Here is a 58,863-nt window from a genome sequence, read left to right as displayed (position 1 = left end):
CGGGCAGCCCCCTACTTTGTCTGACCGCCTCGGGTGCAGCCCCAGGTCAACCCGTCTTTCCTGCGAGTGCCGCCCCTTTCTGGAGGCCAAGGGAGGGATGAGGGGTGGGTGCTTCACCTGCTGGCCGACTGAGAAAAGAATTGCCAGAGCCCACAGATGGCTGCTTCTCCTATTTTACAGTTTGAGAAACTGAGGGTTCCAAGAAGAGAAAGGAACTTGAGGGAAGCTCCTATTTCTCCTTCGAGATTACCTCAAACTAACCATACTAAATAGCATAGAGGGTCTTTTTCAGACTCCAAACAGCAGGGTCGCCCCTCCCCTGATGGCAAGAAGTGGATCATCAATCTGAAATAGAGGTTTTTATCTACTGGCAGTTGAGTCAGAAGTAGGTGATGTGACCCCAGTCCTGGCCCTAAGGCTCTGAACGAGTTGCTTGTTCAGATCTTGGATTTGGGGCCACACAGATCTAGGGCTCCTGCCTGGTTCGTGTTCTCACCTCTTGGTGACATCCTTTCCCTAATCTGTGGGATGAGGTGGGCCCCACCCCCCACCACAGAGTGGTTCTGGGGATTAGCAAAAGTCCAGACCTTAGTGCTGGGTCTAGCACATGATAGACACCCAATAAATGCCGTTCACTTCCACATCTAACGCTTTCGGACTTGATCTCCCTGTCTTGCTTGGTATAGTGGGGTGAGAACTGAGTTAGGGGTGGGCTATAAGGAGCCTTGGGGAAGCTAATGAAGAGGAAATAGAACTTGTTTCTCACAGCTCTATTACACCCTGGCTCTCAGCTCAAGGCCCAAATGAAAAGTACCCAAGACCACAGGCTCCCACCATGGGAGTCCAGGGTAGTTAAAAGGAACCCGATGGTTGGAGAGGTAGAGAAGTCAGCGGAAAGGCAGCATTCAACACAGCCTCAGTAAAGGCTTGGAGGCTAAAAGGAACGAACCCTTAAAGGAGGCCAGAGCCTCACACAGAACTGCTAAATTCATGTATGAAACTCTACAGAGCCTTCCATGGCCAGACACATGACACTTACCAGAGGGTAGGTATAATTATTACCAATTTTAAAGCAATATTAGTATTAGGGCTACATGTCCAGAGTTCCACGATTTATACTCAGTTTGTAGTAAATGGCCATCCCATCATACTTAGTACTTCAAGGCCCCCTAATGTTTTATTTTGCTTTATTTCCCCCCTCTAGCCACACATTCCCCACACTCCTTCCCCTCCCCACTGTGCACACCCACCCTATGTGTTGATATATGTCCTTGAACATAAAATACACAATGCTTTGTGGGTGTATTTACACTACATGAATGGTGTTATGTAAAGATCTCATCCTGTTGCTTTCTTTTTTCACCCATCATATGATTTTTTTTCCATCATATGATTTTTAAGACAAACCCATGCTGCTGTGGGAAAATCTAGCTTATTGCATCAAATTGCCACAAAGCATTCCAAGCTAAGCTTCCATGGTTTTATTTATCCACTCCCAACACCCAATGTGGACATCCAGGTGGCTTCCAACTCCCTTTCACCACAAACAACACTGTGATCATCTTTGTACATGACCCTATGGGGCCTATGTGAAAACTTCTTCGGACCCTATACCAAAGACTGTAATCAGTAGATCACCGGACATATATGTTTTAAATGTCACTAAATTCTACTAGTGGCATGTGAAAGATGATTGTCTCCCACATTTTCATTAGTTTTTACATTATCTGACTTTGTAATTTTTGGGTGTAAGGTGGCATCTCATTGTTTGAATTTCTCTGCTAATATGAGATTCAGAATCTCCTATACTTGTCAGGCATTTGGGCTTCCCCTTCAGTGAAATGCCCATTCATGTCTTGTGCCCATTATCTATTGGGTTTCCTGTCTTTCTTGCCAATTTACAGGAGTAGCTTGTAAGATTTTTTTTTTAATTCATGATAGACGTAGAGAGAGAGAGAGGCAAAGACACAGGCAGAGGGAGAAGCAGGCTCCATGCAGGGAGCCCGACGGGGGACTCAATTCCAGGACCCCAGGATTGCGCCCTGGGCCGAAGGCAGGCGCCAAACCACTGCGCCACCCAGGGATCCCAGGAGTAGCTTGTAAATTTTAGATATTAATGCCTTTTGAATGTTGATGTTCCCAATATCATCCCCTGACATGCTGCTCATGTCAGGTTTGGCTGTGATAGTAGTTCTCTTTTTTTTTTTTTTTTTTGACAGTAGTTCTCAACATTACCATGTACCAGAATCTCCTGTAAGGCTTGCTAAAACAGATAGTTGAGCCCCACCCCAGAGTTTCTGACTCAGTAGAGCAGGGCTGGGGCCTGAGATTCTGCATTTCTAACAAGTACTCAGGTGATGCTAATGGTCCAGGGAGCATACTTTGCAAACCACTGGCCTATTGTGCCTTCCTTTCAACAAATTTGTTCCATTGAACAAATTCTTTTTTAAAAAAAGATTTTTTATTTATTCTTTTAAGAGGGAGAGAGAGAGCAAGAGCAGGATGGAGGTGTAGAGGGAGAAATAGACTCCCTGCTGAATGGGGAGCCTGACTCAGAGCTTGATCCCAGGACCCTGAGATCATGACCTGAACCAAAGGCAGATGCTTAACCGACTGAGCCACCCAGGCACCTCCCAAATCCTTAACTTTGATGTTTTCACATTTATTTATCTTCATTTTATGAGTGAGGGAACTGGAGCTTAAGGAGGTAAAGTGAATGACCCTAGGTTACACAGTAAGCTGGGATTTGGACCCTGCTGGCCAACCCCAGAGCCCATACCCCTAACTGCTCTGCTATCATGTCCACCAGCTTTTGGGATGTAGTGACCACAGGCTGAGGCATTTGTCCTGAGGCTATGGGGAACCTTACTAAGTTCCTGAGTGAAGCAGACACAGAGGGAGAAGCACAGTGACAGAGTTGATGAGAGTCACTGGGACTTCTTACCCCATAGCTCCAGAGATGGAGTAATTTCCCTCACACCCTGAGGAAGTCCCCACCCAGCCCGGAACTACCGTCTTACCAAAGCCATGTAACCCCTTGGTTTCTGAGGTTCAAAGGGCCCCGTCTGGGATGGTCTAGGCTTTGAGCATAGGGACTCTGGCCACAGTTCCTCCTGTAGCATCCAGAGACCCTTCCAAGATCACTTCCCATTATGGTTTCATTCCTGGCACTGCAAGAGAGGAAAAAGCCCTGGCAGTGGGACAGCTGCTTCCCAGAGACCTCTAGGGGTAGTGTAAGGCTGGGACTTCCCTACCAGCTAGACCTCCTGGGGACAGCTTTGATTCGTGGACAAGTGGTGAAGTTAGTGAAATCGTCTCCAGCTTCCCCTTACAGTGTGGGGCCCTGAGACTTCCTACTCCCTCCCAGCTTCCAGCCAGAGACTCCCAGCAGAACTTAACACCTGTGTGTTGGGGGAGGAGTCCCTAGGCTACTGTCATTCGGTCACCAAATATTTATTGAGCATGCCCTCTGTACCAGGCATTTTGCTAGACAAGAGGGAGATATAGAACAGTCTCTGTCCACTGGGGGGCTCACAGCAGGGTGGGGGAGACAGGTCCCCAGATCATTACAGCATAAGGTTCTCACTTGTAAAATCAAGGAGTGAGCAACTAACTCTTCCTAGGGGAGAAGGAAAAGGCTTTGTAGAGGGGATGACTCACAAGCAAGACTTTGGAGGGTGAGCAAGACTTTTGGCAGGTACAGGAAGGTAAACAGGAGAGCCTTTCAGGTGGGGCCATCAGGAGCAAAGGGCAGGGAGCTCGAAGGAGCATGGCACACTCCAAGACTGGTAACCAGTTAGCTCTACTTCAGTGGTTAGGCACAATGGCCCCAGGGTTTAGACTGAGTGAGGTGGTTTTGTGTGTGTGTGTGTGTGTGTGTGTGTGTGTGTGTGTGTTTTCCTGAGTGAGTTTTGAATCAATTCTATCATCTGCTAGGTGGATGACTTTGGATAAGCTCCCAAATGTCTCTGGTCTTGGTTTCCTCATCTATAAAATGAGAATAATAACAGCATTACCCTCATAGTTCTTATAGATTGTTGCAAGACTTCAGCATAATCCATGTAAAAGTGCATACAGTAAGTGCTCAATAAATGTGACCATTACTATTGCTGGAGGCACACAGGGTGTGGGGTTTGATGAGCAGGACTCATAGAAGAGGAAAGCAGAGGAGTGGGCAGATAGAGAAAATTCTTAAAGTGCAGGTAATGGGGAGTGACCAAAAGGGCTTGCATTTCACTGAAGGGGGTCTAGCTGCTTGGAGAAGAGGGTTGAGTGGAGGCCAGAGGAGACCCTGGGTGTTGGGGGCTGGGGCAGAACCCGATGACAGAGGCTGAGACCTGACTCAGATGGGGTAGGAGGAAGGAAGAGGAGAGGGCACGTTCAGGGAGGGATGGGGTAAGAGGGCTCCTGCTCTGCTCAGAAACAGCTGCCTCTCACATCCTTGGATTAAATACATTCATTCATTCATTGATTCCTCCCTTCATTCATTCCACAACTATTTATTCAGCATTTGAACCCTGGCCTCGTGTTTACATTCTGGAAAGATTATGTTACTATTAAATAATGTAACTCGGAGCTTCTGGATGCAGTATCCACCCATTCAGGCTTAAATCAATCAGAAATTGGCAGTCCTGTTGTGGTGTCCTCCCGTTTCTTGTCTTTCCTCGGACATTTCAGATGAAGGGCAGAGTGTCTTAGAGCCAGGCCAGCCTGTCCTGCCCACTTCCTGTGATGCTGATTTCACTGTCTTCTGTGATAGCCCTTTCCATCCAGTACAAGAGTTAAAATTGCCTCCTTGCCCATCCCACCTCCCACCTCCCACTTCCCACCAACAGGTTCTTTTAGAACCCTACATGGCCCAGCTGCAAGGCCCTGGGCAGCTCTATAGCAATGCTCAGAAAATGACACAACCTGCAGAAGCATCTCATTTCTGTCTATAAGCTACTTGTCCCGAAAAACCCAGAAAACAAACAAACAAAAAAAAACCATTTTTGAAGCTTACCATGTAGACAAAGGAATGGTGCCTTTGATATGTAAAGAGGACAGTCAAATAAATGATGAACACCCACAGTGTAATAGAAAAATAGGCAACTTTTTTGTACAGTTCACAGAAGACACAAGTAACTCTGAAATGTGGCAAGTGTCACCCTCACCGACAGTAAGAGAAACACACATTAATGCTACATCAAGAGAACATTGTTCAGTTACTGGGCTGACTAAGTTTGGAAAGTCTGATAACTTACCACGCGGTACAGGAGTGAGGAGACAGGTGCTGTCACACATTGCTGGCAGAAGGGTAGAAACCCTATTTAGCCATATTTTAAATGCATGGGTTCCTCGATGCAGTAATTCCACTGCCAGGAATCTCTCCAACATTTACACTCTCACAAGTGGAGGTGATGGATGTGCAAGGAAAATCGTTGAGATTAGAAATAAACAAATGCTCAGCGATAGCAGACTGGTTAAATAAACTGCGGCTTGCACAGACAGTAGAATGCCATACAGCCATTAATAACAACGAAGAAGCTGTCTATGAACTGATAGGATATTATTTCCAAGATAAAATAAGTGAGGGGAAAAAAGCAGGGTGCAGAGCAATGCAGTTTGAATAGTGCTATCTTTTTGTTTAAAGAGGATGGGAAATGTCTTTGTGCACATGCATGGGATAGTTCTGGAAAGAAATACGAAACAGGTTCTAGTTGTTCCCTCTGATCTGGAAGAGTGTATAGCTATTTAATAAGGAGGGAAGAAAACTTTCTTTCATGTTGTGTCTTAAATGTTGTACCATCGGTATGAATTACAGAAAAGCAATTTTTTTGAAAACCACTATTGTGATATTTATTGTACTCTGTAATACCATCTGCTTCCATGTCTGTCTAATCACCTCCCCAACCACCACCCCAACACACACACACACACACACACACACACACACACACACACACACACACATCTTGTGAGGGGAAGAAGGATAGCCAGTTCTGACTCATTCCTGCACTCCGGAGCCCAGCATAGAACCCAACACAAAGTGAATGCTCAAAAAATTTGAATACATATTCATAATGACTACCTTCTCCAAGAAGACCGCAGTTAGTCTAGCCTCATAGTATTCCTGCTCTTGTGTAGACCATTCTCACATTGAATAGGGATGACCTGTGTAACCAGTGTGGTTCTTCACCTTGCTCTCCTTGATCACTCATTCTGGGGGAAGCCAGACACCATGTCATAAGCACACGCAGCAAGCCTTATGGGGAGGTTTGCTTGGTGAGGAATGGGCACCTCCTGCCAAGAGTCATGTGAGTGAGGCACCCTGGAAATGGATCCTTAGCCCCAGTCAATCCTCCAGATGATTCCAGGCTGATCTTGACTGCAACCTCATGAAAAACCCAAGCCAAACCACTGAGCTAAGCTGTCCCCCAATTCCTGACCCACAGAAACTGTGTGAGATAATAACTCTTTATAATGTTTTAAGCTGCTCAATTTTGAGTAGTTTGTTCCACAGCAATATATACCTGGTACAATCAATAAGTCTTTATTAAGCATTTACTGAGTTTTGGTTCTGTAGGGGAGTGCAAGAGAAAAAAGCATGCTCCTGCCTTCAGGGGAGCAGGCCATGTGCACATTCATTCCTTCAGCTAACATCTATTTTTTAAAATATTTTATTAAAAAAAAAATAAAAATAAAATATTTTATTTTTAAGTAGTCTTTACACCCAACATGCAGCTTGAACTCACAACCCCGAGATCAAGAGTTGCACACTCCACTGACTGAGCCAGCTAAGCGCCCATCAGGTAACATTTATTAAGCTCTTACTATATACCTGGCCCTGTGTTGAATGCTGACTCATAGAATATTGGCAATTTCTGCTCAGGTCATGATCTCAGGGTCCTGAGACCCCCATGGGGCTCTTCACTTGGTGTGGAGGCTGCTTGAGTCTCTCTCTTGCTCGCCCTCTGCCCCTCCCCCCTCTAAAAATATTGTAAACAAACATTGAACTCTAGTTAATAATATGTGGGCTAAAGCAATTTATTTTGAAATGCATTTTTTAAAGATGCATTGATGATGGAGTGCCAGGGTGGCTCAGCCAGTTAAGTGTCTACCTTTGACTCAGGTCATGATCTCAAGGTCCTGGGAGGGAACCCCCACCCCCACCCTGACAGGTGCTCAGCTGGGAGTCTGCTGTTCCTCTGGCCTTTCCCACTCATGCTCTCTCTCTCTTTCAAATAAATAAATAAAATCTATTTTAAAAAGGTGAATTGTATGGATAGCGAGATGGACAGACATGTGGTGAATCAAGTAGAATGTTAATGGTGAAATGTAAATGGTAAGTACTGTAGAAATTTTGATGTAAGTCAATTTTGCTGTATATTTGGAAATTTTCATAACAAAATGTTTGGGGAAAAGACCTTCAATAACCACATATATCAGTCCTCTCATTATTATTATTTTAATTACAAATAAAAACAATCTAGTTTAAAAATGAAAAAACAAAAAGCTTGAGAAAGAGGTCACCATCTCTTCCCTCTGATTCCAATGTTCCTTTCTTCTTCATGATCGCTTCTGCGCTTATTGGCTGTATAGTTTCCACACCTTTCTCTACCCTCTTACGTACCTATAGAGGGAAATACAGAACCACGTTACTTTTTAAATGAGCGGACTTTCATACCATTCTGCAAGCGTGTCTTGGAGACCTCTCCACGTCAATTTGCGCACATTGCCTCAGTTTTAAATTGCTGAGTAGGATGTGCCTTGTTCAAGATGCACAACCCAGAGAGGAGGTCTTGTTCAAGAGCAGACAGTAAATCAGAATTGCTCCCGTCCGCCTGGTTCCAGGGCCTGGGTGCGTCCCGTGGGAGCGTGGCCGCCGCTTAGTAGGGGCGAGGCCGGGATCCAGAAATGCTGGGGGGTGCAGATCTGGCTTAGCACCCCCTCCTGCCCGAGGGACCTGCTGGGTTTGCGCGCACCCGTGCCCCGTGCACCCATGCACCCGGACCCAGGAGGAAGTCCGATAAGTGCTTCCTCTTTTCTTGCCCTCCCGGGACGCTGGGGGAAGGCAAGGGGTTGTGAAACTGAACTGTCCCCCAACCCCCCTGGGGGGGAGGCGGGGAAACCCGTCAGCTGGAGGAGGCCACGCAGCTGGGGGCAGAAAAACAACTTCTGGGTCTCCCCTCAGCAGCCCCATTCCTGCCCAGTCCTGCTCAGTCCCACCACACCTCTGAGCAGGAGGTCAGCTGACTTTAGGATGATACCTGGCATAGGTAAACTTCCAAGACACCCACAGTCTCTCTGATCACTGGCAGGAGAAAGCTCCAGCTCCTTAGCTTCTGCTGCCCTTTTTAGCCTGTTTTTCCACCTGGCTGTGCCCGGTAGCTTCAGGCACCAACAACACAGAAGTACTTGTGGTTGGTCAGTTAGGCCAGGCTGTTCTCCCTCCAGTCTTTGTCAGGCTGTCTCTCCTGAAAGACCCTTCACTGTGATCTTCTAGTTAGCGTCCTTTAAATGTTAGCCTCTCACCTCCTTCAAGAAGTCCACCTTGATGCACCCCAGTGCTGGACCAGCATCCCTTCTACTTGGTCCTACAATATCATGGGCCTCTCACTCTCCCCCACAGCATTTTCCCCTCTGTATCTAAGTTATTGATTTAAGTTTTTGTTTCTCTAATGAGCTAGGAATGTGGCTTGAAGGCCAAGATTATCTTGTCTATCATTTTGTGCTTCCAGCCCCTGGAAGCACATAATAAGCCCTTAATAAATATTAATAGAATTAAAGAATGAAGGGTTTGGATCTCAGTGTTATCCTTCACTGGCTGCTTACAAACCTTGAGTTTCAGTTTTTTTCATCTGCAAAATGGGCACATGAGTAGTATCTGTATGGAACTTACAAATAAGCAGAACATACAGACAATAAACAGATTAGCTTATTATAAATATGTATTATAGTGCCTTGTGATGACAAGTTCTCTGGAGAAAACTAATACAGAGTGGGAGGAGGAGCTAGAGGTGATGGAGAATGGAGGAACTTTAGGAAGAAGATTCAAAGACCTGCTGGGGTTGTTGAGAATTTTGCCAGGGGCAAATCTTCTCAGATTTTCATTTGCCTGTCTTGGAAAAATGGGGGCAGTGGTGACCTGCATGAGATGGTGTTGCTATGAAATGAACACTGGCTACTTACTTTGCAAATAAAAGGGGAAATATCTGAGCCCTGAAATAATTATTATGGCTCTCTTCCCCATCCCCCATCCTGTTTTGAATATAGAACAATCAACAGTGGTCCCAAAGAATTTGAAATATGAAATGCAAATGCCCCCTGGGAATAGGAAAATATATTTTTGAAAGAGCCATCATCTGACTCACAGTTAAGTGAAGCCCGCGTTGTTCCCCAGTGCCTGCCCTCGCTCCAGCACTGAGCCCAGGATGTATCTTTTAGTCCGAATTTGTCTCTCTACTTCTCAAGTCTCCAGAGCACACTTACTGAGTCTGTGTACTCATTATAAGCACCAGCTCTGGAAGTACACTAGAGACTCACAGACCTGAGTTTGAGTTCCAGCTCTGTTGCTTGCTGTCTGTGCAACCTTGGGCAGGTGTCTTTACCTCTCTAAGCCATCCATTTTTAAGCATTTCTATCTCAAAAAGACTAAATGAAATAAGTAAGGGCAGAATAATAAGAGCTTTTAATGCAATAATTTAATGACCTGGTGAAGGTCATTCCACTTTGCAGATGAGAAAACAAAATCACAGCTAGGGGAAGGTAGTCAGTCCAGGGCACCTGCGTGGCTCAGTCAGTTAAGTAAGCATCTGCCTTTGGCTCAGGTCAGACTCATCAGCGAGTCGACTTCCCCCTCTCCCCCTCATCCTGCTCATGCTCTCTCTCTTGCTTGTGCTTTCTCTCAAATAAGTAAAAATTTAAAAAAAAAAGAAAGAAAAGTAGTTAGTCCAGCTTCAGTGCCTTTGCTTCCGTCGGTCCTCCATCCTTGACCCACTGTCAAATATACACCAAGAACTTATCTTGACTTTTTCATCCTTTAAAAATCGTACCCAGCCTCACGTCTATCTCTGTCTCTGATTTTTTTCAAAGATCTTTTTTTTTTATTTTTAAGTAATTTCTACATCCAGCATGGAGCTCAAACTCACAACCCCAAGATCAAGAGTCACATGCTTTGCCGATTGAGCCAGCCAGGTGACCCTGAAGTCTCTGATTTCTAAATTGACATTTAATTTTTAATATCTTCAAGTGGTCCAAAATTCAAGAGTACAAAGTATACTAGGATCAGTAAGTCTCTTTCCCTGCTCTGTCACTCAGCTGTATAATTTCCCTCCCTGGAAGAAAACATGGGGACTGTGTCTTACAGGAGCTCTTCCTGACTCAGTTCAGCATGTACCAGTAAATTCCCACATGTTTGTTCTCTTGTTCTACACAAATGGTAAAATACAGTACAAGCTGTTGTGCACCTTACTTCCTCCCCAATCCACTTATCCACTTGTCCCCATTAGAACATAAGGAGTTTTCTTCATTCTTTAAAAAAAGAACTTTTTAAAATTGAATTATAACTCATGTAGCATACATTCATTCATCCATTTGAAATGTACAATTCGGTGTTTTAGGTATATGCTGAGTTATGCAACACTTACTGCAATAAATTTTAGGATATTTTCATTGCCCACTGCTCACTCTTAAAAAAAAAAACAACCCATTAGTAATCACTCCTTATTTCTTGCCAACCCCCAGCACCAGGAAGCCACTAGCCATTTTCTGTTTCTATAGATTTAATTAATTATGCTGGGCATTTCATATAAATGAAATCATGCAATATGTGGTCTTTTGTGACTGGTTTCTTTCATTTAACATAGTATTTTCAAAGTTTGTGTCGTAAAATGTATCAATACTTCATACCTCTTTATTGCCAATTGCCAAGTAATATTCCATTGTATGGATAGACCCTCCCCCCTTTTTTAGATTTCATTTGTTTATTTTGAGACAGAGACAGAGACAGAGACAGTATGAGCAAAGGGAGGGCAGAGGGAGAAGATCCCAGGATCCTGGGATCATGACCTGAGCCAAAGGCAGACTCTTAACCCACTGAGCCACTCAGGCGCCCCTGGATAGACTCCATTTTATTTGTCCATTGGGGGACATTGAAGTTGTTTCCACTTCTTGCTATGATGAATAATGCTGCTATGAGAATTTCATATACAAATTTTTGTGTAGATATATATTTTCAATTCTCTTGGGTATGTACCTAGGAATGAGATATCTGAGCAATATGATAACTCTATTCTTAACCTTTTGAGGAGCCACCACACTAGTTTCCAAAGGCACTGTACCATTTTACATTCCCACCACCAATGTATGAGGGTTATAATTTCTTCTTATTCTCATCAATACTTGTTATTATCTGTCTTTTTGATTATAGCCATTCTAATGGTTGTGAAACAAAGTCTCATTGTGGCTTTTTTAAAAAGATTTTATTTATTTATTCATGAGAGACACAAAGAGAGAGAGGCAGAGACACAGGCAGAGGGAGAAGCAGGCTCCATGCAGGGAGCCTGACGTGGGACTTGATCCTGGGACTGCTGGATCACTCCCTGAGCCGAAGGCAGATGCTCAGCCACTGAGCGACCCAGGTGTCCCTCATTGTGGCTTTAATTTGTATTTTCCCAATAACTAATGATAATAAGCATCTTTTCATGTGCTTGTGGGCTATTTGTATAACTTCTTTGGAGAAATGTCTATTCAGATCTTTTTCCCACTTTTCAATTATGTTATTTTTTTATTATTGAGTTGTAAAAGTCACTATGTATTTGGGATATCAGTCCCTTAGCAGATCTGTGATTTGCAAGTATTCACTTCCATTCTGTGTGTTGTCTTTTCATTTTCTTGATTGTCTCATTTGCTGCACAAGTTTTTAGTTTTGATGAGCTCCTCTTTATCAGTTTTTGTTGTTACTCGTGTCACATTTAAGAAGGTTTTGCTTAACCTAAGGTCAAGAAGATTTTTATAGTTTTAGCTCAGACATATAGGTCTATGATCCATTTTGACTTATTTTTGTGGATGGTGTGAAGTAGGGATGCAACTTCATTATTTTGCATGGGGATATCTAGTTGTTCCAGCACCATTTATTGACAAAACTATTCTTTCCTGCATTAAAGTGTCTTAGTACCCTTGTTGGAAATCATTTGGCCATAAGGTGAAGGTTTACTTCTGGACTCTCAATTCTGTTCCATTGTTACATATTTCTGTCCTTATGACAGTACCACACTGCCTATATTACTGTAACTTTGTAGTGAGTTTGGGAATTGTGAGTCCTCCAGCTTTGTTTTATTTTTTCAAGATTGCTTGGCTATTCTAGATTCCTTGCATGTCCATATAAATTTTAGGATGAGATTGTCTATTTTTTTAATAGATGGCAATTATGTTGATCAATTTGAAGACTTTCAACACCTTAAAAATATTGAGTCTTCCAATCTATAAAGAAATGTCTTTTCCAGGAGATATCTTTCCTATCCCATGAGATGACTTTGCTTAGGTCTTCTTCAGTTTCTTTCAAAGGCATTTTTAAAAGTTTTTGAATGATGTTGCACAACTTATGTTAAAATTATTCCCAAGCATTTTGTTCTTTTTGGTAATATTTAAATGAAATTGTTGGGATCCCTGGGTGGCACAGCGGTTTGGCGCCTGCCTTTGGCCCAGGGCGCGATCCTGGAGACCCGGGATCGAATCCCACATCGGGTTCCCGGTGCATGGAGCCTGCTTCTTCCTCCGCCTGTGTCTCTGCCTCTCTCTCTCTCTGTGACTATCATAAATAAATAAAAAAATTAAAAAAAAATAAATGAAATTGTTTTCTTGGGATGCCTGGGTGGCTCAGTGGTTGGGCGTCTGCCTTCGGCTCAGGGTGTAATCCCGGGGTCCTGGGGTCGAGTCCCACGTCGGGCTCCCTGCATGGAACCTGCTTCTCCTTCTGTCTGTGTCTCTGCCTCTCTCTCTGGGTCTCTCATGTATAAATAAATAAAATCTTAAAAAAAAAAAGAAATTGTTTTCTTAACCTTATTTTCAGATTGTTCAGATTGTTCATTGTGGGGCACCTGGGTGGCTCAGTCAATTGAGCATCTGACTCTTGATTTCAGCGCAGGCTGTGATCTCAGGGTTGTGAGATCAAGTCCCACATCGGGTTCTGTGCTGGGCTTGGAGCCTGCTTAGGATTCTTGCTCTCCCCCTCTTTCTGCCCCTCCCCCCCAAAATACATACAAACATACATACAATTAGTTTTTATACATCCTTATTCTTTTTGACAACACCTTGGTACTCCATTATTGTATTATTATTTATTTTCCCAGTCCCCAAATGATGGATATCTTAGGTTATTTCCAATCATTTTCTAGTAAAAAAGGAAAGTATTGACTTTCCTTTTACATACCCATGAAGTCTCAGATATTATGCTCTTTTGTCTCTCTGAGCTCCGACAACTGTCAGTTGCCACCACCCTGGCCCATGCAATCATCATATTATTCTTGAATGACTGCCTCATCCTGCTCACTGAGTTCTCTGCTTTCCTCATGCCTCTCCAATCCATTCTCCACCCAACAGCCAGACAGATCCTATTAAAACACAGTGTGGCTTACTCCTCTGCTCAGAACCCTTCAATGGCTCCCATCTTGTGTCAATTAAAGTCTCATATCAACACCAAGACTTCTTGGCCTTACAATCTGACTTCGCTACTTTTCTAACATCATCTCCGTCACTCTCCTCTGTACCTACTCTGATCCAGCTACATGGATCCATTATTCCTTAAACATACCAAGCGCAGTTGCACCTCAGAACCTTTGCCATTACTGTTCCTTCTTCATGGAACACGCTTCCCTCAGATTATCACATGACTCACTCCCCCATTCAGCAGGTCTTGCTACACACTACCTCCTCAGAAAGGTCTTCCCTGACCATTTTGTCTCAAATCCCACTTTCTTGCCCTGATTTATTTTTCTTGTAATCCTATCACCCTTGCACATAAGATGTTAATTGATTTTCACAATGATTCACTGAGATAAATACTATTATTATTTCCACTTGATGAGATGAGAAAACTAAGACCCTGAGGGGTGATTTGATTTGCTCAAGATCAAGCTTCACATAGTGGCAGTGTCATAGCCAATGAGGTTTATCTGAGGTGTGATTATTGCTAATTGATTTGTTCACTATCACTCAGTTGATAAATGGCTGTGCCAAGGTTTGAACTCCAGACTGGCTCCAAAGATGCAGCATTTAGCACTACTTCTTGTGGACAGCTATGTTCTGCATGACAAATGAGTGAATGAATAGATAAAATGTTTGCCCCCCGCCCCAGTACTGGTAAGGCAATGTTCTAGGATAAAATTTGTAATTGTATAAGTGTTCTATGATGCGAATAAGAGTTAGATGGAAAATATGTTTTAATTAAAAAGAATAATAATACCAAATTATCAAATTATTGGTATTATATAGTGATATATATTATAGATATTATGTATATTATATAGTGTTATTGATATTGTGTATAGTGATACATCTATACTATGGAATACTATTCAGCAGTGAAAGGGAACAAAATACTGCAACATGTAACATGGAAAATCTCAAAAGCAATATGTAAGTGAAAGAAGACAGACATGAAAGAAACACACTGTATGATTGTATTTATATAAAATTATAGAAAAAACAAAGCCAATTTATAATGACAAAAAGCCAAACACTGGTTATCTAAGGCAATGGAGCAGGGAGAAATTGACTGCAATAGGGTGTAAGGGAATTCTTTGGAGTGCTATAAATGTTCTATATCTTGATTAGGGTGGGGTTACACAGGTGTATCCCTTTACCAAAACTCATCAAGCTGAATATTTTAATAGTGCATTTTATGTATAAAGCTGTGCCTCAGTAAAGTTGATAGGAGCTTTGGAAACACATGCACAGACTTTTTTTTTTTTAAATTTTTATTTATTTATGATAGTCACAGAGAGAGAGAGAGAGGCAGAGACACAGGCAGAGGGAGAAGCAGGCTCCATGCACCGGGAGCCCGACGTGGGATTCGATCCCGGGTCTCCAGGATCGCGCCCTGGGCCAAAGGCAGGCGCCAAACCGCTGTGCCACCCAGGGATCCCATGCACAGACTTTTATTGCAGCATTACTTCAATAGCAAAAAAAGGGGAGATGGAATGGGCTGTTAACAGGAGAATGTTTCAACTGTGGTCCTTTGCCATCAGAATGACAAACTTGTGGAAGAAGGTGTAGCCGATGCTAATGATGACCCTTTCGTGTCTCCACGCATGTATCTCTCTTCCTGGAGGCTCTCTCTTGTGACTGGAGCATGCATGGAGCAGGCTAGGAGTGCTGAAGGATTAGTACCTCCTGGGATCATCCCTCATCCAACTCTGCCAGGAGTTGGTACATAAATGCCCCAGCTCTTTCAACTTCCAGGAAGGATAACAATGAGTTGGGAATAATACACTGTCTCCAGAGTTCCCTCTCCAGCAGGAGTGAATTCCAGGAGCCCACAGTTATAACTTGGTTGACAATGCTCTCTTTCTTCCCTGTCTTGTCTTATCCACCTACTCCCCTACCAGTGTTTTCTGCATCTCCCAAATAACCACTTTCACTTGAATCCATGTCTAGGGTCTGCTTCTGGGGAACTCAAATTAAAGACTAATGGATGAGGGGTGCCTGGGTGGCTCAATCAGTTGTGCATCTGCCTTTGGCTCAGGTCATGATCCTAGGGTCCTAGGATCAAGTCCCACGTTGGGCTCCCTGCTCAGCTAGGAATCTGCTTCTTCCTCTCCCTCTGCCCCTCCTCCATCTCTTGCTTTCTCTCTCTCAAGTAAATAAATAAAATCCTTAAAAAAAAAAAAAAAAGGACTAATGGATGGTACCAAGAGTCAATCACGATGTGGGGAAATGTGGAAGGGGCTTGTAGGGATGGGGTAACTGGGTGATGGACATTAAGGAGGGCATGTGATATAATGAGCACTGGGTATTATATAAGACTAATCAACCACTGAACTCTACCTCTGAAACTAATACACTATGTGTTAATTAATTGAATTTAAATTTTCTTAAATGTGGGGAAATGTTAGGAGAATTTTGGTAGCAGCCATTCTGCAAGCATTCATCATTCTTGGCAAAGCAAGTCTTTACAAAATCCTTACACAGGTCTTTAGGGCAAAGTTGCGTGCCATCTAGGTGTCCATAGCTATAGGAATTGACAAATAAACTGTGGAGGGTGTAGACAATGACCTAGCAGGAATGCTGGTCATCATCCTCCCATGCCCAGGACAGTCCTCCCACCCCATAACAAAGAATTATGCAGCCCAAATGTCAACAGTACTGGAGTTGAGAAACCCTGTGTAGCCCAGCACTCAGCACAGTATTGCTGAATGAATGAAAGAGTGAATGAAGAGATGACGGTGGCCTGAAATGGCTGGTAACAGAGGGAATACAGAAAAGCTGTAAAATTCTTACACATCTTGTAAGTGTGCTTGGCAGACTTTAGGGCGACAATAGCTCTTTTTCCAGAAGCAGTTGTGCTCTGCCCTTGCCTGGTGCTGGGCACATCTCATTCATGTGGGGCCTCCAGGTGCCCTCCAGCTGGGCATCCTGCCTCCTCAGTTTTCAAAGTCCTCTGAGCTTCCCAGCTGCCGGAAACCCGCCAAGAATGAGCCAGGGTGGTGCCTGCGGGTGAGAAACTTTGCTTGCGGTTTGAATAGCGCGGGGCCTGTGGAGCTGAAACCGCTGACCACAGAAGGACCAGGAAGGCCTGGGACACGGTGTGGGGGAGGGGCCTGGGCTCCAAGGGTGGATTGGAGTGGTAGAGAAAACCCGATCAGAATGCTTGGGGCGGGGGATTAGAATCCTGCGAGAGTGCCGAGGCAAAGGTTTAGGATCCTTGTGGGTCACATTAGAATCTTTTGATGAGGGGTTAAAGTCCTTGAGGGTAGGGTTGGAATTTTTGGATGGATCGGATTGGAATCCGAGGGGGGATTAAAATCCTTTGGAAACAAGATTGGGATTATTCGGGAGCAGGATTAGAATCCCTGGGGTTAGGGTTATGAATTTGGAGGGCTGGGTCAGAATCCTTTGAAGAGAAGGGATAAAATCCTTCCGTTGGCCGGATTAGAATCCTTGGGGGACAGGATTAGAAATCTCCTGTGGGTGAGGCTAAAAAATCCTTCAAATGTGAAATTCAAAATCATTTGGGGGCAGAACGAGGATTTTGGGAGGAGACGGTGTTGCGGTTCTTGGGAGGACGGGTTTAATCCCTTTGGCGACCGCATTAAGGTTTGGGGAGGCGGGGATTATAATGCATTAGGTTAAGTGCTTGGAAGAGGGCGTGGGGTTAGGATCTTTGGGGGACGGATTAAAATTCTTAGGGGCAGGTTTATTATCCTTCGGGGCCCGCGTTAGGATCCTTAGGGGCAGGGTTGGAAGCCTCTGATTTAAAAAAAAAAAAAAAAAAAATCCTTGAGCGGTGGGATTAGGGTGCTGGGAGGAAGGGCCTGGGATGAGAGTCCACGCTGTGGGGTTAGAGTCTTCAGGGGCGGGGTTAGGATACACGGGGGTGGGGTTAGCATCGCTCAGGGCGCGGCTAAGGAGCCCAGATGGCCTGTGGGTGCCACCGAGTCCCTGGTCCCAGCCCGAGCGCACCGCTGAGGCCCAGAGGCGAGCAGGAGGGGGCGCCGGGGGTTCAGCGCCAGGGGAGCCCGAGAAGCCGCGCGGCGCCCAAGCCCCTCAGAGCGCCGCCCTTTGCCTTTTCTCCAAAGTCAGCCCGTCTCCCTTCGGGTGCGGGCGCCCCGGGAGTCCGGGGGCTGCTGAGCTGGGGGGGCGTTCGAGCTGCGAAGATCCGGGCTGCCCGCAGGAGGAGGAGCGGGCGCCCAGGTGAGTGGCGCGCGGACGGCGGAAGCGGGAGGGTCTCGGCTGCGGGGGACGGCGGGGGCAGCGCAGTGGCGCGGGCAGGGCGGGCTGGAGCGCGGCAGGAAGGGGCGGTCGCGGGAGCGGCGGACGCGCGGTGGGACCGGGGGCGCGCGACGAGGGCCGGGCTGGCGGGGCTGGCCAGGCTGCGTGCGAGCCTGGAGGAGCTCTAGGGGAGAGGAGCTCTGGCCCCCGAGGGACTTCGGTCCGGCCTCCGCTCCTCTGAGCCGTCCAGGTTCCCCTTCTGCAAAAGAAAAAAACGAGAAGGAAGGGATGAGGCTCTACAGACCGAGAAGGGAAGGCCCTTACGGTCCCTGGTGGGGGTGGGTGACGGGTCACGGCAGGTTGGCGGCGGCTGGCAGCCCGTCGTGGGGAGGGGGACAGCTGGCCGGAGGCGTGCGGTGCGAACCACACCCAGGCGGGCCTGCAGCTGGGCCCACTCCGCGCTCCCTCCTCTTCCCGCGCTGGGCCCTGATCGCCAGCAGGTCTGGGTCAAACCTCAAAACCTCCTGGACAGACCACAGGGTGTCTCCCCGCCCCCTTTCCGCTTCGGTGAGACCTTGGGCCAAGTCGTGCGCCCTCTCCGAATTCCAGTTTTCTCCTCCGTCAGATAGGGCGATAATTCTTTCTCCAAGGCTACAGTGAGCTGCAGTCTGTGGGGGTCATGCAAGGGGAAGTGGGATTCTGGGAGCAACCTGCCTGTTGACCTTGAGCAAGGGATTTGGTCTTCCTAGGCCTCTGCTTTTCCACCTATAGGATAGGGATATTAATAATAATGACTCCCTCCCAGGGTCGTTTTGAAGGTTACGTTAAGTTATTCATGGAAAGCTCTTGGAGCCTTAGGTCACAGGTATAGGTGCTTAATACTCGTGAACTATTGTCATCGCTATTACCGTCTAGCCAGTGCTTCCCAGATGTTAGCAGTACACCTGGGAGGCTTGTTAAAACACAGATTTCTGGGCCCTGACCCCAGAGTTTCTGATTCAGTAGGTCTGGCTGGGGAATCTGAGAATTTACATTCCCAGGTGATGCTGCTGTTGCTGGTCCAGGGACCACACTTTGAGAACCATTGCTGTAGCCTTTGGCCAGCACAGAGAAAGACTTCAATAGATATTGGTTCCTTTATCCCATGGATTTCTCTTCACTATCCTTTTCTTTTTCTTTTTTTTTTGGGGGGGGGGGAGGATATTAAAATAAAGAAAAGTGAAAGAAATAATATAGTAAATATCCCATGAACCCACCACCCAGAATTAAATGTTTCCCTCTGGTTTTTAAAAAATAAAAGTGTTGGGGATCCCTGGGTGGCGCAGCGGTTTGGCGCCTGCCTTTGGCCCAGGGCACAATCCTGGAGACCCGGGATCGAATCCCACGTCCGGCTCCCGGTGCATGGAGCCTGCTTCTCCCTCTGCCTGTGTCTCTGCCTCTCTCTCTCTCTCTCTCTCTCTCTCATAAATAAATAAAAATAAATAAATAAAAAATAAAAGTGTTAAAAGTAACAGATAATACTGAAGCCTCTCCACTTGTCTCTCTCTCAGTCCTGTTTTTCTCTCTGCCCAGAGGCAGCCAGTCATGAAATATAGTCCTTTCCAGTCTGTGCCTTTATGAATTTATTACATAGATATGGATGCATAAATAATACATAGAATTGTTTTTCTGTGTTTTAAAGATCTCCAAAAACGCTATCCAGCTGTGAGATTCTTCTGCAATATCGTTTTTCTATTCCTTGCCTTATCATTAAGTTGTCAAGGTCTAGCCAGGATGAGAAACAAAGGCATGCATAGTTCATTCTTTCTCAGGGGAGTATTCCTGCAAGTGACCATCCTATCTTATTTCTCATCCCCCAGTTGTTGGACATTCAGATGTGTAGCAAGGCTTTTACTACAGTAAGCTATTCTGCTGGGACCATCCTGGATGTATGGCCCTGGTGAAGGTGGGAGGGTGCAGGTGTTTCTTGGGAAAACACTGAGAGGCTGGATGGGTCTCCAGAGGGGGCATCTGTGAACCTCTCTTGTGTGCAAGGAGGACTGAAACCTGAAAGGGTCACCCAGGGAGTCTGGATCAGAGATGACAGAGAGTCTGGCTCTGCTGACCTCCCAGGCCCCCTGTTCCAGGTCTGTTTTCCACTGCAGGAGAGCAAAGATCTTCATTTGCCTGACACTTGGTAAAAACTCAAACAATGGAAGAATGACTCCTTTTTAAAGTTTTTTGGGGCAGCCCGGGGTGGCTCAGTGGTTTAGCGCTGCCTTCAGCCCGGGCCGTGATCCTGGAGACCTGGGATCGGGTCCCATGTCAGGCTCCCTGCATGGAGCCTGCTTCTCCCTCTGCCTGTGTCTCTGCCTCTCTCTCTCTCTCTCTCTCTCTCTCTGTGTGTGTGTGTGTCTCATGAATAAATAAATAAAATCTTTTAAAAAAAGTTTTTTGGATAACAGATATTTTAGTTTACTTTTGTGTAGTCTTCTTTTCTGTGTGCTTTTTATTTAACGTAATCAGTAAACTGCTGTGGTATACAATTTTCATCCTACTTCTTTGCTTAGCCCTATATTATAAACATTTATCCATGTCATTAAAATCTCCTAGGATTTAATTGTCAATTTATTTTTTAAGTTTATTTATGTATTTAAGTAATCTTTACACCCAACGTGGGGCTCGAACTCATGACCCTGAGATCAAGAGCTGCATGATCCTCCAACTTAAAGTGCCAACAACAAGCCCAACAACAGTTCCAATAACCAGCTCAGGTGCCCCAGGTGCCTCAGGTGAGCCAGCCAGGTGCCCCAAAATATCCTTGGACTTTTTTTTTTTAAGATTTTATTTATTTATTCATGAGACACAGAGAGAGAGAGCCAGAGACATAGGCAGAGGGAGAAGCAGGCTCCATGCAGGGAGCCCGATGTTGGACTTGATCCCAGGACTCCAGGATCATACCCTGAGCTGCAGGCACACGCTCAACCGCTGAGCCATTCAGGTGTCCCTGTCCTTGGATATTCTTAATGGCTACATATTATCCCACTGTTTGGATGCACTATAATTTAACCATCCTAGGAAAGCACTTTTATGTAGTTTTCAATTTGTAAATTTTTTTGAGTTGAAATTGGCATAGCATTATAAATGTAGCCATCTTAACAATTCAGTGGCATTTAGTACATTCACAGAGTTGTGCAACCACCACCTCTGTATGGTCCTCACATAGTTTCATCTCGAAGCACTGATCCCATTAAAGCAATCACTCCCATTCCAGCCCAAAGTTCACCCGAGTTATAGCATGTATTGGTATTTCAGTTCTTTTTATGGCTGGATAATATTTCATTGTATGTATATACCACAATTTGCTTATGTATTCATCTGTAGATGGAAATTTTGGTTGTTTCCACCTTCTGGCTATTATGAATAGTGCCACTGTAAGCATGTGCCTACAGGTATTTGTTTGAGAACCTGTTTTCAATTTCTTAGGTATATACCTAGAAATGGAATCACTGAGTCGTACAGGAATTCCATGTTTAACTTTTTGAGGAATTGCCAGATTGTTTTGCACCATTTTACATTCCCATCAGCCATGTAGAAGGATTCTAATTTCTCCACATCCTTCCCAACACTTGTTTTCCTTTTTTAAAAAATTACTATCATTATAGTAATCTAGTGGGTATGGGAAGCATGGACCTTTATCTCACCCCCATCAGGCTGCTCGCTGGGGGCCCTTACCCCTGAGAGTGAGGAGAAAATTGTCTGCAGCCAGATCTTGTACTTTAAACTCTTCTAGAAAGTAAGGGCAAAGACGTGTCAGTCTCCTAAACCACGATATCATTAACACATAGTAAATGCCTGGCACATAGTAGGGCCTCAGAGAATCAGGCTCTCTGCAGGAGCCTATGTCTCTGCCTCTCTGTGTGTCTCTCGTGAATAAATAAAATCTTAAAAAAAGAGAGAGAAATCCAGATTGGTGGGGGTTCTTTTGATATTGAAAGTTGGCAACTAATTAAAAAGAATCACAACATGGAGCCAACTGAAATATACCTGTGTGTTGAAGTATCTCAGGCAAGGGAGATACTTCCTACATTCCAAGTTTCTCTGAGGCTCTTACGACTGAGCCATCTAGGCACCCTGGATTTCTGTCTTTCAAAAAACCGAGTTGGCAATAGTGGGACTAGAGACTCTGTCTCTCATCCTCTCTGCTATTACTCATGGCAGCACTGGTTAAGCCACGGAGGGCTTACCCTGTTCACTATCCCTGAGCTGTCGGTTCGCACCACCCTCCCTTGGATCACTTTCCTCATGTGGGTGTCCCTATAGGCCCCTATAGCCATTTGACTTTTCAAGTCTTTCCCCCCAATTTTGCCTCCCTTTTTATATAAAAGGAATATCAGGTCCAGAAAGGTGAGTAGCTTTCCCGAAGTTACACAGCATGTTAGTGGTACAATCTCTCTTAGCCTCCATCTTTCTAAACAACCCCTACTGTACTTTGATCCCCACCTCATTTTTCCGGTTTCCTCCATCCCAGGGCTGGGAGTTTTACTGTACCTCCAGGGACATGGGTAATGATGCAGAAGAAACCCTTGCTCCAATATAAGATGTGCCCTTGTTCTTGGCTGGTGCCTATGGCCACACATGCTGCACCCTCTGCATGTTGCTGCAATGCTCCAGGTGGCAATGCATTGGGGCCTGCATTCCTAATACTACCCTGAGACACCCACTGAAGTTCACAATGTCATCCTGAAATCCTTTGGCCTGGGAGACTTAGGTGCAGCCAAGTGCATAGGAGACCTTCCCAAACCTCTGCCAGAGCCCAGGAGCCCAGGAGACCAGCGTCTGAGTGCCCACATTGCCTCAAAGGAGCTGTAATGCGTTTGGGAAATCCCCTCACTCTCTGAATCTCAGATTCCTTATCTGAAAAATGGAAATAAGGATACTACCCCCCAATTCATGTAGTAAAAATCCTTTGATGCCAACACGGAAAAAAAACGATACTCCATATTTTCTGTGGAAAATATGTATCTGTGTACATATGTATCTTATGTGAGTTTCCTATGAATCTTAGTGTGAGTTTCCTTAGAAGCAAACCCTAGGAAAGGGGCCATGTGCAATTACTATTTTGTCTATTTGGGAGAGGATCCCAGAAACCCCTGGGAGGAGAGTGGGGAAGTGAGACAGAAGAGAAGGCAGTCATTAAAGGTGTATTATCATGCCAGTCACTTCTGTGGGCACCAGGAGGTCAGTTCTGCGGGGAGCCCCGGGAGCCAGTGAGCATGCGCAGGAGGTGAGGGACCTGGGGTATTTATCCACCTGCTCCTGTCAGTCACAGGTCGAAGGCTGCTCCTGGAGGATGCTGTTTCTCTAGCACTTCCACTTGCCAAGCTCACGGGCAGAGCAGGTGCCAATGGCCATGGAGAAATCTTTTAGGGAGGGAAATACAGGTGCTGCCAGCAGGAGTGCTCTGAAACGGTAAAGCACAGAGTGATGGGGTGGCACATCGACAGATACCCTGAGCCCAGAGGCGTGTGCGTAAATGCAGAGGCAGAGGTGGCTGTGGGGGGAAAGTGGTGGCCATGGACAGCCTGTAAAGGGAGTAATCCAAAAGTACCTTAGATTTATCTGTAATGTTTTCATTTTTAATAAGGACGATGTGCTGTTTTACCACATGATGGAAGGTAATTTTAAAAACAAAATACAGGGGGATCCCTGGGTGGCTCAGCAGTTTGGCGCCTGCCTTTGGCCCAGGGTGTGATCCTGGAGTCCCGGGACCGAGTCCCACATTGGGCTCCTGGCATGGAGCCTGCTTCTCCCTCTGCCTGTGTTTCTGCCTGTCTCTCTCTGTGTCTATCATGAATAAATAAGTAAAATCTTTAACAAATTTAAAAAAAAAATACATACCCTCCAAAACAGAAAAGAAACTGAGACTCTGTCAACTATAAAAAAGCAGCTGTAAAAGGGTCAGGGCATGCGTTATTGTGGCTTCGAGGTTTCTATTTGTGGGGGCAGATTGGGGACAGCTGACTTTGGAGCAGGATGGGAAGTTAGAGTTAAAAGTTGCCCCCCCGGGGTGGGGGGGAATTAGCCACCATGTGCCATGTCCTGTCTGAAGAGGGCAACCTCCACTCAGTTCTAGTCAAAGAGGGGCTTCATTCCTCTCCAAGCAGAGATAAACAAACACGAATATCCCTTTTCAGTTTAGACAAACATTTGTAACTGGTTTCAATGGGAAAAACCAGGGCACCCAAGAAGGAGGCTTCATTCAATTATTCAAGAATTTATTGAGCATCTATTGTGTCCTCATTTTATACACTGAGATGCAGCAGTGCACAAAACAATCACTACCCTCGTGTGTCTTACATTCTCCAGGTGACAGATGATAAACAGATCCTTAGGTAATACATTAGTGTATTAGTCTAGCTCCTTTAAGAAGACTCTCATCTCAGAGATTAAATATGCAAGAAATATATTAGCAGGAATGCATATGGGAGCAACTAGGAGAGGCTAGGAAAACCAGTAAATGGCAGGGCATGTTGGACTCCAAATGAATGGGAAGAAGGGAAGGAAGGAAAGAAAGAAGGAAGGAAGAAAGGAAAGAGGGGTAGAATTGTCTTAGTCTCCAGTGCAATTCCAAGGAAGGCTTGGCAAGGCTGTTGAGGAGCCCTTAGCCACAGCCTTCTGTCAGAGGTCCCCCTAGCATGGCCTGCCTCAGCATCCCTGACACACTCCATCATTGGCTGGGAACAGCCCATGGCAATGGGACTTTAAAGCACAGCAGTTGGGGCCATTGATCCATTCCACTCTCTGCAGAAGATGATAGGCTCATCTTCATGGCTGCCACATCAGCTGCTGGTTACAGCCATATAGAAGGCAGCTGGGAAGGGTTAGAACGTGATGGAAGTTGGGGGCGGGTGTTCCTATTCTTAGGGTGATGAGACAAGGCCTCTTTGAACAAGTGAGATCAGCAAAGAGATTTGGGAAATATGAAAGAGGTTTTTTGGGTGAAGAACATTCTAGAAAGTAGCATGTGTGATGGCCCTGAAGTGGAAACATGGTTGGTGAATTGAGGAATAGCAAGAAGCTAGTGTGGCTCAAAGGAAGCATCAAGGGAGAATGACAGGACTGCAAGGTTAGGGGGAGCCCAGATCCTGGAGCGTTGTCGGCCACAGACAGGACTTGGGCTTTTATTCCAAGTAAGATGAGATCCCCAGGAGTTGTTGAGCAGAGTTGTTGGGCAGAGGAGGGGCATTACCTGATTTGTATCTTTAAAAAAATTTTTTTTACAGATTTTTATTTATTTATTCATGAGAGACAGAGAGAGACAGACAGACAGAGGGAGGAGCAGGCTCCACGCAGGGAGCCCAACGTGGGACTCGATCCCACGTCTCCAGGATCAGGCCCTGGACCAAAGGCAGCGCTAAACCGCTGAGCCACCAGGGCTGCCCTACCTGATTTATATCTTAAAAGGGTTGCTGATCTATAAGAGGCAGAGTGGGGATTCAAACCCAGCTCTTTGTGACATCAAATCCCATCCTATAGTTTTCAAACCTGCCTGCTCCCTGCTTACCTTAGAGATAAAATTATCCTCAGGAGGTTCACAATTGCTCTTGAATCCAGACTTGAACAGGTGACCCAGAGGTAACAATGGACATGCTAGGAGTTTACTACATGTTTAGAACAAGTAGTAAAATAAATGCATCTCAGAGCCAGCCCTCTGGCCAAGTCAGGTGAATGACCAGAGGCCCTGAGTTCCTCTTCAGCATGTTGCTCTGTCACTTGCTATTGTGTAAACCAGGGCACAACGCTCATCCTTTCTGAGGCTGCTGCTCCACCGGTGTAACGAAGGACTCTCCAACCTCTTCCTGTTTGCAAAGTCCAAATTTTGAGCTCTTTGATAAAAAAGAAGCTGAGGGTCAGAAAAGGGGAGACATGAGGAGCCGAGGTGACCCTCACATGTCCACAAGGGATAATAGTCACTTGGAGGGTTAGGTGGCTCATTGAAAAAATAGGGAACCATAGGAGTGGGATCCATATGGCCTTGCATGCTTGGAAACTCTTTAGGAAGTTGTCCCTGATGGGGGCAAACTTTTTCCCTCCTCATGGCTGAGCTGCTCTGAGGAGGGAAAGTTCCTCTAATTGGACAGTCTTGAGCCCTGGGGCCCTAGACATCTGCCTTCCCTAACGTCCTGTTTGGGTTCCTCATCCTCGTTCTGCAGTTCCCCACTGCAGCCTCTGGGGCTGGCTCCAGTGGAGGATGAGAGGCAAGAGAGCTGGGCTGTTGTTCTACCTGCCACTGACCATCTGGGAAACCTTTCTGCCCTGGATCTCCATGTCACCCTCTGTAAAATGGATTCCTCATTCTGATACTGCTGACTTCAATTAAATATGGTCAGGCCTATAGAAAGTTGAACACAATGTATTTACTCCACAAGTGTATATGGAGGGCCAAAAACATGCCAGGCACTTTCTAGACATGGTGTCAGTGCCATCAACTTTTGGGGTCCATATTCCATACATTCTCACCTATTCTAATAGATCTAATGCCCTCTTCTCATCCATCAAAACCTGCTATCTATGAAGTCTTTGCCATAACCATTTACACTTAAGTATGAGTTGCAACCCCTTATAAGAGTTTCCTCTGAACAGGGCAGCACTCTGAGGTTTGAGGGGGGCAGAAATCCAACTTAAACTGGCCCAAGCAGAAGAGGGAGATTATTGGGAAGTCCATGAACACATCCACTTCAGGAAGGGCTGCATTCAAGGGCTTGGGAATCTGTGTTTCTCCATTTCTTGGCTCTGCTTTGCAACTCTTTTCCAGGCAAAGGCCGATGGATGACTCTCAATGTCACATGTCCACCTCTGCTTCTGTTACTGCAACTCTGATCAGCCAGACTTGGTCACAGACACTCACACACACACCGACAACCAGAGGTTGAAGTCAGCTCTACCCCAATCCATGAGATGAGGGTAGGGGAGAGATGGTTCCCAAAGGAAGACTGGGGTGCTGTTCTCAGAAGAAGGGGGAGCAGAGACTATACAGGAAAGAACTATAGCTGTCCTCTTCAGAGAACTTATCATCTAACATCTCACTTCATATTGGAGAAACTGAGGCCCAGAGAGAGGTTGGGACTTGCCTGAGCTCACACAGAGAGTTTGTGGCACAGGTGAAACCAGAATCCGGGGCTCCTCAGCCTCAGCCCTCACAGGCCTCTGCTTGAGCCTAAAAGCTCCTGTTAGGAGCATGGGCAGGAGGTGGAGGTGAGGGACCTGGGGTATTTAAAACCATCTTCTGCTCACTCCACAGAATGCCCAGGCAGCGCCCTGGCCTCTCCCCTTCGGGCTTCACTCTGAGCATGTAGGAGGAGTCTCTGAGGCTCCACAGCCCGCATGGTGACCGTGGGAAGCACCCAGGGCAAGCAAACTGACATTTCTCATTTCCCTCTCATGTAATGCCTTCAGAAGCAGAGGGGGCGAGGAGCGAGTTTTCAGTTTCCAGGAGCTTGGCAGTGACCTGAGGAAGTTATCTTTGCCAGGGGTCAGCAGTTCTAAGTTAGTCTGGGGCCAGCCAGGCAACTTCTGCTCTCAGAGCCTGGTTTTATTTATTTTTATTTTTTTTAAGATTTTAATTATTTATTCATGAGAGACACAGAGAGAGGCAGAGACACAGGCAGAGGGAGAAGCACGCTCCATGCAGGGAGCCCCATGTGAGATTTGATCCAGGGATTCCAGGATCACGCCCTGGACTGAAGGTGGCGCTAAACCGCTGAGCCACCCCGGCTGTCCCAGAGCCTGATTTTAAACCCCATTAGATAAGAATCATGTGTTCAGAGGTTTTTAAAAACTTTTCACAACCATGTCACACAGGACCTCAGGCCAAGCCTAAGAAGCAAGGGCTTCCTATTTTACGGAGCAGAACATGAAACTAGGGGAAGCGACCTACCTAAGGTCACATGGCTAGACACTGGCAGAACGAGGATCCAAACGCAAGTTATTCTGACACCCAGTTCAGCCCTTACTCCACTACATTGATGGATTTCATATTTCAGTGTGTGTAAGAATCTCCTGAAGAATTGTTAGAAATGCAAATTCCAGGCCCTCATCCCCAGAGGCTCTGGTTCATTCAATCCAGATTATAGCCCAGGGATATCCAAGAAGCATTTGGATGTGAGCAGTAAAAATACGATTCGAACTATCTTAGACAAAATTGAGAATTTATTTGTTCATAAACTGGAAAAATCCTGAGATTGTCAAGTTTCAGACATAGCTGGATCCAGGTGTTCATACATGTCTTCAGGAATCACTCTGTCTCCATCACTCAGCTTTGCTAGCCTCTATGATGGCTTTACACTAAGACAGTCTCTTTCTTTGTGATGTCAGAATGAGTCCCAAGAGCTCTGGTTCCCCACATTTACATCAGCAATCCTTACATAAATAGAGTGCCTTTTTCCTAATTTTTTCAGCAAAAGCCCAAAGCCAGTTCTGATCACCTCAGTTAGAATCACATACATACGTATAATTGAATTAGCCACTGTTAGTTGTCAGGGAAATGTGGAATTCTCTGGTTGGCCAGACCTGTATCAAGTTGTCAATCCCTGAAAGCAAGGGAGGGATTAGCCTCCTGAAATGCCTTGCATTGAGTGGAAAAAAGCTAGTTTTTCAAGGAAAATCCAGGTGCTGTTATCAGAAGAGGGATAGATGCTGAGGAAGCCAGAGCAAAAAGTGATGACTGCTTCTCAACTAAAATCACACAAATCATCTGGGCCTTGTTGAAATGCACATTCTGATTGATGGACAGAGGACTATGATTCTGCACTTTTTAAAAGATTTTATTAATTTATTTCTGAGAATACACAGAGAGGAGAGAGAGAAGCAGAGACACAGGCAGAGGGAGAAGCAGGCGCCATGCAAGGAGTCTGACATGGGACTCGATCCCGTGGCTCCAGGATCAGGCCCTGGGCTGAAGGTGGTGCTAAACCAGTGAGCCACCCGGGCTACCTGATTCTGCATTTCTAACAGCTCCTGTGTGATGCTGCCGCTGGTCCTCACACTGTCACACACAGTAGCCAGGTGCTCTGTTACATTTCTAAGCTCACTTTAAGCCATTGTGTCACAGGGCCTCTGCAGTCGCATCCTGCAGAGAGAGCCTTGGCTATATAACCTCTTCCCTCATCCTCTCCTCACCCCCTCCCATCCCATGGCCCACAACCCACCCAAACAGTAGCGTCATCTATTTGGGAACCAACTTGTCAACATACTGCAGACTCAGCTGCCAAGTCATAGCTGGAGAAACTGTCCATTGTGTTCTTCAGTAACCTTTAGACAAGGAGTCACATAATGAATTCCCGTTTGAATTTAGTGTTCACAAAATATTTTTTTTCTGTCAAAAAATTACTGTACTTCCTGGAATTTTATAGTGACAATGTACAGATTTCTATTTTTATCTTGGCCACTAAGAAGCTCAGAGGTAAATCTAGTAGATGGTAGCAGTGGCATCCTAGGCTTCTGGTTCAATTACTCTTTCCTTTCTAAATGGGGTAGCATAACCCTTTTTTGAGTCTTGAAGCACTCTGGATATGATCTAATATTATAAACTCCCTCAAATTGTTTTTGGAATTCAGTGCTTCTTTGGAACATTCTTTTTTTTTTTTTTTTTTTAAGATTTTATGTATTTATTTGAGACTGAGAGAGAAAGAGTGAGTGGGAAGAGGAGCAGAGGGTGAGGGAGAAGGGAGGAGAAAGAATCTCAAGCAGACTCCTCACTGAGCAGGACCCCAATGCAGGCTCCATCTCATGACCCTGAGATCATGACCTGAGCTGAAAACAAGAGTCAGACACTTGAGCCAGATCAAGAGCCACCCAGGCACCCCTTTGGAAGATTCTTGACTTTCCCCAAATCTTGATTGAAATCCTACCCATTCTTCAAAACCCAACTTGTTATCCTGCTGCTCAATTATTATAAACAGGTTGCTTTTTCTATGAATGCATTAAAATACACATGTTAGCAGCAGAACCCAGATGTATTCATTTTACAAAAATGGCTTGATATTATATGTCTTTTGAAGTTTTCATTTTTTACTCACTAAGTATCTTGGCGATCTTTGCATAGCTTTTTGACAGGTCTTTGCCCATCTGTAACAGCTTCTTTGTATGCAGCTTTAGAATATCATTCTGTATGTTCAGTCTTCCCTTCTCAACTCAGTCCCTGGAGCAGAAACCACGTCCTGATGCTTTCACTTTGAACTGATGACAGACTCTGGGCATGAGTTTATTCACTAATTATGAATTATGCTCCTACTATGTGCCAGGGAGGTGCTAAGCCAAGCTCTGAGGGACACAGACGTGAGTAGAACAAGCCTCTGCTCATGATGGAAATGTTCTGTATCTACACTGTTACACTCAGTAGCTTTGAGCCACAGGTGGCTATTTTTTTAAAATTTAGATTCAATTAATTAACAAATAATATATTATTGGTTTCAGAGGTAGAGTTCAGTGATTCATTAGTTTTATACACTATCCAGTGCTCATTGCATCACATGCCCTCCTTAATGTCCATCAGTCAATTTACCCCCTCCCCCAACTTCCCTTCCTCACAGGTACCTATTGAGCACCTGAAACATGGCGAGTCCTAACAGAGATGTGCTATATGTGTGTGTAACTTACACACTGGGATTGGAAGACTTAGTGTGCAAAAAATAAGTATAAAGTATCTCATTGATAATATTTTTTACTTTAAATAAATAAATAAATAATTGTATTTTTGTTTTTAAGTAGGCTCTCAACCCAACCTGGGGCTTGAACTCACGACCCCAAGATCAAGAGTCACACACTCTATTGACTGATGAGAATTTTATATTGATTACATGTTAATAATTTTTGACACGTAAGGGAAAATAAATTTATCTTAAGATTAATTCGCTTGTTTCTTTTTACCTGGAAAAATATGGCTGTAGAAAATTTTAAATTATATACATGGCTCCCATTACATTTCCAGGTCTGGTGATCACAAAAATGAGTATGTCTGAGGTCACTCTATGCCAAGCAGTAGAATAGTTCTCCTGGTTTAGGGGGACAGTTGCATTTTACGCAAATTTGAATCCTGCCAGTATGTAACTTTTAAAAAATCATTTTATTGTGCAAAAATTGATCTAATGGGAACCCCTTATTTTAAAAAGTTAACTTTTTAGGGTGCCTGGGTGGCTCAGTCAGTTAAGCATGTGACTCAGTCTCAGCTCAAGTCTTGATCTCAGGGTTCGGAGTTCAAGCCCTACATTAGACTCCAGACCTACTTAAAAATTTTTAAAAATAAAAAATATAGGGATCCCTGGGTGGCGCAGCGGTTTAGCATCTGCCTTTGGCCCAGGGCGCGATCCTGGAGACCGGGGATCGAATCCCACATCCGGCTCCCGGTGCATGGAGCCTGCTCCTCCCTCTGCCTGTGTCTCTGCCTCTCTCTCTCTCTCTCTGTGACTATCAGAAATAAAAAAAATTAAAAAAAATAAAAATATAAAATATAAAATAAAAATAGAAAGTTAACTTCTTAAGTGTTGCCGTATCTCTAAGTTTGTGATTTGGAGGAATTACAACCTGTATCTGCTTTATCTTCCAGGGTAGGTCCACATTTGCTAGTAAACAGAACTGGTTATGGTTAACATTTCTATAGTGCTTGCTGTGTACCAGGAATCTTTACATTTATCAAGTCATTCAGTGCTCACCACCACCCTGTGGTGTAGAAGCCCACCATCCTTTCTCAGAGGTGGCCTCGGATCATGCATGAATATGAGAACCGCTGAGACCCGATGTTCAGGACCCTGTAGCTATCTCGAATATGTAAATTGCTGGTATAAATGATACTCAGTAGGTGCTCAGAGAAGCAGAAGCACTGCCCTGCATCACACAGCAGTGTTCTTCCCAGAACACTCTTATGTAATCGAAAAATATGAAATGTAATATGATTGTATGCCATACAGAACCACACAATATGCTGTTTTATTTCCAGAACTGTAATACATATTTATCACAAGTCAAAGAGAGGTGTTTTAAATGCATATAAGTACATTATAAAGCAGTGATTAATTGTGATAATTTTTCAAATTAATGATCCAGCACTCTGGGAGCCTGAACAAGTTCTTTATTTTATTCACAACAGGCAAATGAAGCAGAAACCGCCTAAGTCTTGAAGTAGTAAATTGTTGCCAATTCCCACAAGGACAGACAAAAACATCCTTGTGAATAAAAGAATCTTTTTTAAAAAAGTAACTCCCCTAAGCCAGGAATATGGATTTTTTTCCCCTTAAACCACAAACATGTGTTTATTTTAACAAGATAAGTATAACTGAGTTCTAACTGCTTTAGAGGAGAATTGCAATTGTGTAGAGCCGAGGAAAACAATTACTCTCTCATGTGACTGCTTATGGCTCATCTTCTCAGCAAATACATGTGGGCATTTTGAAAGAAGAAATAAAACATTTCTGCCACTTTTGCAATTAAGTTTTGACTCTGATTGGAGTTTGACTTTTATCTTTAAATTTTGTGAACCCATCAGCAAAGTCTGTCAGATTTATTTCCAAAATGTTCCCCCAAATCTGTCCATTGCTTACCTCCTTGACAGTCACCCCCCCACCCCCACCTGGGGGCCAGGCCACCATCATCTCATGCCTGGACTCCTGCATTGGACAGGGTTCCCTGCCCTGCCTCCTGGAGTCCATACTCCACCCAGCAGCCATTATTTGAAATGCAAATGAATCCCATTATTCTCCTGCTTAAAACTTCCCATGGTTTCTCAACATCTTTAGAATCAAACTCAGATTCCTCACTGGCTGAAAAAGATGTGGCAATCTTTTCCCAAACTGCACTCCTCTTCCCTTCCTGTGACCTCCAGCCACAATGGCCTCCTTTTAGTACCTCATTCTCTCCAAGCACATTCTAGCCTCAGAGCTTTTGCACTTGCTGTTCCCTCTGCCTGTAACACTGTTCCCTCACAGTGTTACATGACTGGCTGCTTTGTACCGCTCAGGTCCCAGGTCTGACATCACCTCCTCAGAAAAGGCTTCCCCAATCACCCTGTCTAAAAAAGCCCTGCACTGTTTCCTATCACATCCTTAATTGTCCTCACACTTTTCACTGACTAAATTTATCCTGTTACATATTTGTTTACCTGTTTATTGTCTGTCTCCCATTCACCTCCAGAGTGAGCTCCATAAGGGAATGAACTTGCCTGTCTTATTCATCGTTTAGAAGAGTGCTCAATAAATGTTTCCTTAGCAAACAAAGGAATGAATAACCAAATAAACTAATGAGAGAAAGAAGGAAGAAAGGAAAGGAGAGAGGGAGGGAGGAAAGAAACTATTATAAGGCAGTTATAAAATGATACAAGGAATATGATGCCTTGACTATTATTTAGCTAGACTGAGCCATATTATGTGATCTCATCTTGGTCATTTAATATAAAATGGTAATTTATTATATAATAATAGTATGGTTTCCCTATAATGTTTGCTCTGAGTCCCATGCTCTGCTAAGTATTTCCCCACCTACATGTTTTCTCATCCTTCCAATACCTTGAGAATATGTGGTATCATTGCCATCTCCACTTTGCTGATGAGGATCTGAGACTGGGGAGCAGGGAGAGTGATGAATGAGGTGTTGATGGGTGGAGGGGCCAAGTGTCAGCTCAAGGTTTTCTAATCTCAGAACCTGTGGTGCCTACCACCCATGCTGCTCTAAGGCTCTGCATGCTGAATGATGATGATCCTCATGACTTATTCTCTCAATAAACTCCCCATTGCAGAGGTCCTTGGTAGCATGACCCTATGACAACTTGCCAACTCTGTGTGGGTATGTGGCAGACATGGACGTGGGGAAGCCCAACAGTGACAAGGGCAGAGTGAGCTCTATGTGGCAAGGTTGGGACTGAATGCGGCTGGCAGGGGCAGTGGGTTGGGGGGTGGGGGGAGACAGGGTAGGGGAAAGGGAGCCAGCCTGAGGGCAGGCGGCCTGGAATCCAGCATCCAAGATTCCCCTGTATGGGGCTCGGGGCAAACCAGGCTCACTTCCGTTCTCTCTGATGCAGGATGGGGTGTATGAAGTCCAAGTTTCTCCAGGACAGAGGCAAGGTCTCAAAAACTGAGCCCAGCGCCAACCCACACAGCCCTGTGTATGTGCCAGATCCCACATCTGCAAACAAGCGGGTGAGTGGGGAAAGAAAAGGGGGGTCAGTAGCCTGAAGAACTGCCCCATGCCGTCCCAAATTGCCCTAACAGTCTCCTGTTTTCCAGAGGGTCAGCAGGGTGTGTTTGGGGTAACATGGAGCTGACTCTTCACCAGCAGTGCCCTAACTCTCTGGGACAAGTCTGCACCAAGGACCTAGGGCAATGACATCACTCCTCCTTGTCCAGCTGTCCAGGCCTTCTTGGCCCCTCAGCCTTGGCTCCAGGGACCAGGTCCCAGTGGGCACAGCAGAGGCCCCAAGCCTGGGCGGTAGCATGAGCAGTGCAGAGAGGAGTCAGTGACCTGACCAGTAACAACAGCAGTTGAAGTAATGATAGTAATGATAATATCAGTGCCATAGCAATAACCATAACAACATTGTAACAGCAAGACCAGTGGGAATATAGTGGCAAGCGCAGATGCAGTAAATAAGAGAAGTGGTCATACTAGTAGAGGCTGTTTGCTTACTTATCTTCTGCATATGCAGGGCTTATGAGGCACCAAGTGCTGACCTAAATGCTGTATGGTTATTAACATCTTAAAGCCTCACAGTAATCCTAGGTCATGACTCTTATTATACAGGTGAGACCCGGAGTTTAATAATTTACCGAAGGCTGTGGATTGAAAGGGGTAGGGGCAGAAGTCAAACCTGGCAGTGCAAGCTCCAAAGTACCAGTGGTTGGAGCAGGAAAAACTAGGCGGAAGCCAAATGTTAATGAGGAAAGTAGTCAGGGCAGTACTAGTGGTGATAATGGGAGCCATAGTTGTCACGGCAGTGGTACTACTTGTCCTGTAGTTGTGAGAGTGATACAAGAGTGGCAATAGAACTAACAGTGGTGTTAACAGTAACAGAACCAGTGATGGTGGTGATGGTACTATAGCAGCAGGAACGGTTGTAATAATCTTACCATTCTTGGACCACCTGCCATGTTTGAGGCACTGGGGTGAGGTGTTTCTTCTACATCATTAGTCCTCACCAAAACTGAGAGGCAGGAGGTATGGCACTTTAAAGCCACTAAGATTCAAAGAAGGGAAATGCCTTCTGGGAGTCACACAGCTGGGAACAGCAGAGCCAGGTCTTTCTAACCCCAAGACCGGGGCTCTCTCTGGAATCCTGCAGTCCATGCCCTTATCTGAGCTCATCTAGGGAAACATAGCCTCTGCTTGCTGCCTCAAGGGGCAAGGGTGTACTCCTTCCTCGGGCAGGCCCTCAGAAAGTTCTTCCTCAGATGGAAGGGAAGCCTCTTGTCTCATAACGCTTATGCCTTGTTCCCAAACCTACCCCTTAGCCCTGTACCAAATACATCCAGTCCCTTTGCCCTATGACAACCAGTTGAGAATGAAGGCAAAGACCTTACCCAAATCACCCATTCCTTCTAAATCATTTTTCACATGATATGGCTTCCTGCCCACCTTCCATTCTGCTTGCCCTTCTCCAGGCATGGTATCTAGAACAGGACTAATTCATGGAATAAGGGAATAGTGGAATAGTCACCTCCCTCCCTCTGACACTTGACTTCTATTAATACCTCCTAATTATATGAGCTTCTCACTCCAGTGACGTCCTGAACTGACATCCTAAGCCCTAAGTCACTCCTAGATCTGTTCTTTCCTAACCTCCGTGGCCCTGGGCCCTTTCTATGGTTAGGGCTTCAGGCTCTCTGAGGCCTTCTAGCTTGGCACCAATGGAGGGCAGGGGGTTTTCTCCCACTAGTTTTTGGTTGTCTCCTGAGCATCAGACTTAAGGGATGCTATTATCAGTCATTTGTTTTTCTCCTACAGGGCATTAGTTCAGTGGTAAGTTAGTAAGTGTTCTTCAGAGAAAGGGTTCCCAGGCCAAATCAGTTTACAAAACATGGGGCAAAACAGGCTCCTTCCCTGTGGGAGTCCTCAAAGCTTTGTGAATCTTGATGGGCTTTATGGGTCTCCCCTTAAAAAGACATACCTGTCATAGTTTCCCACACTTGTTTTTCTAAGTTTAGTTGTGTGAGACACAAACACATTGCCCTTGAAAAAGAAAAATCATAAATAACAGTTAAAGCTACAGTTTCTTCTGACCTATGTCCCCCTCCCCAGTGGTATCACATCCCTCCCTAGAGGCATCAACTCTTGTGGTGTCAGTGTGGATCCTTGCAAACTTGTTTCCAAGAATTTACACTCACACATATACAGTATATGTCCACTGAATGTATGTGTATGTACATGATCTCTATAAATGTATCATGTTGCTCATTCAGAAGAACTAGCTTTGTTCACTCAACAATGTATTTTTAAGACCTAGTTGGGCATAGAATGAAGTTCCATCTCCCTGAGGGCTGTTTAGAGCACCATGGTGAGCGTGCCAAGGGAAAGAAGCCAGTTCCCCTCTGGATGAACACTTAGATCCTTTCATACACATAATGGAGCCTTTATGCATGGGATGTGTTGGTAGACCTACAGTTTCTTCAAACATATCTTAGAAAACACTGATCTGGACCAACCCCTTCTCCATATGTCAAGGAGGGAGACAAGCCAGCGTCCCCCAGGATGTCCAAGGCCAAGGCTACAACCCAAGACACCTGGATCTTTGTGGTGCCCCTGATGTGTGCTGTGACCTCCCATATATCCCCAACCCTCTTGGGTCTTCCTCCCTTGATACACAGAGCTGGGATGAGATACTCTTGGGTATCCTTTTTGACACAGACCTTCTGTAGCTCCCCACACAGTATCAGATTCATCCCCTTCTCTCATTTCTTCCCCACAGCGTCCTGATCACAGTAACGACAACCTACCAGGGTCCAAGGAAGGTATGTATCTGACAAATATGTGGTGGAGTCTTGTGTTAAGTAGAGGATTAGGTTGGGTTCTTAGAGTTTAAGGCAAAAATCCCAAGCAGTCAAAACCACCCTTGAAAACCCTTTAACTTGCTCCCAAAGTATTTTGTGCAAGCTATTTTGTTTCTATTACACTGTCTAGGACTTATACCATGAGACAGACATGTCAATGGGTACAGGGCTGGGTGCCAGTTGTTGGGATAGGAAACACTCAGGGTTGTGGTAGTGCTCAGATAAAGCCTCACCATCCCATGTATCTCTCTTCCAACAGGTCCTGATGACATAATTGTGATCGCCCTGTATGATTATGAGGCCATTCACCATGAAGACCTCAGTTTCCAGAAGGGAGATCAGATGGTGGTTCTGGAAGAGTGAGTCTCTCTATCCCACTTCTAAGGCATAGCTACCTCCAATACTCAATCATGCTCTCTTGTGTTTCAGTAAAGAACCTGAGCTATCTTATATTAGGGAGTATAATGGCTGATAAAAACCTAATAATAATAGAGGATGGAGGGTTTGGTTAACCTGGATGAGAGTAAGTACACAAAGGAGCTTGTGTGCTTACTAGCGGTGTACATCCAGGCAACAATGAACCGGTGAAAGTGCTTTTTCAGGGAAGCCTTTCTCAGGCTCCTGTAATTAAGCTACAGGTGTATGGACCAGACCCTGCTGAGATACCTTTGCATTCAGAAATCTCTGGATCTGAGTTTGCTACCTCCAGTCCCCTATATTCTTCACCATCAGTGGGTGTAGTGTCACTGTGTGCTGGAGCTCAAGAATGGGAGTGGTTATGCTTGGTCAGACCACTCCCTGTGGCTCTTGGCCCACAATGAGTCTTCCATGGGCACAGGGCCCCATGCCCTAAGTACGGACCCCTGCAGGTCCAGGGGAAAAGAGTGGGGCCAGGGACCTAGGGCTGTGGGCTGTGAATGCAGGAACCAGGCTTGATTCTAGACCCTCAGATGAACAGTGGGGACTGTGGTAAAGATCCCTACCCTAACTGTGGAGTGCATGCTGGGGGCCCAGGCAGTGGTGACCCTGCCCTTTACCCTATCAGCTTCCTGGGGTTGGGGGGTATCCTAGGCCAAGGCTGGGGGACCCAAGAAGAACCAGGGGATTCTCTCTGCTCCCTGACTCCTTTGCTCACTTCCTGTCCTCAGGTCTGGGGAGTGGTGGAAGGCTCGATCACTGGCCACCCGGAAAGAGGGCTACATCCCAAGCAACTACGTCGCCCGCGTTGACTCTCTGGAGACAGAGGAGTAAGTATTCCATTTTTCTTGTCCTACAGAAGGAAGTATGAGCAAAATCAGGTTTGTTCCTGCCTCGGGGCTTTTGCACTTACTATCTCCCCTGCCTGACACACTCTTCCTAGGATCTCTACTTGCCTGGCTCCTTCTCAACCTTCAGGTCTCAAAGAGGCCTTCCTCGACCACGCTGTCTAAAGCAGATCCCCTCTGGGACTCTGCCTCCCAGAGAGACCTGTTTTATTCCCTTCTGCACACTTCTCGCTAGCAAAAACAATCTTGTTTCTGTGGTTGCTCACATGTTCACTGTCTGCCTCCCCCACTAGATGGGAGCATTTGAGGACAGAGACCTTGTCTGTCTGCAAGTGTATCCTCAGCACAGGCTGGCATGCAGTAGGTGCTCAATAAATACTTGTTGACTGAGGTCATGCCAAAGAGGGACTTCTGAGAGGCAAGGCTGCCCGCACCTGGTCAGTCATCCCTCATTTGGTTCAGTGTAGATATGTGCCTGCATGGCACCAGTGCCCGAGAGGCGGCTGCAAGAACCAAAAAGACACAGCACACCCCAGCCCTCACAGAGCAACCTGTAACCCAGAGGGCTAGGCTGCAGGTTCTTCTCCATGTCTAGCTTGACTCTGAAGACACAGTTATACGGTGTGTGTGCATCCATCCCACCATCCAACAGACATTTGTTGAGCATCCAGCAGCCCTGTTCTAGGGACACAAGGTGACTCAGACAGGGTTCCTCCCTGGAGACGCTCACAGCATGGTGGTGAGTGGCAAGTAAAACAATGGCCATGCTGCAGGGCAACGACAGGTCTCATTCAGAGCCAGCCATTCAAAAAGTTAAGACATGGCAGTCCCTAGAGTTTTATATCCCCTGCCTCCTCCCTCCGGCTAGATGGTATGGCTAGATGGTATTGAGGGTTTGAAATGCTGACCTAACTAAAAATGAAAATGTTTGGGCTTTTCCCATCTTACAGTCATGCCCTTCTTAGTGCACAGGGTACACAAAGTGCTGTGAAAAGTCTTCCCTGTCCTACCACTGACCCTTGTGTCCGGGGCCACCCCAGGGCTCTGCTCCCAGATTCCAGGATCTCAACACACACAGAAAACTTGCGCACCACACCTCTCCCCGCAGCCTGAGAGGAGGCGCCATCTGGATGGTACTCCCCAAAGGCAACAAACTTGCTGTGTGCAAAAGGCAGGGTACAAACAACATGTATGACGGGTTATCATTTGCGAACAAAAGGGGATAACCTAAATGGTGGTTCTCAGACTTGAGTGCGTCAGCATCACCTGGAGGGCTGGTTAAAAGGCTGATTTCTGAGCCCTGCTCTGCAACTGTCTGATTCAGAATTTGCATTTCTAATAAGTTCTCAGAGGAGGCTGCTGCAGGTCCAGGGACTCACCTGGAGAACCACTGACATGAATATAGACATATCAGGCTTGCAGAGTGCACTCACAGGTTCTTGTGTCTGCATCAAGAAACCACCAACAGAGAGGGTGCCTTTGGGGAGGGCAGTCAGGGCATTGGGAAGCTGGGGCAGGGGGTTGGGGATCTTATGTTCTCCCCCTCCTTGAAATAGACAATACTTCAAATGTTTCAAAATGCAAAGTGTGGGGAAGGATATAGAATAAAGAATGAAAAGTCTACCTTCCACCCTGTCCCCACCTAGCCACTTCTCCCCAGAGGCAACCAGTTCCTTATGAGTCTTCCCAAATGCTTCATACTTGTGTGAGAAAATACATATATTTCCCTTTATTTTACACCAGTAGCAGATACTACACATGGCATTCTGCACCTTCTGTTCAGATTTTACATGAAGCACCTAGAGTGGCCTCTTTCCTTCTATCGCTGCAGTGTCCATCATGTAGATGCCCTATTGTCCCCAACTAGTGGTCACTGAAACCGCTTCCAGTCTTGGGCTATAGTGACTCTCCGGTGTATCTGTCATTTCTTCCTTATGCAAAATCCCTGAGATAACTTCCCAAGGGTGGGATTGCCAGGGAGATGGTTGGTTCTTACCAGGTACTCTGTTACATTGCTTGAATATTTCACACAGCACGACGCAGTTCACAGATGAAAGCAAAGAAGGCCAAGTAGGCAGTGTCACATGGTGACTAAGAGTGTGGGCTCCAGAGTTAGACTGCCTGAAGTTGAATCTTGCCTCCACCACTTACCAGCTGTTATGATGCCAGTCAAGTAACTTGCTCTCTCCGTTCCTCAGCTTCCTCATCTATAAAATGGGGATAATCAGGACCATGATTTCCATGTAGTTGTTGGGTAGATAACAAGAACTTGATGAATGTTAGCTGTCTTTCTTCCCCAGTTGATACAGAGGAAGCAGAGGCCCAGAGAGGGAAAGCGACTTGCTCAAAGTCACACAGCAGATCTGTGGCAGATGCAAGGCTAGCTGACCTTGGGTCTGGAACGTTTTTCCATTACAGCACATAAACTACTCCTCACCCAGCTGAGGGTAGGAATGGATTTGGCTGCTACTGATGCTGCTGCTTGGACTTTTTCCACTCAATATCCCAAATATCCAGAGAGAAAAACAAAAAGGTCCAAGGATATGGCCCCAAGTATAAAATTCTTTGAAACCTCACATTTTAGCGTGAAAATTCATGTTGACTTTATATCCAACTTTGCACACACAGAAGAGGATACATTATAAAGTTTATGAACCTCAGCCTCCCCACTCACATGGACCTGAGACCCTGAGAGGATGGTCATGTGTGCCTGTGAAATTTGCAAAAGCAAGATTTTGACCACAGTTGGTTGAGACTGCTCTATCTTACCAGTTTTTCTTTTTTTTTTTTTTAAAGATTTTATTTATTTATTCATGAGAGATAGAGAGGCAGAGACACAGGCAGAGGGAGAAGCAGGCTCCATGCAGGGAGCCTGATGTGGGACTCGATCCCAGGTCTCCAGGATCACGCCCTGGGCTGAAGGCAACGCTAAACCGCTGAGCCACCCAGGCTGCCCTATCTTACCAGTTTTTCTATCCATCACCATATACTTCACATTGGGTGGCATTGGAATGACTCATGGGCATTTTGTATTTGTAACACTGTGTTCTTTTTTTCGAAAAAAAGTTTTTCCTTTTCTTTTCTTACAGTTCTGGGGGACCTCTTTCCTTTGGTATTTTGGTATTGTTCTTAAAGAAAGCTCCCCAAACTGCATAAGTTCCCATCTCAGCAAACTGGCTTCACTCTTGGTAAAATGTCTGTTTTGATATCAAAAGAATGGTTCTTTTTCCCAAAGGATCTTGTGGGAAAATCCATGCTGCGGGAAGCCAGGTTCTTGGTATCTCCATGCCAGGACCGCCTACCCTGGGTTCACACGCTACTCCTGCCCCTTTCCACCAGGTGGTTCTTCAAGGGCATCAGCCGGAAGGATGCAGAGCGCCAACTCCTGGCCCCCGGCAACGTGTTGGGCTCCTTCATGATTCGGGACAGCGAGACCACCAAAGGTGACGCCAGCCCTCCCCACCCTGCCCTGCCCTGCAGGGATACCCTGAGCATGACTGGCCACCACTCTCCCTCTGTAAATGCTCTGGGGCAGGGGGTGCTGAGTGACTCCCCCAGGCACCAGACAGTCAAGTTTTCTCCTGCCCTTTGCTGGAGCCTGGTTTGGGTCTTCTCAGCCTCTGTAGTTCCTAGATGGGTCCCTGGAAGCAGGCCCAAGGGGTCATGGACCCCCAAAACTAATATTCTGTTGAAGCTTGATCTTCAGTAGCTTGTATTACTTAAAATACTCATCACAATAGATCTTGTCCGCAAACCTGATCTCCCTCCTCCCATAAGGAGAGGGTAGACCAGGAGGCAAGAAGAGCCCCAAGCCAGCCTCCTGGAAGACTCTGCTTCAACTGGTTCTTTTGATGTTTTTTGGATGTTTTGATGTTGGCAAACTATTTCCTGAAATTCCTGTGCTGGGAAGGTGGCTTTCTGCCAGGTTGGTGCACAGGAAGCAAGAACAGTACCCCCCAAACATAACATAACTCAAACTCGCATCAGTTGAGGCTAATTTTCCCAAAGGAATGGATGTCAATAAGGAGTCTTGGGATTTCGGACTTCACACATGGAGTGCATCTTTTCTAATACATTTAGTCTCAAAGCTGCTTGCTTCCGATCAATCAAGTAAATTGTATAAAGTGTGACCTCACAGTACCCTGAGCAAACAGTCTTGCAGACGTCCATCAAAGGCATCTGTGTGGCCTTCTACTCTACCCCTAGATACCCGAATTGACCAAGCCTGAACATGATAAGATAATGCCACTCACAACCAATGTTTCAAGCCAGTGAATATTTAGACTTTATTTGCTCCCACCCAACAAGTCCCCTTTCAAGCCTCAGGGCAAGGGAAATAGGGCAAAAAGACAAAGCTGTACACACAGGCCCCGGCTTCTACTCTCCAGCTACTCCCAGGATAGCTGGGGGGTTGATTAGGCTGGTCCATCCTGCAGATAGGGGCAGGGAAGCCAAAGAAACGCAGCCCCCCACACCCCCCACCCCACCCCACAGACCTGCAGGGCAGGAAAGTCAGCCTGGTTCACTCTCACAGCTCCTTAGAAGTGGAGCAGAGGGGCCAGTAGAGCCAATTTAATAAAACTGGCACCACGAGTGCCCTGAATCCCATCCCAGAGCTTCTTGGGTTCCTCCCCATCCCATCTAGTGTCAGCCAAGCCAGCCTCATCTTGGCCAGGCAGAGTGGCAGAGTGGGGCCCGGAGCCAGCTTCCTGGGTTTGAATCCTGACTCTGCCACTTCGCAACTGCATGACTGCAAGTGAGTTAGCTTATCTGCTTGGACCTCAGTCTCCTTGCCTGTAAAATGATGGTGATCTAAAATGTCTACCTTGTGGGGTTATTCATTCATTATAATGAATAACATAATTCATTATATTCATATAATTATAATTCATTAGAGTGATCACTATTCATATCCACTCACGGTTTATGTGGTTGAAGTTCTTAGAACAGTGGCTGGCATGTATGGTCACTTGTTATCCATGCAACAATTTAAGCCTCCTCAAAAGCCTGTGACATAGCGCACACATTGCATACAGAGCAAACTGAGAGCCAGAGAGGCTAATAGCTTGCCCAAGGACACACAGCTTGCAAATGGCAGACGCATGGTCACCCACTAAAAGACTTGTGTGTTTCTGATCTATGTGATGTCATACACATTACATGCTGATTGCTGCTATCAAATTACCACAAACTTCCATGGCTTAGAACAAGATAAATTTATTATCTTACGTTCTGGAGATCAGAAGTCTGAAATCTCACTAGACTCAAGTCAAGGTGTCCAAAGAGCTGGTTCCTTCTAGAGGCTTCAGGAAATAATCTGATTCCTTGCCTCTGTCAGCTTTAGAGGCCACCGGCATTCCTTGGCTCATGGCCCCTTTTTCACATCCTTCTAACCTTGTGTTTCCATCTTCACCTATCCTCCTACTGACTTTTTTTTTTTTTAAGATTTATTTATTTATTAATGAGAGACAGAGAGAGAGTGAGAGAGCGGCAGAGACACAGGCAGAGGGAGAAGTAGGCTCCATGCAGGGAACCCGACGTGGGACTCAATCCCAGGTCTCCAGGATCATGCCCTGGGCTGAAGGCGGTGCTAACCTGCTGAGCCACCCGGGCTGTCCCCTCCTATTGACTTTGACCTTCCCACCTCCTCTTATAAGGACCCTTGTGATTCCATCAGGCCCACCTGGACAATCCACAATAACCTCCCCATCTCCAGACCCTTAAAGGGATCACATCCCCCAAGTCCTTTAACCGTGTAAGCTAACAAAGTCCTAAGTGCCAGCGATGAGGACACGGCCATTTGGGGGGGCCATTAATTCAGCCTACCACCACTACTGTTGACATGGTACATTTCGTTGTTTACATTTCCAGAATCAGACCGCATTTTGTTGTTGCTGCAGATCTTTTTGTTTGTTCCATTGTTTCTGAGTAACCTATTTGCGGATCTGATGTGGTGTGTTGGCCTTTGCAACAGATGATAGATAGATCAAAATAATGAAGACGCTGATTGAGGCCAACATTTGCTTGAGTGTTCACACCCTGAGTGCTTTGGAGCATTACTTCTTTTAATCATCAGGTAATGTGAGGAGATACGGAGATATGCTGACCAAGCCCATCATACAGATAAGGAAGTCGAGGCACAAAGTGGTGACAGAATCACTAGTTCAGAGCCTCACAGCTGGACATGGAGGAGGCTGGACGAGAGCCCGGACAGCCGGACTCCACAACCCACTATTACCCTGTCCCTGCTGCCTGGGGGTTCACACGGTGCCAGCAGGGGCCTTTCAGGGGTGCCAGGAGCAGGTGTCAGGATGCTGACATGAGGTGGCAGGGCTCTGAGATCCCACAACTGAGGGGTTTCCCTCCGACCATTACAGGAAGCTACTCTTTGTCTGTGCGAGACTACGACCCCCAGCACAGGGACTCGGTGAAACATTACAAGATCCGGACCCTGGACAGCGGAGGCTTCTACATCTCCCCACGGAGCACCTTCAATAGCCTGCAGGAGCTGGTGGCCCACTACAAGAGTGAGTCCTGCCCAGGGGGCATCATAACTAGGGTGGGGACCTGTCTCCCCGGAATCCTAGCGAAGGGTGAGGTGCGCTGCAGCCTCTGGAGCCTGCTGAGCTCTTCCTGACCCACCCCAGACAAAGAGTTGCTTTGATTTTCCTGAAGTCTTAGGCCTTTTGAGCAGGAGGGTTGAGGTGGCATGTCATCATGCTCTGTGCTCTTGTCCCCAGTGGTGGCAACCCATTGGAACACTGGTCCCAGGCAGTGGATGGGGCAGGGAGGCCTCCGAGGGGAAGCCTCTGGCTGGCTGCCCTCGACTGACCAGGAGCTCTGTTCCAGAGGGGAGTGATGGACTCTGCCAGAAGCTGACAGTGCCCTGCGTGTCCTCCAAGCCCCAGAAGCCATGGGAGAAAGATGCCTGGGAGATCCCCCGGGAATCTCTCAAGCTGGAGAAGAAACTCGGAGCCGGGCAGTTTGGGGAAGTGTGGATGGGTAAGGACCTAGGGCCAGAGGGTGGTGGGAGGATGGGATGAGGGAGGTCTTTGCTTTCAGGAACAGCCTGAGGCAAAGTGGGGATGCCACCCAGGGTAGAAGGGGAGATTTGAATAACCATAAAGGAGCAATTCCTCTGATAGTAACCACATTGTCCTGCTATGCAAACACTGATTTGCCTTTGAGGCCAGGCTTGTTGGGCTCCAGATCTTCCTTCTGGGAAGGAGGAGTCCTGGGTGAGGGATCTACTCCTTCTCCCTTGTATGGAGCTGGGGTGGCCCACCAGTTTGGTTGAGATAATCAGAGACCTCTTAGGATGAAGAAAACTAAGAGTAGGGAAATGTAGTTTGGAGATTTCCAGGCAAGTTGATGTTGGCAACAGATGAGTAAGCAGCTCTGAGCACCCGTCATGTACCCAGGACCACGCTAGGGCATTGTGGGGTACCCAAAAGGCACGGGCCACCCCTACTGTCCTGCTCCTAATAACTTGAGAACAGTGATGGCTGCTTTGCAGAATGTGGGGGAGATGCAGTGCCTGGCCCAGGGCCTGATGCATTCCACCATGTTTCACATGGGAGCGAAGACAACTTACAGAGATGCAAACAATTCAGCCAGAAAAAATCAGTTTAAAATCCACTCGTTTCAACTACATTTACCAAGACCTTGCTGTGTGCCAAGCATTGAATAAGAGAATGTGGCAAAGAAAGTATAGTGAAGCATGCAAAATGGATCTGAGTGATAAGGTTAGAAAACCAAAAATATTATATAATTATGTAAATAATTATATATTATGTAAAAATATTATATAATTATATTATATTATATTAGGCCTTAGCTTCTCACTACAGGAAGACCCCAAATCTAGATTTGAGTTTCCTGGCAGCCAAGGCAAAAATGGAAGCAAAAATAATTAAGAGATTTACAAGAGCAACAAGATGAACCAGGGGTGGGTTGGGTTGAGTCCCTGTGCTAGGAGCAGGATCTGGGTGCTTGAGATTGATTAATAGGCAGGCTGACTGGTGCACAAAAGGCAAGGGGGAGTTTGGTGGATGAGGCTGGCAAGGTGGGTGAGGCCAAATCCTACAGGGCCTTGTGGACCATGGTGAGACTGGTCGTTTCATTGAGGGCAGTATTAAGATGAAAACATTTTAAGCAGAGATGGTATGTGTGTATATCAGTAAGTGACAAACAAAGGTGGTGTGTGTGTGTGCATGTGTGTGTGCACGCAGGTAACAATCTGAGTGATGTTTTGAGGTTATTCTTTAATTCCTACAATAGCTTCTGGAAAGGCAGTGCTGATCATTTCCACTTTGCAGATGAGGAAATCACAGTTCAGAGAAGTTAAGTGACTTGCCCAAGGGCACAGAGCTAGGAAGTGGTGAACCAGACTTCTGACCTACGTCTTTCCAAAGCCTAAGCCTGCATCTCCTTTTCCCTCTCTGAGGGCTGAGAGGAGCAGGGAAGGTGTCCCAGAGGAAGCAGGTCTGCGGCTGGGCCTTCTAGGGCTGGGGGAAGGAGCAGAGGGTTCTGACCACCTTTCCTGTCCCCTCTCCTGTTCCAGCCACCTACAACAAGCACACCAAGGTGGCTGTGAAGACGATGAAGCCAGGGAGCATGTCTGTGGAGGCCTTCCTGGCAGAGGCCAACCTGATGAAGACTCTGCAGCATGACAAGCTGGTGAAACTGCACGCGGTAGTCACAGAGGAACCCATCTACATCATCACTGAGTTCATGGCCAAAGGTGCTGCACTCTGGGGGCTGAGGGTGCAGGCTGTGGCTCATACTAGTCACTTGCAGACTCAAAGGTGACCCTGACATGGTTCTTGCCCTCCAGATGCCTCAGTCTGGCCAGGGGCTCTTCTAGCAAGTACCCATTGAACTTGAGTACTTGGGCCTTCACAAGCAATGGCCCAGCCCTCCCGGTTAACGGGGTGAAACCATTAAGGGAATGCCAGGGGAAGGGGAGCTCATGGGACTACAAGAGAGGGGAATGGGGCCAGAACCCCGCTGGGTGATGGTAGAAGAGGCTTATGGGCTCACGATAAGCCTTCAAGGCTTGGGGCAGCTTCCTGCCTCACAAGCTGTCTTCCTGGGGTAGACCCATGCCCTGGAATTAAGAGTTGGCAAAGCATTTGTTTTGGGCTTCCCCCACCCTGCCAGCCCACAATCCAAGGTTTCCAAGGGATTTTTTTTTTTTTTTTTTTGGCCACCACTTCACATCCATCTTCAATCCTTGCCCATTTTTTTATGAACACAAACATCTCACACAACCTCATTTGGTGCGATTCTGAAATCTCAAAAACGCTTTCGGTGTTCTAAATACACAGTTCTTCCTGCGCTGTGAAAGCACAGCCCCAGTCAGCCATCCAGACTTAGAAAGTGGTCTCGGTCAAAGAAATTGTGATTACCCCCCCATCTAGTAATCACCAAGTCATTTTTAAAACACTCAAATTCTAGTTCACAAACACTAGGACTGGTAAATAAAGACATTTATTTATTTACTTACTTATTTTAAAAAATATTCTATTTATTTATCCATGAGAGACACAGAAAGAGAGGCAGAGACACAGGCAGAGGGAGAGGCAGGCTCCATGCAAGGGGCCCAACGTGGGACTCAAACCCGGGAATCCGGGATCACGCCGAGTCAAAGGCAGGTGCTCAATGGCTGAGACACTCAGGCGTCCCTGCTTATTTTAGTTTTTAAGATTTTATTTATTTATTCATGAGAGACACAGAGAGAGAGACAGAGACATAGGCAGAGGGAGAAGCAGGCTCCATGCTGGGAGTCCGATGTGGGACTCGATTCCAGGACTCCAGGATCACTCCCTGAACCAAAGGCAGATGCTCAACCGCTGAGCCACCCAGGCGTCCCAAAGACTTTTATTTAAATACATTACTATGGGGACACCTGGGTGGCTCAGCGGTTGAGCATCTGCTCAGGTCATGATCCCCGGGTCCCTGGATCGAGTCCCACATTAGGCTCCCCACATGGAGCCTGCTTCTCCCTCTGCCTGTGTCTCTGCCTCTCTGCGTCTCTCATGAATGGATTAATTAATTAATTAATTAATCTTAAAAAAAAATCCATTACTCTGAACAATTTTAACCATAGACCAAAGCAGTGTGAGCAGTACGTGTTGCTTCTCATCTCCCCATAGGAAGCCTGCTGGATTTCCTGAAAAGTTCAGAGGGCAGCAAGCAGCCATTGCCGAAACTCATTGACTTCTCAGCCCAGGTGAGAGTCTACAGGGGGATGTCAGCAGGGAGGGGAAAGGAATTCAATGATTTATTTAACACATGTTTATTGGACAGGCACAGTAGTAGTGCCAGCAGTAATAGCTAACATGCGCTTAGCACTCCATATGAGTGTACAGTTGACCCTCGAACAACGTGAGTTAGGACTGTGATGGGTCCACCTATAAGCAGATTTTTTTTATGAATAGAGTACAGTACTCTAAATGTATGTTCTCTTTCTTATGATTTCCTTAATAACATCTCCTCTCTAGCTGACTTTATGGTAAGGATATGGAGTGTAATACATATAACATACGAAACACATATTAATCAATTGCTTATGGTATTGGTGAGGCTTCTCATCAGCATTAGGATATTAGTAGTTAAGTTTTGGGGGAATCAGAAGTTATATGTGGGTTTTTCGCTGTGCAGGGGTTGGCACCCCTAACCCTTACATTGTTCAAGAGTCAAATGTCCACTTTTTTGTATGTGTCTTGTAGATATTAACTCATTTGTTCCTCACATCAGCCTTAGACAGTGGGATTTTTATTATCTATTCTTTTTTTTTTTTTAAGATTTTATTTATTGATTTGAGAGAGCATGCACACAAGTGGGGGAGGGCAGAGGGAAGAGGGAGAAGCAGACTCTATCCCAGGACTCTGGGATCACAACCTGAGCTGAAGGCAGATGTTTAACTGACTGAGCCACCCAGGTGCCCCTTTGTTATTTATTCTTATGTAACAGATTCTTCCAAAGCTTAGTAGCTTAAAACAACAGCAGTGTATTATTTCTTGTATGTTGTGTGTTGACTGGGGTTGGTTGGGTGACTCTTCTGCTCCACGTGATGAGACTGAGGTCACTCGTGTGGATGCATTCTGTTGAGAGCTTGCCTGGGTTAGAATGTCCAACACGGTGGCTCATCCCGTGGGGTGTCTCTCCTGTGGCCCCTCATCACTCAGTAGTCCAGCCAGAGCTTTTTTATAGCATGGTAGCTAGGTTCCAAGAGGGAGGGTTCCCAGGGGCTAAGTCCTAATGTGCAAGTACTTGTGAATCTTCTGCTCCCATCATGTTTGCTACTGTTTCATTGGCCAAAGTATGGCCCATGGCCCAGCCCCAGGTCAGTGTGGGAGGAGGCTGCACAAGGGCATGAGTCTCAGGAGGCGCAGTCCATTGGGGGTCACCAATGTAACAGTCCACCCACAGGTAGGAAATTGTCATTCCGTTTTACAGAATAGGAAAGTAAGGCATCGAAAAGAAGTTGAGTGTAGATGAGGAAACTGAGGCCCAGTGAGGTGAAGTAGTTTGCCTAAATTACTGTGTTGATGTCAGGGGATCCAGCGGTGAATGAAAATGGAGAGTATTTCTGTCCTCCCAGAGTTTATAGACATTAGACAACTAAATCTCCAAGACACCCATTATGCAAGTGATCCCGGCTCAGTGTTGAAGGATGCAGTATCCAGCAAAATAAATAATGTATACAAACCCCAGGAACACTTCTTAAAATCCCATTTTCTCTCTCATCTTCCTCTCACTTTCTTCAGCTCCTCTTACCCCCGGCTTGAGTGCTTTTCGCGTCTGTCCTCTCTCATCCTCTCCTCTCTGTGGGAAAACAGGAGAAGAAAGGGATGCTGTGTGGGAGGATATGGCTGGAGTGTTCAGCCTGGTCCAGGAGCAACCCAAGAAGGCTTCCCAGAGGAACTGGCTTTTGGCTGAACCCTGAAGGATGAATGGAAGTTAGGCAGCTGAATTGGAGAGAGAAGGATATTCTAGATGGAAGAAACAGCCAGTGCAAAACCCATGGGGAAAAGCAAAAGAACTGAGCCTGGGCAGCTGGTACCTGGAGCTGGCATAGATAAGAGGGGTGTAGTTTGCAGCCTGGAGGGTGTTAAGGGAAACGGCCTAAGGCGGTGCCTTCTAGAGATCCCTAAGGCAGAACTCATTTGAGTATGCAAATCCCAGGAGAAGGAGGGAATGTCCAGTGGTATTTAAAAAAGGCTTTAAATTTTGGAATCTGAAATGCCAGAGGCATATGGAAATCAAGACATTTTCACTTGAATGGGCCCCATCCCTAGGGAAACAATAGTCTGGCCTGTAACTAAATTATAACCATCAAACTGGCAGAAATGTTGCTGGGGGAGAGTCAGGCTGGGCAAGGCCATTCTCCCTGCTTCACAGAGGGGAAGACAGAAGCCAAGGGAGGGAAGGAAGTTCCTGGCCCCTGTATGTCCCGGAGCAGAGGGCCCAGGGAGACCAAGAAGGCAACCTGGGGACCAGGGCTTAACCTCCAGTCTGAGAGAGGCAGGTGGTGCAGTAGAACATGCCCCAGTCCTGTCACCCACGTGCTGTGTGGGCTTTGGTGTCTTCATTTGTCATATGAGGAAATTAGACCACATTTGTGCTTTTCAAGTTCAAAAGTCTTTTATAAAGCCATAACTCTGTTGGTCAAATGAAATCTTACACAGTAGCTGAATATTTTAAAATTTAGGTCAAAACAGCTGCTCTGATTGAAGAGAGTGCTTTTTGCTTTGCCCCCCATACTCTCCCGGAAACCCTGAGGTATCAGCAGGATTCAGTTTGAAGAGCCCCCATGAGGCCCTTCCAGCTCTGATTCTGTGGTTCCCTGATACCATCAGAAGGAAACCCAAGTTTTGTTTTGTTTTGTTTTTTTTCAAACCCAAGTTTTAATGCCCAACATCATGGCAGCCTGCTCGCTGGTCATGAAATGTCACCACTTCCTCAAACCCTAGTTCTCAGACCAACCCCTGAGCCCAGTGAACCTCTCCATCATCCATTCAGGTAACAAGCCCTTGAGAAGCAACGCTGTGAAAGTGTAGGGGCTCAGGAGTCACATCGAGCTTTGGTTTTGATCCCAGCTCCGCCTGTGTAGCTTTGAGCAGGCTGCTTAACCTCTCTGAATGCCACCTTCCTCAACAGGGAGCGTTAATAGCCATGACTGAAGTGAATACTTATGTGCCAGTGTTCTACACCTTTGATGTAGGTTTAGAGGATCAATCTTCACATGACCCCTCAGAAGCAGGTTCTATTGTTGTCCTCATTTTACAGAGAAGAAAAGTAAGGTACAGAGGAGTGAAGTAGTTCAGCCAGAGCCCCAGGTCCAGCTCCAGAGCTACTTGGGCATTATCCTCTGCAGTCTCCTGAATTGGGTTAACCCCACCTGCCCCACTGAGGGCCTGCGAGAATCAATAACGTGAATATCTGCCCACGGGTACTAAAAAAGTGGAAACCAGCAGCATTAGTGCCTGCTCTGCCAAATCCAAGGCCAAAGCTCCAGGTAGAGTGATGGATCCGGGCACAGACTCTGAGCGGGGCTGCCGGGGTTCCACTCCTGGTCTCCACTTGGACCGGTTATTTCTCTAGGATTCAGCCTTCTTGCCTGTAGATGACTCTCCTGTGATGGCTGACAGCAACAGTACCTCCCCCAAAGCGCAGAGCAAATGCTCCTTAAACTCAGGTATCATCTTGTAACAAATGACTAAGCTACAGTGTCTGCCACTAACATTATACCCTTGTTAGCTGTTCTCTTTGAGGACGCCTGCTAAATCGCCCTCCCCTTCGCCCTCCCCTGCCCAGGCAAGACCTCTCTTCTCAGCCCTGGCTTGCTACTCCAAAAGCAAAATCAGTCTCAAGTTTTTGTTAGAAAGTCTGAAGCCTCACACCTCCGTTCCGGTAGCTATTGGGTGCCCCCTGCTGGCCACGTCTCGCAAGTGCACCACCCGCCTGTCTGACCTTGAGCAGGCTTCTGTTTGGTTTGTCTTGCCAGGCTCCACCCTACCCCCTACTCCTCACTCCCACCCCGGTGGGGTGCACCCAGCTCCAGAGCATTGGAGTTCTGCAGTAATTAGAGGCAACATGAGGCAGAAAGACTGGAAATCCGCAGACTGGTTGGAGTCTGACATTGGGAATTTTCCTGGTGGGATGATCTGGAAAAAGTGTCTTCCCCCCGCCCCCCAACACACACCTCCCCTGTAAAACAGAGATTGTGATAACATCTGTCTCGAGGAGCTCGAAGGCCAGTTCGTAAACCATAAGTGCTGTTTTCTGGGTGTCTGGGTGTTAATTATAAGCCTCTTTATGAGGGTTAATGCACAAGTCCTTGAAAAAGGTCCCTAAGGAAATACCCCACATCTTTCCATCAGAGGCTTCCAGGCACCCGTTGTGAATAAGAATTCTCCACACAGTCTATTATTCATTCAGCAGCCATGATGACATTCAAATATATCAGACCATGTCAACACTCCTGCTCAAGGACTTCTACCATCTTCCCATTGCATTCAGAATACTATCCCTTCAACCTCCTCTCCAAATCTAGAAGGTTCATCATAATCAGAAGCCTCCCTCTTAACCTCAGCTCCCCTCCCTCACCTTAGCCCCCATCTCCCTAGGCCAACTTCTGCTCAGCCACCTGTTCCATGAACACCCAAACTCATTCCTACCTCCGGACCTTTGCATGTGATGTTCTCTCTGCCAGGAATGCTCTTATTTGATACATTTATTATTATCACCACTCAGATCTTTGCTAAAATTTCACCTCCTCAATGCAGCCTTCCCTGACCACTCAATCCAAAACAGCCCTCTCTACACTTCATGTCCTGCTATCCTGCTTTATCCTTGATGGCATTTACTACTCCTTGTAGGAGCCTTGCTTGGCTCACCACTTGTTTAAATAATATGTCTGGCACCCATGAGGCACTCAGTAGATATTTGTTGAATGAATAAATGAATTTTCCCTACCCAGGCTTGAGGATGAAGGAAGACAAGAGATACAGCAGAATATGATGTTAACCTAGGTCGTCCCCCAGAAAAAGGGTTGGGGATGAGAGTATCTTATAGTGTTCTGGTGTGTGTGTGTGTGTGTGTGTGTGTGTGTGTGTGTGTGTAGGTCCTGAGGAAATAATGCCATTGTTTTTTCCTCAAAGTAGTATCTGGAAGTCTTGGAACCTCAGAGAAGCCCCTAAAGAGCCTAGGACCTGAGATTCCCCCCAGCCTAGATGAGGGGATAGAGAAATGCCAGCAGGATCCTTCCACAAGAAAGGGAAAGCTGGCACACACATTTTCCTGTTTTCTCAAACTTGGATGCTCCTCTTGTATTCTTGGGTGGGACCCATCTTGGGCTGAGGCTGAGCCAGATGTGAAAATGAGGGTGTCTCTGTTTGGGGGGGAGATTGCAGAAGGCATGGCCTTCATTGAGCAGAGGAACTACATTCACCGAGACCTCCGAGCCGCCAACATCCTGGTCTCTGCGTCCCTGGTGTGTAAGATTGCAGACTTTGGCCTGGCGCGTGTCATCGAGGACAATGAATACACCGCTCGGGAAGGTAGGGAGCACTGCCAGGGGACATCCACCTGGATGAGTTATGAGAGTTGACAGTTAAGATATGTGTTTGTCTCCATATTAGCTGTGTGTTATTAAGCTTGATGGATTCCTTCTGGATAGAGTGTCCTGGCCCATAGACTCTGATCAATTCTAGACTGAGTTCGCCAAGTGCATGTTGAAATTAAGGGTGAGAGCAACTTGATGCATAATAGACAAAAACTGGGAAGAATCCAAATATCCATGAGTAGTGGAACAGATATATAAATTGTGGTGCATTCATGCAATATAATGTGATGCAGGAATGAAAAATTACAAACCAATGCCCCATGTAACAAAATGGTTGGCTCTCATGGACAGAATATTGAAATGAAAGAGATCAGACTCCCCAAAAAGCGGATGCTGGACAGCTCCACTTTTATAAAACTCAGTAACAGGCAAACTCTTGTATGAATAGCAATGATTCATAACAGCCAAAAAAGTGGAAGAAACAAGAGCATATTATTCAGCCACAAGAAAGGGGTGAAGTACTGAGCTACGTGCTGACCGTGGAAAAACTTTCAGAGCATCATGTTAAGTGACAAAGACTGCATATTGTATGATTCCATTTATATGAGTCCTCAAGGACTCTACTCTTCAGAATCTGTAGTTCGCTGGGGTATTGGCTGAATCACCCAGGTGGCATGGAGTGTCAGCTCCCCCAGCACGCACCCCTCTGCCCACTCCTCTCCACACTAGACACCTGTCTTCAGAATGGAGAGCCCTTGCTTCTGCGGAGACCAGATTGAGGACAGATGTTAGCAGCTGTGCCCCTGTCCTGTTCCCTCACTCTAGCAGACACCCAGGCCTGACTGTTCCCAGACTCTCCCTGACTCTACCCTGTCCAACCCCACAGGGGCCAAGTTCCCCATCAAGTGGACAGCTCCTGAAGCTATCAACTTTGGCTCTTTCACCATCAAGTCAGATGTCTGGTCCTTTGGTATTCTGCTGATGGAGATCGTCACCTACGGCCGGATCCCTTACCCAGGTAGTGAAGGCGGCATCAGCTGGTAGCTGCTTAATGGTCCAACTTGGGTCTCTTCTGTTGTCAGTGTGTCCATTCAGACAGTTCTTGATCCTTGCCCTCAACCTCCCCACACCTGCCCCATCTCAGTTAAAGGTACCACCATCCACTTAGTTTCTTTTTTTTATTTTAAGATTTTATTTATTTATTTATTTGACAGAGAGAGAGAGAGAGCAGAGAGGAGCATCAGAGAGAAAGAGGGAGGGAGAATCAGGCTCCCCACTGAGCAGGGAGCCTTATGTGGGGCTCCATCCCAGGATCCTGGGATCATGACCTGAGCTGACAGCAGATGCTTAACCAACTGAGCCACCCAGGCTCCCCCACCTGGTTTCTTAAGCTGAAAATCTGGGGGCTTGCTTGGCCCTTCCTTTTCTCTCACACCTTACTACATCCAAACAATCCCAAGGTTCTGGCCACTTGACTCCAAAATACAGGCTTACTTCTAATTCCACTGCCTCCACCCTCATTCAGGCCGATATCATCTCCAACCTTGATGGTGCGGTGGCCTCCGATGCAGTCTCCCTGCTTTCTCCCTTCTCCCCCATAGGCCATTCTCTCCTGAGGCCAAAAGGATCCTTCTAGGATTGTGAAACAGATCTTGTCCCTTCTTTACCTCTCTTTAATGGTCTCCCATCATAATTGGGACATAATCTCAAACTTCTAATTATGGCCTGCAGGTCCTGCATGATCCAGCCCCTGCCTATTTCTCCAGCTTCATCTCATTCTGTACCCCACCAGGCAGTCATCTAAAGTATCATACATCCCCTGCTTCTCATTCATAAGACCCCATACAGTCTCATTCATAGCATTCATTGCAATTGATAAGTAGTATTTGTTTAATATTTTTCCCACAGGACACTGAACTCCATGAGGCCAGGAATCATGTCTATATTCCTCACTAGTATATGTGCACTGCCCACCTCTGTGCTTGGCACATGGTGGGTGCTCAATAACTCCTTGTTGAATGGATGAATTTATCCCCATGCCTATGGGCAACACCCTATGCTGAGTAGACCATGTAGGTACAAAGATATACCCAATGTGTATGTAGATTGCCTGAGACTTCATAAATAATGTTATTCTCTGTTCCTTTCTGGTTGAGATGTCTCTTGGCTATCTATAGCCAGAACACTGGGGAGAAGGAGAAAGGCAGATCCTTGACTTTGTATATAAACCATCCTGAATTTGAATCTTGCCTCATCAACAATCACACTTTGAGAAATTCACGTCATTTCTCCTACCCTAGCGTCTTCACCTTTAAAAAATATGGGTAATGCTATCTACTTTGCAGAAGTGGTTGTGAAGATTAGAAATAAAAGGCATAGACAGTTGGTTCATTCATCATTATTATCAGATTTCTCCTGTGTGTTATGCATGGAGGATATAGTGAGATGAGCACATTCTAGCCTGGAGGAACATGCATACACATTCTCAACTGGAGATCACTGCTGAATAGAAAATGAAGCAGGGCGTGTGAGAGGGAGTGAATGGAGCACCTATGGTGCTCCCCAGCTCCTGTCAGAGCCGGTCCTATTTGAGTTGAAAGACAGCTTAGTGAAGAACTAGGGAAAAGATTCCAGGTAGAAGGCACTGCTAGCTCTTTGGCCTTGAGGTGTGCCTGAAGAAAAAGCAAGGAAGCCTGGTAGCTGGAGACAAGGAATGAGAGCAGATGGTAAACGAGGAGGTCGTCAGGGGCCAGATCCAGAGGGCCCATGGTCATGGTGAAGAGTGTGGACTGTGGATGTTAGTCTAAGTGTATGGAAGCCATGGGAGGGTTTGAGGCAGGGAAGTGGCATCATCTGATTTCCATCTTTAAGTGAAGCTTTGGTTCATTCAGCATGGGAGTGGATTGGGGGCTGGGGAGAAGGTAGCAGTCACAGCAGTGGGACAGGAAGAAGTGATGGAGACAGAGGTAAGTGGATGGATTGATACTATGTTTCAAAAGAAGTAAAAATGTGACTTGGTGATATGGAAGGTGAGAGAGAGAGAAAGAGAGAGAAGAATCAAGGTTGATCCTCTTGGTTTTAATTGAGCAGCCAGGTGGGTGATGGTCTGGGGGTAGAAATTCAAGAGTTCTGTTTTGGCCCTGTTGAAATTGAGGTGACTTGTAAAGATCCAAGTAAAGATGTTCAGGGAAGCACTTGGATATATGAGTTTGGATCTTTAGACTGTTAATAGAAAATTGGGCATCATAGACATGTAGAACATTGTTCTTGTGTGCATGTGTTTATTTTTAATTTTTTAATTTAAATTCGATTTGCCAACATTATAGTATAACATCCAGTGCTCATCTCATCACTTGCCCTCCTTTTTTTTTTTAAGATTTTATTTATTCATGAGAGATATACAGAGAGAGACAGAGACAGAGACAGAGACACAGGTAGAGGGAGAAGCAGGCTCCCTACTGGAAGCCCGATGCAGGACTTGATCCCAGGACCCCAGGATCATGCGTTGAGCCAAAGGCAGACACTCAACCACTGAGCCACCCAGGCGTCCCATCACTTGCCCTCCTTAATGCTTGTCACCCTAGAAGACTGTTCTTAAGGATATCTCGCATAAACTTCAATGGAACAAGGAAATAGTTCCACTCACAGAGTGACATTGAGATAGACTTCCTGTTTTGTCTTGAGAGTACATCAGTAAAAACCAGGCAATGGGTTATGGAACCTATATCCATTAGGAAGCATTAGGCCATAAGTAACAAAATAATAAAGAGTGGTGGAAACAATAGGCCAGTGATTGGTCTCCGTGACAAGGAGTCTGGCATTGGTGACTGGCTGCTTCAGGCGCTCAATAGCACTCAGGACTCTAGGTTAGCTTGTCTGTGATGGTCTTCCCTGGGAGGCTGCGCAGCTCCAAAGATCATGTTGTCTCTCAGTGTCGTAGGAAAGAAGAAGGGTGTATCTTCCAAGGGAGGAACACTTTTCCTGGCAGTCTCTGGGAGAATGCTCCTCAGCTCTCATTGGTCCAAACTGGGTGCCATGCTCCTGCCCTAGTAGGAGAGTCTGGGAAGGGGTTCCTGGCTTTCATAGTGGGAGGGGCTCAGCTCCCTGGGGAGGTGGGAAGTGATGGTTGCTGGAGAGGCACCTGGGGTTTCCCTGTCCCAATCCTTCCCTTTTTAATTCCACGGCTCCTTCTCAGGGATGTCAAACCCTGAGGTGATCCGGGCACTGGAGCGCGGATACCGGATGCCTCGACCAGAGCACTGCCCTGAGGAGCTCTACAACATTATGACACGCTGCTGGAAGAACCGCCCTGAGGAGCGGCCCACCTTTGAATATATCCAGAGTGTGCTGGAGGACTTCTACACGGCCACTGAGAGCCAGTACCAACAGCAGCCGTGATGGGAGGAACCAGGGCGGGGCCAGGGACCCAGCTGATGCCGTCTGTCTGGTGCCTGCTCACCCTTCCCATCCCGACACCCCACCTCGTTCCAGCCCACAGTTCCTCGTCTGTCAAGTGGGTGGGTTGAACTGGACAATCTCTTTTTGACTCTAGCAATCTATAATCCGCCATCCTCAGGAGACCCCAAGTTGATATTTCTATTGCCTAGGACAGCTGGATTCCAGTTACAGCGTGCTTTGGATGGAAAACTTTTAAAAATAATGAAATAAATATTTAAATAAAAGATATGAATGCTAAAGCCTTTACTGACAGTTCGGCTTGTCTTGTCCTGCCAGTTCCTGAATATCTATTTGCCTATTGCTGGATGATGAGTCAGAAAGGGGAAAGGGACCCTTCCAAAAAACAGTAGTATGAAGAGAAAAGGGGTCTAAGTCTCCCAAGGTTTCTAACTGCACCAAAATAGTCCCTGTATGTGTTCGTTTCCTATGGCTTCTGTAACATATGACCACAAACTTGGTGGCTTAAAATACAAATTCATTACCTTACAGTTCCAGAGGTCAGATGTCTGAAATGGGTTTAGCAGGGCTATGTGCATTTGGAGCCTCTAGGGGAGAATTCACTTCCTTGTCTTTTCCGGCTTCTACAGGCTGACATGTTCCCTGACTCGTTCTTCTCTTACACTCATCACTCCAAACTGCTTGACAT

General features: G+C 46.2%; 2 protein-coding genes across 4 annotated transcripts in view; both read left to right on the top strand.

Moving 5' to 3' along the window:
- The window catches only part of CCM2L (CCM2 like scaffold protein), an 18,347-nt gene extending 17,067 nt beyond the window's left edge, over positions 1–1,280 (top strand). Inside the window, exon 10 of one of the 2 annotated variants that reach the window (XM_041733270.1) lies at positions 1–1,280. This exon is cut by the window's left edge and continues 549 nt beyond it. The gene's annotated coding sequence lies outside the window, so the exon portion shown is untranslated. The other variant, XM_041733269.1, reaches the window with a different exon arrangement.
- A 16,341-nt stretch (positions 1,281–17,621) lies between these two features.
- HCK (HCK proto-oncogene, Src family tyrosine kinase) lies at positions 17,622–58,469 on the top strand. Of its 2 annotated transcripts, none has more exons than XM_041732155.1 (13): positions 17,622–17,892; positions 33,959–34,076; positions 36,839–36,881; positions 37,180–37,279; positions 38,069–38,167; positions 41,525–41,628; positions 44,563–44,712; positions 45,035–45,187; positions 46,749–46,928; positions 48,343–48,419; positions 53,601–53,754; positions 54,646–54,777; positions 57,955–58,469. In XM_041732155.1, exons 2-13 carry the CDS (start codon positions 33,960–33,962, stop codon positions 58,155–58,157), a joined length of 1,512 nt encoding a protein of 503 aa, XP_041588089.1. In that variant the 5' UTR covers positions 17,622–17,892; position 33,959; the 3' UTR covers positions 58,158–58,469. The 2 variants fall into 2 exon arrangements, with proteins under 2 accessions (XP_041588089.1, XP_041588088.1); XM_041732154.1 differs by having other exon boundaries at positions 17,761–17,892; positions 53,608–53,754; positions 57,955–58,086.
- Positions 58,470–58,863: the final 394 nt, after the last annotated feature.

The sequence above is a fragment of the Vulpes lagopus genome, chromosome 18 (genome assembly GCF_018345385.1).
Source record: "Vulpes lagopus strain Blue_001 chromosome 18, ASM1834538v1, whole genome shotgun sequence".
Taxonomy (NCBI): Eukaryota; Metazoa; Chordata; class Mammalia; order Carnivora; family Canidae; genus Vulpes; species Vulpes lagopus.
This window is presented reverse-complemented; position numbering and strand designations above follow the sequence as displayed.

Coding starts and splice junctions, on each gene's coding strand:
- HCK (XM_041732155.1), top strand. CDS start 33,960: ATGGGGTGTATGAAGTCCAAGTTTCTCCAGGACAGAGGCAAGGTCTCA. Junction 46,929..48,342: donor CACTGAGTTCATGGCCAAAG/GTGCTGCACTCT, acceptor ATCTCCCCATAG/GAAGCCTGCTGGATTTCCTG. Junction 54,778..57,954: donor CGGCCGGATCCCTTACCCAG/GTAGTGAAGGCG, acceptor GCTCCTTCTCAG/GGATGTCAAACCCTGAGGTG.